We start from the raw sequence: 72,089 nt of genomic DNA on the forward strand, positions 1-72,089 counted from the left end.
GTTTGAATAAAAATGGTGGGTTATACACTGTTCTAATCGGCATGCTTTGTGCTGTCTTATCATTATTAAGGTAAATTATAAATGTGTGCGTGCGTGTGTATTTATGTCTTTGTCACCTTAAACATATGTTCCGGCATACATATATAATTAATATAATATGGTACAGGTCTGAATCCGGAACTCCCAGAATATACATTAAATACGTTCCATTATAGACATGTATTTGCTCTGAGAATTTCATGTCATATATGCCCTTCGGGTAGCCTCGTTTTTTGTTGTCATTGGAGTTACTGTTGACAATCCTTGTTAAATACACACTGAAAATTATTCTCTGAAGTAGAATTGCACAAGTTTAGTGGCTTAAAGGTAAAATAAGTATTTCTGAGTCAGGTGTCATTAAGGGGTTTCTGTTTACCAGAATTTGTCTCTTAGTTCGAACATTTGTCATTTGGGTCTATCATGATTTTAACTTGTGGTAAATTACTAGATGACATTGGGGTATATCATGATTTTAACTTGTGGTAAATTAATAGATGGCAGATCATGCATGAATGATTGTCGTTATGAAATGTATTGATTTTTTTTCAATGTTAGTAACGGAATACAGGGATTTATTAGCTAACTGACTGCCCAGGTGTCTCATGCAATCGATAATTCCAGGAACACGTGCCGGTGACTTTATCCATATTGTAGGTTTCCTTGCATCCATGCATGTTCTGCAACATCTTTCACTCATCATAAACAAATCCTCTTTTAGATATTTAATGTAAATATTTGGGCTCCAGGTTCACTTTTTTCAATGATGTTTTCAGCCCTTAGTATTTCCCTTGGCAGTTGAAAGGTGTTTTCTTTTTTGTTGTTGAGGTAATGATTGTAGTCACAAGTTTGAGCTTGTACCGTAGAATACATAACTACTGCATGTAAATGTTTTTGAATTTGTTCAGCATTGTAAGTGTAACCTTGTACTATATAGCAGGGCACATTAATGCAATAAATAGTCTGTCTCAAGGACAAAGATTATATCTGTCTTGGTGAGAACAAAATCTGACATAATTGATGGGTTATGAATAACAGTAAACGAGAACACGGTTATTTTGTGATGCCTGCAAGAAGAGTCATTAAATCCTCTGGACAACGAGCAGTTCTCGTCATTCACGATAAGGAATATGATGCTAAAGATATTCACTGGGAGGTACAAAGGAGTCCAAAACATCCAATTTATATGGAGAAGGCTGAACCAGAGAAGGTCAAGGTATGTTACAGGAACTAAAATTAAGTACATCTCGGAATATGTATGTATGTATGTAGGTAGGTAGGTAGGTAGGTAGGTATGTACAGTATGTATGTATGTATGTATGCATGCATGCATGCATGCATACAGGTAGGTAGGTAGGTAGGTCAGTAGTTTGGTAGGTAATTGTGTCATTTGTCCATATTTGTCTCTGCATATCAGTCATCTGATTATTAATCATCTCCATTTAACAATATATCTTTATATATTGGCATATTCATCTATCTTCATCTTTGTTAATCTGTCATTTACTTTATCACTTAATCCACTAATCAATAAAATCTTTCTTTCAATAAATTACAATATCACATGGCCTAATATTGATCTGTTTTCCATCTGTCAATATTTTCATCCGTCTTTCCGTAATGTTGCTGTGAAATAATGTTAAACATGGTGCACTCATTCAAGAAATGAAGCCCTAAATGATTCTACAACTCAAGTCAAATAACTATAGTATTCCAGTCACAAATCAGATGGCTTGCTGGAACAATGTTCTTATTCCAGTCATAGATTACATGATTTACTGGCATAATGTTCACATATTAGAACAGTATATTTTCTATGGTTTCGGGTGGCTTGAGGTTTTGGGGTGGCTTGAGGCTGGAAGCAGGTGGGAAGGGGGTCAATCAAAGGTTGGAGATGAAACTGTATGTGTAATTTTAGTCTGTACCATTGCCGAATCCCTGTTTCATTAACATTAAAAGTGGGTTGGTATCCGGATTGTCAGTAGTGACATTTGAAAATAAATATATAGTGTGTCGGTATCCAGGTTGTCGATACAGACAGTTGAAAATAAATACATCTATTGTCATTTAGTATCCTGGTGGTCAATACTGATGCTGGGAAATAAATAAAAAGTGGGGTGGTATCCAGGTTGTCAATACTGAAATTTGAAAATAAATATATAGCGTGTTGGTATCCTGGTTGTCAATACTAACAGTTGAAAATAAATACATCTATTGTCATTTAGTATCCTGGTTGTCAATACTGTCATTTGGAAATAAATATATAGTGGGTTGGTTTCCAGGTTGTCAATATTGACATTTGAAAATAAATACATCTATACTCATCTGGTATCCTAGTTGTCAATACTAACAGTTGAAAATAAATACATCTATTGTCATTTGATATCCTGGTTGTCATTACTGACATTTGGAAATGAATACATCTATTGTCATTTGGTATCCTGGTTGTCATTACTAACATTTGGAAATGAATACATCTATTGTCATTTGGTATCCTGGTTGCCAATACTGATATTTGGAAGTAATTACATCTCTAGTCATTTGGTATAATGGTTGCCAATACTGACATTTGGAAATAAATATAGTGTGTTGGTATCCAGGTTGTCAATACTGACATATGAAAACAAATAGTGGGTTGGTATCCAGTTGTCAATACTGACATTTGAAAATAAATAGATCTATAGGCATTTGGTATCCTGGTTGTCAATACTGACATTTAAAAATAAATACATCTATTGTCATTTGGTATCCTGGTTATCAATACTGACATTTGGAAATAAATATATAGTGGGTTGGTATCCATTTTGTCAATACTGACATTTTGAAAAGAAATACATCTATAGTCATTTGGTATATTGGTTGTCAATACTGACATTTGGAAATAAATATATCTATAGCCCTTTATGCAAAAACCTGCTGCAAGAAATCTAGCCTTTTGGCTATGTATCCATTCCACCCAACTATGCAGCAACCATACCCATTTTATCCCATCTGCTATTCCACTCAACCTTTTTACTACAATTCCAAATTTATCCATTCTGCTATTCTATCCAACCTTGTAACTACTAATCAAAATAGATCCTATCTTCTATTCAACCCAGCCATGCAACTTACCTCTCTAATCTATCCCATCTGCTAATCTACACAACCTTGTGACTACAGTTCCAAATTCATCCCATCTGCCATTCAACCCAACATTGTAATTACAATGCCAAATTTATCACATCAGCTATTCCAACAGCAATGCATTTTTCCTCTCCAGTTTATGCAATCTTTATTCCACCCAACCTTGCAACTGCTTTCCCCAATTATCCCATCAACTATTGTACCCAATCTTGTAACTACCCTCCCAAGTTTATCTCGTCTGCTATTCCACCCAGCCATGCATCTTCCCTCCCCATTTTATCTCATCTGTTAGCTTGATGTATGAGTTGATCAAGACAGTGGGATTAATTCACCACATAAACCATTTTCAAACATATTTCAGTGTTCAAAGTCTGAATGGAGTAAGAGAAGCAAAGCGAGCATAATGCACACATATATAAACACTTCAATGCATGCATAGACATGATCATCTTTGGAAGAGCATTTTTATACACTTGAGAGGTAACAGTCAGTATATATTAAAGGTGCATTTTGCTTAAATTAAATAAATGCATGTTTTCTTAGTAATGAAACTACGGTCATGATTTTTTTCATTATTGTTGCATTAGCATGTATAATTTCTGTGCTAATTAAAACACACAAGTCCATGATGAGTAGACAGACTATTTATGCTTTTGCTACTACAAGATCATATTCCCATCGTAACTTGCAGTGCAACTTATAATTCCAATTATTCCAGATGTTTGCACATCAAATGGTCATTAAACATTCATGGTTTTGAAATGCATGTAAAATGTAATTAAACATAAGTTAGGTCATTCATAAACCATTATTGCTTCACTTGCAGTTTTAAAAATCTATGATTCTCATGTTACATGTGTCATTATTTGTCTCTGCCTTATATGTCTATATAATTATGACCTATTCTTCAATCCATGAATTCTACATAAAGATTGAAAACCAGTTTCCATTTGGTGAAAATATCTGGTTTACTCTAGTAATATCTATTTTATATTCTTCTTTTTATAATGGAAAAAAGAAGAAAAATTTTAAAAATCAAATCACAAAAAAGATGCTAGCATTGCCAATCATCAACACACAAAGAATGATTTGTATTTCTTCCAAGATCTAAAGTATCACTGGCATTGGTCATTTCAAAAATACTGTATATACTTGCTTAAAAGTCTAGTTCAACTGTAAACTGCACAGACCCAGATCTACTGTTGCATAATGTACCAGCATTGATGTTATAGATACATTGAATGCTAGCATTGATGTTATAGATAAACTGAATGCTAGCATTGATGTTATAGAAAAATGGAATGCTAGCAATGATGTTGTAGATAAATTGAATGCTGGCATTGATGTTATAGATAAACTGAATGCTATGATTGATGTTATAGATAAATTGAATGTTGGCATTGATGTTATAGATCAATTGAATGCTGGCATTGATGTTATATATAAATGGAATGCTGGATGTTGATGTTATAGATAAATTGAATGCTAGCATTGATGTTATAGAAAAAAGGAATGCTAGCAATGATGTTGTAGATAAATTGAATGCTGGCATTGATGTTATAGATAAACTGAATGCTAGGATTGATGTTATAGATAAATTGAATATTGGCATTGATGTTATAGATAAACTGAAAGCTAGCATTGATGTTATAGATAAATTGAATGCTGGCATTCATGTTATAGATAAATTCAATGCTAGCATTGATGTTATAGATAAACTGAATGCTAGCATTGATGTTATAGATAAATTGAATGCTGGCATTGATGTTATAAACAAATAAATTGAATGTTGGCATTGATGTTATAGATAAATTGAATGTTGGCATTGATGTTATAGATAAACTGAATGCTAGCATTGATGTTATAGATAAATTGAATGCTGGCAATGATGTTATAAACAAATAAATTGAATGTTGGCATTGATGTTATAGATAAACTGAATGCTAGCATTGATGTTATAGATAAATTGAATGCTGGCATTGATGTTATAAACAAATAAATTGAATGTTGGCATTCATGTTATAGATAAACTGAATGCTAGCATTGATGTTATAGATAAATTGAATGCTGGCATTGATGTTATAAACAAATAAATTGAATGTTGGCATTGATGTTGTAGATAAATTGAATGTTGGCATTGATGTTATAGATAAACTGAATGCTAGCATTGATGTTATAGATAAATTGAATGTTGGCATTGATGTTATAGATAAATTCAATGCTAGCATTGATGTTATGAATAAACTGAATGCTGGCATTCATGTTATAGATAAATTCAATGCTAGCATTGATGTTATAGATAAACTGAATGCTAGCATTGATGTTATAGATAAATTCAATGCTAACATTGATGTTCTAGATAAATTGAATGCTAGGATTGATGTTATAGATAAACTGAATGCTAGCATTGATGTTATAGATAAACTGAATGCTAGCATTGATGTTATAGATAAATTGAATGCTGGCATTGATGTTATAGATACATTGAATGCTAGTATTGATGTTATAGATACATTGAATGCTAGCATTGATGTTATAGATATAAATTGAATGCTGGCATTGATGTTATAGATAAATTGAATGTTGGCATTGATGTTATAGATATAGATTGAATGCTGGCATTGATGTTATAGATAAATTGAATGTTGGCATTGATGTTATAGATAAACTGAATGCTAGCATTGATGTTATAGATAAATTGAATGCTGGCATTGATGTTATAGATAAATTCAATGCTAGCATTGATGTTATGAATAAACTGAATGCTAGCATTGATGTTATAGATAAATTCAATGCTAGCATTGATGTTATAGATAAACTGAATGCTAGCATTGATGTTATAGATCAATTCAATGCTAACATTGATGTTATGGATAAATTGAATGCTAGGATTGATGTTATAGATAAACTGAATGCTGGCATTGATGTTATAGATAAATTGAATGCTAGCATTGATGTTATAGAAAAATGGAATGCTAGCATTGATGTTATAGATACATTGAATGCTAGCATTGATGTTATAGATAAATTGAATGCTAGCATTGATGTTATAGATAAACTGAATGTGGGCATTGATGTTATAGATAAACTGAATGCGGGCATTGATGTTATAGATAAATTGAATGCTAGCAATGATGTTATAGATAAATTAATGCTAGCATTGATGTTATAGATAAATTGAATGCTGGCATTGATGTTATAGATAAATTGAATGCTGGCATTGATGTTATAGAAAAATGGAATGCTAGCATTGATGTTATAGAAAAAGAAAATGGTGCCATGAATGTGGCCCTGAGTTCACCAAGTGAAACCCATCAAAACTGCAAGTTCTTGGGAACAAATTTAATTTTAATTTTGAGATGTTTTCACTGTGCATATTATATACTAATAGTCATTATTTATAATATCATATTTTGAATCCTATTTGGCATTGATTGAAATTCAAACACATGCCATTTAACATTACCTTATATTTCCCCCCAACTTCCCATCTCATATGCCTCTATATGATCCTTCAATGCCATGTCATATTATTACCACTGTGTGTTCATAACATCATGGTATATTACCCTTTTGTGTCCATGACATCATGGCATATTGCCCTTATATAACAATCATATTCCACTTCAAGTGTTTGGACTATTAGCAGTTAAAAAATGTGCTTAGCCACTTAGAATGGAATGACTTAGATTCTGCCATTTTTCCACCCTGGTAATTTTAGTTTTCTTTGGCATGATATAATTTGTATTGCCCTAATTTTGAGGTTAAATGACGGTATGTACCCTTATGATATATGCCATTTTATTATCAAACAGCTTAACATGTACCATGGGTTCACAATTCTTAACATATGAGTTGACAATTCATAGTATATGTCATGGATTGACAATTCTTTACATATGCCACGGGTTGACAATTCATAGTATATACTATGTGTTGACCATTCTTAACATATGCCATGGGTTGACATATGCCATGGGTTGACAATTCGTAACATCTGCCATGGGTTGACAATTCGAAACATGTCATGGGTTGACAATTCTTAACATATGATATGGGTTGACAATTCTTAACATATGATATGGGTTGACAATCATAACATATGCCTTGAGTTGACAGTTCATAACATATGCCATGGATTGACAATTTATACCATATGCATCAAGCTGACAATTCAAAACCGATGCCTTGGATTGACAATTCTAAATATATGCCTTGAACTGAGTATTCATAATATGCCTTGCATTTGACAATTCAAAACATATGCTTTGGGTTTGACAATTCATAGCATATGCCTCAAGCTAACAATTCAAAGCATACATCAAGTTGACAATTCATAGTATATGCCTCAAGCTGACAATTCAAAGCATATATCAAGTTGACAATTCATAGCATATGCCTCAAGCTTAAAATTCAAAGAATACATCAAGTTGACAATTCATAGCATATGCCTCAAGCTTAAAATTCAAAGAATACATCAAGTTGACAATTTATAGCATATGCCTCAAGCTTAAAATTCAAAGAATACATCAAGTTGACAATTCATAGCATATGCCAAAAGCTAACAATTCAAAGCCACGTGAAATTGACAATTCATAGCATATGCCAAAAGCTAACAATCCAAAGCATACGCCAAATTGACAATACACAGCATACATCAAGTTGACAATTTAAAGCATATGCTTTGGTTTGACAATTCATAACATATGCTTTAAGTTGACATTTCATAAGTATGCCTAAGCTTGACAGTTCATCATATAACCCCAAAAGGTCAGTAACTGTAAAATATCTCAGACGTGTCCTGCCCCTCTACCCTCCAAAGTAATACATATGTATACATTTCTGAAAGTTAATTAACACCTGCTGGTAATTTTGTAATTTTGTCTGAATTTTTTTCAGGAGAGAGAGAGAGCATCAAACAAAAAAGACATATTGTACAATATATACTAACTTATAAGTTGAGTCCAGCTGCAAACAACATAAATCAAGTTCTTCTGTCACATATAACACCGCCAGGTCACAGTTATGTTATTTTTTTCTACTTGGATTACTCCTAACAAGCTGTAGAACTCCAGTGCATTATGCATTGGCAGATCCAGATATGTGTAGTCTGCAGTTGGACTTGACTTATAAGCAAGTACATATGGTATTTATGAGCATACAGTTATGCCTTTTCATAACCTGTATATATCTATTTATAACTGAGTAGCACCTAATTAGGCCATAAGATCAGCCATAATCTAGGCACTACAAGTGATCTGGTCACAGATTGAAAAAAGTAACCTCATAGAAATTCATAATTGGAATTTTGAAACTGAAAGACACACATTTTCAAAATCAAAATCCAAAATTTGCATGAATTTAATAAAGTAGAAAATAACCCGTTTGATTTGTTGTGGAACGTTTAATCTTACAAAATTTCACAGTTGGATTGTCATCTGTAAAGTTGATTTAGTATGCTACAGAAATAGTTGCACACCTAAGTATCATCTTGGGACTCTTTGTTTTGACTGAAGGACTTCATTTGCAGACAGAGAAAACTGAGAAAGTGAAGAAGAAGACTATGCCGATCTATAAGAGTTCAGACCCTTATCAGGCCTGTGTGACCAGGGGACTGAATGTCATAGCCCGCAATGAAAAGGATGGCTTGTATTATGCAGGTAAAAATACATCATTACTGCCAAGCAACTAGTTATATATGTATCAAGAGGCGGGGTGGTGGGGTCTGCAAGCATTTCTCTCTTGCCAGATTTCATTTGGATTGACTATGTCTCACAGAAAGAAAACTTAATTTGTCAATATTTACAAAGCAAAGATTTTTGCTACTTTAATTTAAATGGCATTATATTGTGGTGTGCAACAGGCACTTCTGTTTAATGCCATGTTAGCACTGTTAATTCTATTGAACTTCACGCAGGTCTGCATGTGTGTGTGTGTGTGTGTGTGTGCACGTGTGTGTTTGTGTGTGTGTGTGTGTGTGAGAGAGAGAGAGAGAGAGAGAGAGAGGGCACATATTTACTAGTTTTGAGTAAACAAATTACCAGAAAAATCATATTTATAATTCTATTTAATATTCAGTAGCTTACACAAAATGTATATATATATATATATATATATATATATATATATATATATATATATATATATATATATATATATACATGCATGTATTACACTATTATTAGAGGCCAAGGTTTGTTATTTTGTTATGGTATAAATGTGGCACATATAATATTATGTTGATTCTGGCCATCTAGGTCAGCATCATACTGGTAAAGCTGACCACAGTCATCATCAACATTTATATCAATGACATTATTTAAAGCGGTAAGTCAAGAATATTTCACCCTTCACCCTAATCAAAAGAACTTATTTGCAGGTAACACAACTCTGACCAACAGTGAACAAGTTCTGATAACTTCTGAAAACAGTAGACACGTTAAGAATATAATATTAATTTTTCTCAGTTAATTTTTTTTGTTGTTGCTTTGTCACACAATTTGCCACTTCAGGTCATGAAATGGTGATGCCCAATGGGGCTGACATTCCATAACCATCACCATGTCAATGTTGGACAAGTGGCACAAATTAGACCCCAGTCTGCCATCATTTAATCAGCAAATCTGGGTCTATGTTAGGAGTAATCAGAATGACATGCAATCATTTGGGACCACATTGTGTCACAGCAGATCAGGGTCTATATTGTTTGCAGTTGGACTTAACGTAATATAAGTAAATGTACAAAGTGTATTGGAAATTGTCCACTAACCTATGTGTTACTTTCAAGTACTGTGGTTTAAAGTTCTTTGGTTTAAGTGCTTGTAGAAATTGTACATGATCTAAACACACAGCTATCCAAAATGGCTGCTCCCACAAGCTTGAAAAATCAGCCTGAACTAATGTTAAGTACACTATCTGTAGCAGTTATTAAAATAGGGAAAATGAATTTTGCCAGACTAGACAATACCAGGTTCTGAAAGTGCAATGTATGAATTAAAAAATGTATACAAATAAAGAGTTATCGGCTTTTTTTACGATTTACTTCTAATTTACCTCTAAAGTCCAGAGAGTGAAAATGACCAAACAGAGCTAGCAGTTATTTGATAAGTACACATCTGGAGTATGGCCTAGTTGTATGCAATATAACCCAAACTGCACCCATTAATCATACAGCAAAATAAAGGGAATTAAATGTTCTTTTAACAATACCTGAGATATACAAGGTCTGTTTTAAATAGCAAGTATAACCTGTGCAGAAACCCTGAAATTCTTTATCTTTAAAAATCTAACCGTATGCAAAATGCAAACCTGTAAGTGTGTCATCTTAAATGATTTTTAATTAAAAGACTATAATCTGCCATCTGCCATATGGGCAGTGGCAGATGCTTTATCTGCTCGGGAAATGGACGCACCCGCCCATCCACGAGTCTCCTGCTGCCTTGCAGGTCGGCTTTGGTTAGCCAAAGGCTAAGGGAGTAAACCCTAAAAGAAAATCCGGAGTGGAGACCCTAAGGCAGCTGGGCGATGTACTACATCCCCTTCTGGCAACGCCTTGGTCTGGAGAGGGATGGGCTCCGCCAGACGAATTTTGCCCAAGACACACTGATAATGCTTGAGAAATCTGAGCTTACAATACCGGATCGGTCGTCGCCCGGGTCAACAAGGACCGCGCATGCCGTTGTCCACCAGGACGGAGGTGACAAGTGTGCTACTGGTACTACACATGCAATCAGAGCGAGAGACAACATTGCCATCGCCACCTGGAACATTAGAACTCTGGCGCAAATAGGAAGACTCCAAGAGTTGACACATGAGCTGGAACACTACACATGGCACATTCTGGGACTCTGTGAAGTTAGATGGAAATCCGTAGGAGAACACCAAACCGAAGATGGGCATATATTATACTATAGTGGAGAGTGTGACAAGTCCATAAATGCAGTAGGCTTCCTTGTAAACAAAGCCATCAAGGCATCTGTGCTTGAATGCTGCCCCATATCTAGCAGAATCATTTCCACTCGATTGAAAGCATCTCCCTTTAACATCACAATTATTCAAGTCTATGCTCCAACTACCGATCATGATGATGAAGAAATAGAGGAGTTTTACAACAAACTACAGGGTATTCTAAACATGGTCAGTAAGAAAGATATCCTCATTGTCCAAGGAGACTGGAATGCCAAAGTTGGCAAAGATGCTCTAAAAGACTGGGGAGTACATTGTGGGCCTTCTTGCAATGAGCTTACTAATGAAAGAGGGAGACGGCTGCTCGAGTTCGCAAGCTACAACAACTTGGTACTAGCCAACACCCTGGGTCAACATAAAGCTTCACGATGCTGGACATGGCACTCACCAAATGGAACCCATCACAACCAGATCGACTACATACTGGTTCAAAACCGTTACCGATCTGGCATCAATAGAGCAAAAACAAGGACATTCCCAGGTGCTGATGTTGGGAGTGATCACGACCTCGTGATTATGAACTTCCGAGTGAGGCTGAAGAAAATTAACAAGCCAAAGAACATCAGGCTCAAATTCAACCTTGAACAACTGAAGGACCCTAATATCTGCAAGTCATTCCAAGCCACAATTGGAGGAAAATTTGCTCCACTCCTTGTGATGGATGGTGATGTCAATGAGATGACAGACACCTTCAACACAGCCATTACAGCAACTGCCAAGGACATCATTGGCCTCCATCGACCGACGAAAAAACCCTGGGTTACAGAAGAGATTCTGAAGTTGTGTGATGCCCGAAGAGAACTAAAAAACACCAGACACACAACAGGGGCATTGAAGTACCGAGAAATAAACAAGAATATCAGAAAAACTTGAGCAAAGCAAAAGAAAATTGGATTGGACAAAAGTGCACAGAAATGGAGAACAGTCTGATAAAGAATAACAACAAAAAGGCATTCCAAATTGTGAAAGACCTCACCAGACAGAAACAACCAAGAGTCAGTACCATTCAAGACAAAATTGGAAAATGCCTCACAGAAGCGAGTAACATTACAGAAAGATTGGCTGAGTATTGCAAAGAACTCTACAACCATCATTCCACAGGAGACCCAGAGGTGCTTGAAGTTCCAAACTCCACAAATGATGATGACTTCCCCATTCTCAAAGAAGAGGTGGAGTCAGCAATAAGAACACTGAAGAATGGGAAGGCAGCTGGAGTAGACAACATCCCAGCTGAACTTATCAAGAATGGGGAAGAATCAGTGAAAGAGCGACTAACAAAAATCTGCAACAAGATCTGGCAGACAGGTGAATGGCCAACACAATGGACCCAGTCACTGATTATAACACTTCCCAAAAAAGGCAATCTCCAGCTATGCCAAAATTACAGAACTATCAGTTTGATCAGCCATGCTACTAAGGTAATGCTGAAGATCATCTTGAACAGACTGAAACCACAAGCAGAAGAAATAATCGCTGAAGAACAGGCCGGGTTCCGGAGTGGAAGAAGCACGACAAAACAAATATTCAATCTCAGGGTTCTGTGTGAAAAGTACTCGCAACACCAACAAGACATCAATCATGTGTTCGTCGATTTCAAAAAGGCCTTTGACTGAGTGTGGCATGAGGCATTGTGGGCCACAATGAAGAAGTATAACATGGGTCAAAAGTTAATCAATACCATCAAGCAGCTGTACGCCAAGGCTACCAGTGCATTAATTGCCCAAGGTGCTGTGGGGGACTGGTTCCAGACAACAGTGGGAGTGCGTCAAGGCTGTCTCCTGTCACCCACGCTTTTCAACATCTACTTAGAGTGCATCATGAGCGAAGCCCTGGAAAACCACTGTGGGACAGTCAGCATTGGAGGGCGTAACATCACCAACCTCAGCTTTGCAGATGACATTGATGGACTGGCAGGCAGTGAAGACGAGCTAGCCACCTTAGTGAGGAACCTGGATGAAACATCGTCCAGATCTGACATGGAGATAAGCGCTGAGAAGACAAAACTGATGACAAATAGTGGCAAACAAATCTCAGCCAAGATTGAAGTCAGAGGACATGAATTGGAAACAGTGAGCCAGTTCAAATATCTTGGTTCCATAATCACTGAAGAGGGATAAAGAGCAGAAATTTTGTCAAGAGCAGCACAAACAATGGCAGCTATGTCAAAGCTAAGACCCATCTGGAGAGACAAGAATGTCTGTCTGAAAACTAAAATCAGACTATTGCGAGCTCTAGTCATCTCAGTCTTTTTGTACTCATGTGAGGCATAGACCCTGACAGCAGAATTACAACGAAGAATCCAGTCACTTGAAATGAGATGCTACAGAACCATCCTTGGCATCTCTTACATGGACCACATCACAAATGAAGAAGTGCATAACACCATCAGGCGCGAAGTGGGCCAATATGAGGACCTCCTTACCAACGTCAAAAAGAGAAAACTGAAATGGTATGGCCATGTCACTAGAGCCAACAGTCTATCCACAACAGTCCTGCAGGGCAGTGTCCAGGGTGGCAGAAGGAGAGGTAGACAGAGAAAAAAGTGGACTGACAACATCACAGAATGGACCAGGAAAAGTTTTGCATAGACACAGGTATTGGCACATGATCGAGACAAGTGGAGGGAGCTGGTCAGATGTTCAGCAGCACAGTGCCTCAACGACCACACTAGGTCATGAGGCTGATGATGATGATGAATCTGCCACCTTAACTGATTTTTAATTAAATGTAAGCTATGTTGCCATCTTACAGATGACATTGTAATACAGCCTATGCATGGATCATTTATTCCACAAAAAATTGAATCATGTCAAGAAGCATATCTTTCATAAAAAGATAACACACACACACACACACACACATATATATATATTTATTTTGTATTTGTATTTTGTAACCTGTGTCACGAATTTATTGTTATTCTCAATAAGAATGCAATAGCCCCAAAAATGTAGGACTCCTGTTTATAGTGGAGATAGATAAGTCTGGATGTATTTCTTGTTACAGGTTGAAATTTATCTATATTACTGACTCCCTGTGCCCTTGAATCTTTCTGTCTTTCTCTGTCACTGTGTACATCTCTGTCCCGTGCTATCTGTCTGTCTGTCTTTTCAGAGTGAGCTAATATTGTAGCCTCAGCCACTTTGTTTTGATGAAACATTATTTTTACCCATGCAGTCAAATTCTGGTGTGTAATAGTGAAATAATTACATGATTCATGTTCCATATTAGATGGATTTAGAGTTTACTAGTACATGTATATGTAGGTTTAACATTTATGTAAACTGCAATGTACAAGTTGTGTCAACTGATTTAGAAAATTTTATTACATATGCCATACTACCATATTTGTAAAGCAACTAGCTGTCAAACATCATACTTACTGGTTGTATGGAAGGAGAGAGAGAAATGAAGAGTTGAATGTGTTATAAACAATTTGTTAAAATCAACAGGGAATGACTGTTTTTGGAAATGCTTGCCTAGAAACACAACATTTGTAATACTGTGGCTGTAACCATACTTAATAGCAAATATGTCCTATTTTGGAACGAATGAATGCACGAATGAATGAATGAATGAATGAATGAATGAATGAATGAAATAGGAAAGAAAAGAAAGAAAATTAGTGGTTAGTGAAGAGGTAATGAGAATTGATAAACAGGGAGTAGGAGGGATGGAGACCAAGTTCAGAGAAAATATTTTGTAACAGTGTAAATCTTGAATCATAGAATTTCATTGCATGAAAATAACAGAACCATGGCAGCTGGTTGGAGCATTCTGTGACTCAAGCAAACAGGACTTGATGTCTTTAAAAGCTGCAGCAATTAAAATTAGATATTAGACTGTCTCTAAAAAGCAATAATAAATAATAATAATAATAACCATCATCATCATAATCATCGTCATAATAATCCAGCTGACCATTGTATGAACATACAGTGATAGACACCATCACTTGACATATAAAAAACCACATTAATATTTACTGCAGATGACATAAAGGGACCTTTTTGTGTGGTGGAATTTCAACTGATTTTATAGTATCCTTCTTATCATAAAGTTGATGTAAGTTACTTTATAAATTTTTTACATGTATGTATAGCCAAGCTCTCATCAGATAATCAGCTTGTAATTATTTTGAACTGAATGCTCTGGGAGTACACAAATTAATGGAATCACTGTGATTTACCCATACAAGATGGTGCTAAACTTTTTTCTATCTAATACTTCTTTTTCTTTCAGGGCATGTCCTTGTCACTTTGAGTAGAAAATTTGCAGTGGTTGTGTTTGACAACAATAAGCAGCAGGAGACCATGACAAAATTGATTATTCCAATGGGAGGTTCTGTCCCTAGACCAGAACTGGGGGTAAGAACATATTATTTTTCACTCTCTTTATAAAAATGTTTCCTGGATATAAGTCCAGAACTCCCATTCTCCTATCTACCTGGAGGCAAAATATGTCCCCATTCTATATATACATACAATTATATATATATATATATATATATATATATATATATATATATATATATATATATATATATATATATATATATATATATATATATATATATATATATATATATATATATATATATATATATATATGCAATAAACTGACAATGAACAGTGCCAAGCTAGAATCTAACTAGCCTGAGTGCATTTGACTCAAATCAAAAGTGCTCAGGCTAGCTAGATACTAGTTTCACACTGTTCCTTGTCAGTTTATTACATTTATCTTAATCAATGCCTGACACACGTGATCCCTTCCTGGATCCAGTGCACTTGAAAGGATTGTTATTCGCCATATGATTTGTATTGCAATTTTACAGAGATTCATGCAAAACTACATGACCAGTTGTATTCACAAGACTTCATCTTTCATTGCATTCAGCTGTAGGATATAAAGGGCAATAACTCTAACAAAATTTATTAGCCCCCAAGTGGTTATTGTTATTATGGGGTTTAATTCCATTTATCAGCACATGATAGGTTATGCATGGCAGCCAGTAATAATGGTGGAGGAAGAACCTGGGGAAACCCCGGGAAGAACCATCAACCCATGAGAACCTACTCGCAAGCTTTCTCACATAACCCACGAGAACCTACTCGCAAGCTTTCTCACATACCCACATTGGCCAAATCCTAGACTCAAACCCACACAGAGGTGTGATGGCAGTGAACCGTAACGGAGAGCGCTTTAGACCACTTGGCCATTCGCCCACGCCCCCAGTGGTTCATTGATATGTGCATCTGAAAATGATGACCATGACATGTACAGATCAGCTTCATTGACTTTCAATGAAAATAGTGGCACTAGTTTTGTTTTGCAAGATCTTATCGTGCACTACATCAGGCTCCAAATAAAGGGCAAAAACTCCAAATACAATTGCTAAAGTGATTTGTTGCTATTTATATCTTTAATGATGATCATAACATTTCCCAAGTTTAATAGAAACTGACTAAAATACTTTTTGTTGTCAGAAGGTTCTAACATGCGCTGCATATTGCTGCATGTAAAAAAGGGAAATAGGAAAAATAAGCAGGATTTGTCAGTATTTTCAGATGGTGACCATAACATTAAGCAAGTTTCATGGCTAAAAGGTACTGGACTTATGTGATTGTTTCATACACTTCATTAAACTACTGGACAAAAGGGCAATAACTCTTGAACAAATTGCATGAACTTGTCAATATATGCATTTTCTGGGATAATCATAATATTTTCAGGTTTCATGGTAATCCATCAAAAACTAAGGGCCATCTGTGCTGGATCAAATAGACAGACAGACATTAGGATTACTATGTACCTTTATAAAGGCAAGGATATAAACTAACTGCATTTAACTCCAGTTTTCTGTTTTGGGCAACATAAATCTGTATTGGCAATTTGGGCTATCAAATGGCTATCAGGGCTATCTGATGTTTGAAAACAACAAAAAGAGAAGGAAAAGAAAAGAAAAGGATTCAGAAAACACTTTGAAAATATGCAAGAAAATTATATTGTAAAAATTGGAACGTAAACCACAGTTTGTACCAGTTTTTTCCATTTAAAAACGCATCGAAGTTATATAATTTTGCACATTAAAAAATAAAGCAGACCATATAACTATATTATGTGCCTTGCATGATCTCATTATTTACATTCAGTTTTCTCACGAAGATTATTTGGTCAGGGTTCTTTAAGGGTACATGGTTGAAGCAGGTCATGTATAATCACTGAAAATGAAAGAAAAAGACCAAAAATTAAATATAAAAATTGCTTGCAACTGAAAATGATCTTAAAGTAAATGCAAATTAATTCGAGTGGAGATAAATAAATATATATATAAGATAAGATGTGTACAATTCATTTGTACTGGTATACTGATAAACTGCTTTTTTTAAGGTAGTATGTTTCGTGGTAATTTTTCACTGTATTGGTAGTTTCCATTAGTAAGGTTTTATAGAAATTCCTGAAGAATCTTGTGTCATCTTTTATGATATTAACAGCGTGTTTTCATTATTTAATGACACAGTAGTTTGACAAATTTAACTTCTTTTTTTACAAAACCTGTTGTATCTGTCAAAATTAATGATGACAAATATAATTCTAGGTATGATCCATTAATCACATCTTTGACACTTGTCATATGTGCCAGAAAGGTGGCCAAATACATTTTGAAACATGTTAGGGCAAACTCTAACTTTAAGAAAAATTTCAAATTAAAAAACAGAGAAATAAAAGAAAAAACAACACATGTCATGTTTGAGTTATATTATATGTATTCCTTCATAAGACTGTGAATGATCGTACGATTTTCAGGAGAAATCTTATTTTTCTGTCAGAACTATATGTAATTACTCAGGTCAACTAAATATTTTCTTGCTTTTGAGTAATCATATTTAATGTTTACTAGTCTTTTCTGATAAATATCTTCCCTGTGTGTTGGCATCCCACTCAAAGTTTCTGTGCCTATTATATCAGAATATAGTAGCTAGTGAACTGTTGGCTTCAGTATCAATGCTTAATATTGTTATCAATAGGCTGTCTTTGTCAGCACTATGTCTTTCACAGTATCAACTATAGTGTAAGCTTAATGTGTGTATGTGTGTGTGTGTGTGATTTGGATCTTTAATGTAGTTTTAACAATTTTTCAGTTATATCACTACAATGTCTGCAGTGTGACAGTTTATAGTGATGTCTAGCACTGGGACATCATGCTGCAGATATGTAGCATGGTGTCTCACCCAATCACATTATCCTAACACTAAACTCTTAATGCTGAGTGCCAAGTGAGGCAGCTGTTATTAACATTTTTGTAAGTCTTTGGTATGACTCGGCCAGGGATCAAACCCATGACCTCCCACATCCGAGGTGGACGCTCTAACCACTAGGCCACCGGAGCAGTCTGTAAGCTTAATCATGGTACCTGGCTCTTATACATAACAATTTAGTGTTCAGTATACAGATGCTCTAATCGGAAATTATGAGTGTGATGTAGTTTTTTAGTCCAATAAACAACCCATGTATGCTCAGAAACCAGATTTCATTCATGTTTGTGGTATAAAATTTCTTCTCATCTAGAAGGTAAAATTTATTTTTGATCAGTGCAGATTTCTGTTTCCAAATCACTTTGGATATTAAAAGCCCCACACCCAAATATTAAATCTTATCCATTTCATAAAGGCCTCAATGGATACCTCCCTCGTGAAGAGTAAATTCAGTCAATGAAATCAGAGTCTCCTGTCATGTTGCATGTCCCTCTATACCCACATTCCCAAAGATGGCGGTTGTAGCTGCCATTGGAACACCTCATGTCACCATCTAAAGCTGGTTATCACTAGGAATGCCCATACTCAGATTCATGCGTTACACTGGAGCCATTCAAAAGACACATTTTACCGTCTTTTAACACCAAAAGCCTTGAAGAATCTTAATAATTACAACACATTAATATTCCAGATTTAACAGAAACATGATTTACTCATAAAATCTGAATAAAACTTTTCTGTACTGGTCACATTGGTAAGGATAATGAAAGGGCATATAAAGCAGCCAAAGCTACCCAGCAGCCACCTATTTTGGAATGGAATATTCATAGTTACTATAAATATTATAGAAATTACCATGTTTTATAGAAAATAATGTTGAATGAAAGCTGTACAAAAAAAGAAAGATTGAGAACATTTCACTGGAGAGGGGCAATCTCTCTGCAGAGTAAATTGCCGAGATGAAGCAGTATTGTAATGGATGGGTTAAGGACAAGCATATCTGCATGACTTATCAAGGTTGCATGCTGATGAGACCGTATACCTTGCCAGTGTCTACAGATGGTTGAACACATTTGTTTGGTCATGTTTATTGACTTCCACCCTGTGAGACATAAATTGTTTATGTGAACTCTCTTAAGAACTTGTATTATGCTGTAGAGCAACAAAAAGTCTGTTTTTACAAGAATATGGTTATGTAATGCATTTTGAGTCTTTATTTTAACTTAATTACTTATATTATATACTTGTCTAAAATTTTAACATTTTTACCTTTTATTTTAAGTTTGGTAGGACTGTATTTTTATGTTTTTTGAAAGTATCGGCCTTCCTAAAATTGTTTCTTACATTATTTATCACTACAGTTTTAGATATTATTTGATTTAATTGGAACATTATAGCCAATATTGTTCTGAGATGCAGTTAATGCTGCCCTTACTTACAATTCATGGCAACCATTTTCACAAGTTGTCCCAAATTACATATATATAAAATTATGTAACAAATGACACAGGTTTCAGTTTTAGCCTTCTTTTGGTTTTAAGTAATTGAATACAGGGGTGATAATAAACTCCATGTAAATTGATAGCATTCAAAAGTGCAAACTGGTTTGAATACAAAAAGAATGCACCTTATTGAGTCTGTGCATGTAATAGTTGTTCTATGATATATATATACCATATACACTGACTTATAAGTTCAGTCTGTCTCCAAACAGTGCAGACCCATATCTGCCATTGCTTGATGTAATGTCAGATCAGGGTCTCTATTGTTTGTTCTACTGATTATTCCTAACAGCATAGACCCAGATCTTTCAGCACATGATGCAGCAGCAGATCTGGGTCTGTGCTGTATGCAGTAGGATCAGTCTTATATATGGTACTTTGTGGTTTGTTGTTGTCTTTTGGTGTGTACATAACTTTACAGAACAGAGATAAATGTGTTTATCTCAGCAAGAACAATCGTATCTCCTTGTAAGAAAACTTTTTGTCTTTAGTGAAGTCAAATTTAAATACAACTGAATATAAAGGAATGTCAAAGATAAATGGATCAAGAAAATAGAATAAGATTATATAGGTGTTTTCACATATCTGAAAGAATTTCATGTATATTTTGATTTATAGCTTTGTCCATATTTTTTCAGATTGGTGACTTTGTTCTTGTGAGAGTTCTCAGTGTGGATGCAGAAAAGGAATGTTATGTTCCTGGAAGAGTGCGGCATCTGCCAAAGAGACTTGGGGACCAGATGAAGTTTTACACCATAATTATGTACAATGGGCAGGAGGTGACACAGTTTTCTTTGACCTAATTGTCTTATGGTAACACCTGTTATAGGATCTAATTAATATTATAGCAAACTGTTCCTATTAATCATTGGGTTAATCCAGCTATTCTGATTAGTCATTGGCTGAATCCAACTGTTCCTATTAGTCATTGGTTTAATCCAACTGTTCACATTAGTCATTGAGTTAATCCAATTGTTCTCATCAGTCATTGGGTTAATCCTGCTGTTCCCATTAGTCATTGGGTTAATCCAACTGTTCCCATTAAGCCATTGGGTTAATCCAGCTGTTCCAGTTTGTCATTGGGTTAATCCAGCTCCTTCTACTTGTCATTGGATTATTCCAACTGTTCCCATTAGTAATTGGGTTAATCTAGCTTTTCCCATTAGCCCTTGGGTTAATCCAATTGTTCCCATTAGTCATTGGGTTAATCCAGCTGTTCCTATTTGTCTTTGGGTTAATCTGACTGTTCACATTAGTCATTGATTTAATCCAGCTGATTATCCCATAAGCCATTGGGTTAATCCAGCTCTTCCTATATGTCAATCGGTTAATCCAGCTGTTTCCATTAGTCACTGGGTTAATCCAACTGTTCTCATCAGTCTTTGGTTTAATCCAGATGTTCCTATTAGTCATTTGGTTAATCCTGCTGTTCTCATTTCTGATTGTGTTAATTCAGGTGTTCCAATTTGTCACTGGGTTAATCAGTCTGTTCCCATTAGTCATTGGGTTAATCCAACTGTTCCCATAAGCCATTGGGTTAATCCAGCTCTTCCTATTAGTCATTGGGTTAATCCAGCTGTTCCAATTTGTCATTGGGTTAATCCAGCTCCTTCTACTTGTCATTGGATTAATCCAACTGTTCCCATTAGTAATTGGGTTGATCTTGCTTTTCCCATTAGTCATTGGGTTGATCAAGCTGTTTGCATTAGTCATTGTGTTTATCCAGCTGTTTGCATTAGTCATTGCATTAATCCAGCTGTTTGCATTAGTCATCGCATTAATCCAGCTCTTCCTATTTGCCATTGGATTAAACCAACTGTTCCTGTTAGTGATTGGGTTAATCCAGATGTTCTCGTTAGTCATTGGGTTGATCAAGCTGTTTGCATTAGTCATTGTGTTTATCCAGCTGTTTGCATTAGTCATCACGTTAATCCAGCTGTTTGCATTAGTTAATGGGTTAATACAGCTTTTCCCATTAGTTATTGGATTAATCAAACTGTTTGCATTAGTCATTGGGTTAATGAGCTTTTCCCATTAGTCATTGGGTTAACCCAACTGTTCCTATTTTTCATTGGGGAAATCAAACTGTTGGATAAATGACTGAGATTCGGAATATACAACCAGCAATAAATTCTTATTGCAGTCAAATCTCATCTATCTAATATAAACTAGTAAGAAGAATTAACAGTACATGGTTCAATGCGGGTGAAATTCCTATGTACAGCTCTTGTGATCAGAGAGAGAAACACTGTACTTAGTTCATTTACAGGTGTGATCTATACTACATCTAACCTTTCTTCATACATGTATCATGAAAGAGGCAAATTGCACTTAATTTGTACATTTTAAGGGTTTATATTTATATGCAAATTAACATCAATTAAATTGTGGTGTTATTTAATATTTAAGTTCAAATCGATGATTGTCAAACATGTTATTGAACAAATAAAGTGTGCTCCAGGTGTTTATGTGCTGCTACTTTTTGCCATGAGCAAATTAAAAATGACAGAGCAAAGAATTCTTCCAGAAAATATTTTACTGTTCACTAATTGAAAATTATATAAAAATGTACCATTTTTCAAAATGAGTAAGTCCACAAAATGTTTAGATATGGTCAAATCTGTATTAACCAATATTATGCATAATATATATGCTACCTTGTGTGCTTCAATATTTCTTTATAATTTATTCAAGGCATGAGATTGTTATATAATATATGCATTCTTTGAATGATACCTATTAAATTAACAATTAATTTTACATCAACATATGTGATACTGCTTGCAACCAGCACTGATGTAGAACGAATGTGCATATTTTGATGCAATGTTGGAATGAACATTTTCTTATAAACCTAGGTGTACCATTTATGGCTTTTAGTTTTGTCAAATCATTTTTGATTGAGTTATGGTCCTTTGCATACAGTTTACTTAATATTTTGACATATTTTTGGTATAAAGATTGTCTCATAGATCTAGGTGTGCCTTTTATCGTGTTTAGTTCTTGTCAACTCCTTTTGAATAGAGCTATTGTCCCTTACAATTAACTTCATATTTTGACATCTTTTTGGCATGAACATTGTCTCAATTTTCACATATTTTTGGACCACTTCACTGGCTAGTGGTTAGAGCATCCGCCTTGGATGTTTTGAGGTCACTGGTATGAACTCGAGCAGAGTCATACTAAAGACTTATAAAAAAAGGATACTAACAACTGCCTTGCTAGGTGCTCAGCATTAAGAGGTTAGTGTTAGGACTGGTCAGCCTGGTGTCAGGATAATGTGACTGGGTGAGACATCATGCTACATGTCTGTGGCATGATGCTCCAGTGCTAGACATCAATATAAACGGCCACACTGCAGGCATCGTTGCAATATGGCTCAAAAATAGTTAAAGGTACGTTAAAAATCCAAATCACACACACACACACATATTTTTGGTATGAACATTGACTCGTAGACCTAGGTGTATCTTTTATGGGGTTTGTCTCATCAGCTGCATTAGGGATATGGTAGAGTTATAGCCCCTTATAATTATAATTATAATTAGGATTTTGCTTGCAAGCAGCATAGCTGAAGAACCATTCAGAATATTCTGATGCCATTTGGTATGGACAATGGCTCATACATTACATGTGCCTTTTAAGGTATTTGGTCTTCTTAGCTCCTTTTGAGGAGTTATAGTTCTTTATAATTAACTCCACATTGTTTGTATAGGATTTTGGTATGAGCACACTTGCACGCTTCATATGGGTTTAGCCATTTCTACTCCATTTTAACAGAGTTATGCTAGTTGTCAAGCAAACTCTTGGAAGCTTTTCTACCCCATTTTGGATGGAGTTATGTCCCTTTTGTTTAGTTTCATATATTTACATTAAATGTTGCTTGTAACAGCATAAATGAAAAGCCATTCAGGATAATCTGATACAGTTTATTGTGAACATTGTTTCACTGACCCTGAATGTCTTTTATGGATTTTGTCACATCTGCTCTATTTTGGACAGAGTTATGGCCATTGTTGATCAACTCCTTATTCTTACATAGGATGTTACTTATATTGATGGTTTCTTGCAGGAGTTGGATTTCAAGCATTCCATATCATCATTTAGAGGAGTTATGGCCCCTAAATGGTCATCTTATTGTAACTTTTGGTTGCCTAAACCAAGTTCCTCTTTAACTCATTAACCACTGGAGGTTTTTGTCATTTTCGCCTGAAATGTGAGTAAGAAACACATTTTGTTGGCTATTTCTGAATACATCCTAATACATTGACTTGCAAGAGATTTCCAGTGAAACTAATGCCTAGTTATGTTAGAAACGCCATTTTTCATTGGCTATTTCGCTTGCGCATGAGCAGAAGCATAAAAGTTGGACTTCTTTTCTTTATTTTTTATATCTTTTTTTTGCCTAATGGTTTGAGACTATTCTTTATTTCAACTGCCCATCTTATCCTACTTTTTGCAAAGGTTTGCCTGTTTGTGTTTAGCTCAGAACTGTCTGCCTTAGATATGAGGCCAAAAGGTCTAAAATCCAGACACAAAATTGGATTCTGACCACTGGCAAAATTTTTGTGGAAAAAAATTGGGTCCAAAATATTACATTTTTCCCTCTGTATTTAACGTAAATGTCCAGATTTTTTGTATCATTGTAGAGCTACAAGTGTCTAGCTTTCTGTAATATCACCCACTTTAGTGTATATGACCTTGACGCTACAGAGCTCGGAAGTAGGCTACTACCTCCTGATGTATAAATGAGGTACCACGGGTTAATGAGTTAACAAGAGTTTTGGAAATTTTTTACAAATTATCAAAGAATGGCCAAATTTGTCATTTACATGCAGTGTCGCTGCACAGGTGTTTAAATACACAAGGAATATTCATATTTGGTGATGTCATCAAAATGAACCCGATAAAGACCTAATGAGCAAAGTTAGGCGAATGGGTCCCTTTGTGATGCATCCATTGGTAATATTTATCTTAATTGTAGTTGTCACCCTTTCAGAGACAATAGCCTCTACAAAGGTTGTGTAAAGGTGATTGTTGGATGAAGAGATACAAGATATGATTAACCTTCCAAAAAGTATTCCTGTTGTTGTGCTATATAAATTTGATCACTAGATAAACACATGCCACATAAATGAGACTAAACTGTAATCATAGTGTGATACTGATGTGACATAAATAAGACTAGATGGTGATTATGGTGTGATATTGATGTGACATATAAATGAGAAAGGGCTATACTTATGGTGTGATATTCATGCGACATATAAATGAGACTAGACTGTGATTATGGTGTGATATTGATGTGACATATGAGACTAGATGGTAATATGGTGTGATATTGATGTGACATATAAATGAGACTAGACTGTAATTATGGTGTGATATTGATGTGACAGATAAATAAAAATAATACATTAAAGCATCATTTATTCAAATCCTAATTATCTGAACCTCATTTAACCAATTTTCGGTTCACACATCCACCCCTACCCACCATTTCTAATATTAATATTAATATAGATTTAAGTATCCAAACTCTCAGATATCATTAAAAATTTCTCATGTCTATGATTAATTTGGATTACTGATTTTTTACTGTATTTAAAAGACTATACTATACAGTATCGTAATGTGATTGATGGTCTTGGTTGTACGACTGTCAGAGGTGTAACTGCCATGTCACACAATTCCCCGTCATCTTTCTCACCTGTATCATAAAGTTTCACACTGCTCTCAGTCATCTTTATGACCTGTATCAACTATTGGTTTTTTTTTTTATTCATTGTCCAGTTTTGTTGAGCTTAACAGCTCATGTTTTTTTACATGACATTTTCTTGAAGTTTTTGTTATATTTTTAAATGATGTCTCACTTATGACCATTAGGGTCAGTGGTCAGATTTTAAGGTTATAGTGGCAACATCTGTTGCAGAGAAGTCAGTTTCAGATGATTTAATCATTATAATTAATATCTTCAGAATCTCAAACTGAAAGACTAAAATGGTCACATACTGATTATTAAGATCGGTTGGGCTTTCAGTACCTTAAGTACTTAAACATTGATGAGACTTTATTTGTAGATGTATGCAGGTGATGTGGGATCATTATATTAAATATATTGAGTTCTATTTCTTTTAAATGCTCTCTAAATAAGGGTAAATATATGTATTTATGAGATTAAAAACTGTCAGTTCCTAAAATAGACAGATAACATGGAGTATTGTATAAACCTAGAGCTTTATTTAAGCACAGAGTACTTTGTAATTTTATATCACTGCTTCCAGAAGTGGACACTATTTGAATTCACAACCACATTCCTCTTTGTCTATCCATCATTCTTGTCTAGGCAACAATTCCTATGACATCATTTCCAGGGATTTGAATATTATTTTTGTGTCTAGACTCATATTTCAACACTTTTTAACTTACTGCAACCAAAAATCCATTTTAGGTGCTTCTGGAGATTAAAGCCTTGGAACACACCAAAACTAGATTGCTGCAACCTACTTTCTACAGTTACTTGAGCACAGTTTAAGGAACTTATTTTTGTTTCTTTTCTTTGCGTTAGTGCACAACAATGAGGTCCCACTTAGTGAAGATTGGACAAGTCAGGTTCTGTGAAACAGTGCAATACATAGCAGAACTTCAGAGTTCATTCAGAGATGGGTAAGAAAAAGAAACTGTTCATAATTACTGTCTGTTCTGGCTCATAAGGGAAGTTCATCTGCAAGTTGCACAGACCCAGGTCTACCATTGCATAGCGTGCTGGCAGATCTGAATTTATGCAGTTTGTTTGAATACTTCGCAATATAAAGAAATGAATGCTTCGCAAAATAATGAACTTGGTTTCACAGATACGGACCATTGTGGGCAAGCAGGTTTCAGAGAATTCTTGAACTGGCACTTAAAGATATCCTCAAGTATGATAAGACGTTTCATTATTAATTCAAATGAAATCACAACATCAATATTGTACTAATTGAGTATTACAAAATTTGAGTTTCAACGTAGGTGATTGTCTCTCAAAATTAATGACACGTGTTTTTGAAAAAAGGCATCTTGTTTGGTGGTTTAGCAACAGTTAGTCTAATTCCCTGCTCTATCGGCTCCCTATTTGGCAGGATAATATTAAACACCAGTACGGGAAACAGACTCACCAAGAAAACAAAAAGCAGTGACGTAATACACAGATTTGTTTGCGTACACGTGATGGTTGTTGAAACCAGTTGGAACGATCTATCATATGTTGGACATTTTGAAAATAAATGTTATTTAAACAGAATAATGAACTTCATTACAAAAGCAGCATGTTACAAAAATTATTATCAACATGATTGTAAAATGAGGATTCAGTCAATAAACAGCCCAGTTCACTAATGCTCCCCCCCCAGTTTTCTCAATGTCAAAACCATTTTGTTTTCAATTTTGGAGGCCGCCCTTGCTTATACTGTGTGTGTAGTCTATGTTTGTGGACACATTGTGCTCGAGTTATCGAGGGAGAGGTGTATTAGGATCTGTACAGTGGATGAAAATAGCACATTTTTGTTTTTGAATAAATTTGATCCATGCAAAGAATAGCGCTTGTTGGACCTGCAGTCATTGAGAGCTCACTGATAAAATAATTTATGATATTAGCTTGCTGCTCTGTACATTTTTAATATAAAAATTGGCTAAAAAAAGGCTAGAGCATCATGAAAAATCATTTATTGGGTTATAGACCAATAACTCTACATTCCCATCATTGGCACCAGGAATCACTTGGGTATTATAATCATATTTGCAATTGTTTATCATGCACAATATTCATGCTTCTTTTGAAATTCATAATATTTTAGGTTTTATTTTCCCTTGTCCATATTAATGTGTTTCCACATTTCTTTGTAAATTAACAAATGAATAATTCTGACTTAGAATGTAAATACGATTCTTGGTTCAGGCTGTTTTAAACAGACAAAAAACAACTGTCAAAAAAAACTACAACCACAACAACAGCAGATGCAGCAAAAATCAACAAAAATAACTCTGGCTTGGTAACCATCCTTTTATTGCAATGATTATTGTCCTTCAATGGGAATTATTATTCTCTTTAATATTCTTGCAACCTGAAATATTTCTAATCTTGGAGGATAACATTTTTGGATCACTTTTTGGATCTTTATATTGAGACCTTGCAGTTAACAGTATTGCCTGTACCAATATTACTTGAACTTTGATAACTCAGACATCTGCACAAACTAGAATACTTTACGTGGGCACTCAAATGACACGCCCTGTCTGTGCCTGTATATAGAGTTCCAATACTTACTGTAGGGTATGACCTGTAAGTGGGTATTGAGTTCCAATTTAATAATAATACTTACAGTAAGTTATGACTTATGTCAGGGTATAGAGTTCAATTAATTACAGTAAGTTCTGACCTGTATCTGGGTATACAGTTCCAATACAGTGAAGTTACAGTACGTTCTGACCTATGTCAGGGTATACAGTTCCATTATACTTGTAATAAGTTCTCACCTGTATCTGGGTATACAGTTCCAATACTTACGCTAAGTTCTGACCTCTATCTGGGTATACAGTTCCAATACTTACTGTAAGTTTTGATCTATGTCTGGAAATACAATTCCAGAACTTTCAGTAAGGTCTGACCTCTATCTGTGTATACAGTTCAATACTTACAGTAAGTGCTGACCTTTATATGGGTTTATTATATGCTACAATTTTTTCTCCATTAACTAATGCATCGTCAGAATCATGCAGTATTTTTCCATATTGCACAGCTTTATACTGCATGACACATGTCTAAAAATAGTATCATGTATCAGGAAATACTTTGTAAAGAAACAAACTGTACACTCATGTGTATTTGAATTGTTTCGTGGAGGAATTAAACAAGCATATGAATAAACCAAAAAAATGAAGAATTCTTATTTCCATAGGCCGAATTGACTGTCACACATCAGCTGTTTTGCAGTTTTCAAAGTTAACTTTTTTAATACAATGTTTTGGATTTAGACAAGCAATAGAAGCCATACAGATGATGTACATAGATGGGGTCCCTGAAGAGCATGCAAGTGACAAAGTATAAACATGTCTTCTTTAGTTGGTAATAAGAATATCAAAAAATATACTTACATATTTGCCTCTTAAATTTTCTCAAAATGTATTTTCTTAATTCTGCAAATCTGAATTACATGAGCTATGTCCTGGGTTCAAAAACTTGACTAAATATTGTGATGTTGTACTGTAATTTCAACTACATTTCCAACTGCAATCACATTCTTCTTACTGTACTCAAAATGAAATGAAACTAATATTCCATAGTGACTTTTTAATAACTTCAATCAAAAGAATTCATTTCTTTACCATATTATGGTTTCAAACAATCAATGAGAGAACAGAAGACCACAACAACGGCCTAGTGGCTAGAGCATCTACCTCTTATGCAAGAGGTCATGGATTCAATCATCACCCGAATCATACCAAAGACTTAGAAAAATGGTACTAACAGCTGCCTCGCTTGACAATCAGCATTAAGAGGTTAGTGTTAGGACTGGTCGGCCTGGTGTCAGGATAATGTAACTGGGTGGGACATCATGCTACATGTCTGCAGCATGATGCCCCAGTGCTAGTCATTACTATAAACTGCCACACTGCAGAAATCAATGTAACAATATGACTGAAAAATTGTTAAAGCTACGTTAAAAATCCAAACACACACACACATACTCATAGAACAAAACACATGCAGCTGATTCCCCTCCCTGCTCAAATCACATGTACATCATACAGAATTTACACTGCAGCTAACAAACTGAGTCCATCACAAGCAGAAAAATAAAATTGAGTGGAATCAACAGAAGATGAAAAAACAAAAAACAAATCCATCCATTCCAGATAAACTGGAAAAGTTGTTACAATGCGCATTCATTGACAATATGACTCTAAATTTCAATTTTAAGTAGACCAAACTGACCATTTTATAAAAGAAAAATTTAATGTCAAGTACGTGATGAAATTCAAAGGTCAGTGGGTGATGCTATGTATGCATTAATATTGTTACTATGTATTGATGAATGCATGGTTGTGTTGTTATTTTGAAATACAGCATAAATTCAGTTTATGTATTGTTGTGTATTTTTGTTATTATTGATCCTTTGGTAGAAAAACAAAATGTGTATATAATACAAAGGTTTCTGCATTTATATGGGAAAAATTTTATCAGGCTAATACTGCACTCCTAATTTCCTATAGTATTAGCCAGAAAACTTCTTCATATTTTCCCATACAATTGCAGTAACCCATAAATAAAGTTCCAATACATATAGTAGGTTCTGACCTATGTCTGGGTATACAGGTCGAATAATCACAGAGAGTTCTGACCTGTGTCTAAATGTTTGGTTCAGATTTTTACAGTAAGTTTACATTTATGCAGTTCATTGTTACTGTGAGCAAATTGTAATAATAATAACCTGTACATTTTCTTTTGTTTTTTAACAGTTGGTTTTATTTCAGTTATCTGTATAATGCATTGTAAAAAACAAATAATATAAGCAATGTTACCTAGTCCATAAAAAACACTTTGAATCTTTTATAAAATTCAAATTACAACCATTCCAAATAGTGACGAACCCTATATGGTTTTGTCCCTATCCCCTCTTTCACCTTGAGTATTTCGGAATAAAAACAATTTTTATGTTATTTATTAATTTGAATAAGTCTTTTGCCTTCTGTCAAAATATTCTTCAATCATTGAATTTTTGTGCATGTTTGTGCTAAAGGATTTTCTGGTGGTACCAGTATGGTATGTACCATAGATATAGGTGATTTAATTAAAGTTTTATTTGGGGGTCTATATACTGAGTCCACATGGCTTTTTGTTCCTTATCTCATGCTTTCATGTGTATACTTTGATTTTTGGAAAACTTTTTAATCTTGGAAGTTTTTTCAAGGTGTCCATTTTTTATTCATGGAACATTGTTAGTTCAAAATATGTATGAGATGGGTTAATTTCCAGTATAGTAGCCTGTATTTAACTATCATTGCATTTCATGTGCATGAAACATTTTTATCTCACTATCATAAGTATATTTTGACATAAGACTTGTTTTTTTTCTAATTGTGATGGCAATGGTGCAAGCATTATGATACTGCGCTATAGTTTTTGTGGGTCAGATTCGGAAGAGGATGTGGGATACTGCATTATATGGGTGTCACAGACAGCAGTCTATGGAACCTTGTCTAAAACCAGTTGTGTAATTTTCTTGAGAATGGAATTTTTAGAATGGTCAAACTGAATGTATACATTTCAACCTATTGTGTATGTACTTCATTCTTAGGTAACTTAGATTTTAATCCCAAGTCAAATTCATTGATACAAATTATTGTATATAGTGTATGTATATAATTAGTTGCTTATAAATACAATGAAACTTCCAGAGACTGAAACCGAGAGTACACCAAAATTCCTTTGGAACTGAATCATGATTCTAGTTCTTAATTTTTTCCTTGTTAATTTCAGTAAGCTTTAACTCAGTAAACCAAATTCTCTGCTCAGAAAACTGAAAGAAAATTTTGGTCCCAAAAAGTTTTGAATTTAAAATGAACTGAATAAAACAAACTCATTCAGTCAGGAAGCCAATGATCTGTAAACAGCTACAACCATGCAGAATTGTATAAGATCCATCACAGAAATAAGTACAGATGAAAAGAAATCTTAATTTTCATAGATGTACTCTTTAAAAGTTGACCTCTTTTTGACTTTGTTATAAAACATTAAAACTGACTTCTACCATATATACCTGCTTATAATTCAAGCCCAGCTGCTAACTGCATAGACCTAGATCTGCTGTAGCATAATGCACTGGTCAATCTGGGACTTTGCCGTTTTTTCAGAGTAATGACACAGCTATATAAATCCTGATCTTCCAGAACATTATGCAATGGCAGATCAGGATATATGTTGTGTGTAGTTGGACTTTACCTATCTGCAAGTACATATGGTAGGTCAGAAGAAACATGATCACATTTGAATAATAGGTTAAGGTAGTCAACATCAGTAAACTGAAAGTCCATCAATGCCAAAAAATTAATTAGGTCCTGAGAAATTTTGATCTTCAGAGGTTTCACTGTATATCTGTGTTACTTTTGGCTGTCTATGTTTAGCATAGATTAAGCTTACCAGTACATTTTACATAAAGCTTAAATACTTCATGGTCAGCATATTTTGCCTTTTTCTTTCCTATGCTTGTTTGTATTCTAACATTTCTATCCTGGTGGTACTTTTTTATCAGACAGAAAGCAGAAAAGGAAGAAAAGACACACAGATCAAGATCATCTTTAACCAAACCCAAATCCAGATCAAAGTCTCGAAGCAGATCTAGATCAAGATCCAGATCTGGATCAATGAGCAGATACAGATTTGAATCAAAATTTCGATCAAGATCCAGATCTGAATCAAGGAGCAGATCCAGATCTGAATCAAAATCTCGATCAAGATCCAGATCTGAATCAAGGAGCAGATCCAGGTCTGAATCAAAATCTCGACCAAGGTCTAGATCTAAATCAAGGAACAGATCCAGATCTGAATCAAAATCAAGGTCAAGGTCAAGATCTAAAGCAAGATCCACATCTGGAAGAAGGTCAAGAAGTTATTCCCGATCAAGGAATAGATTAAGATCTTTTTCAAAATCAAGGTCAAGATCTAGACCCAGGAATGAAGACAGGAAACATTTCCGATCCTATTCCAGGTTTGATTCATTGGAGTGAATGTTGTGCCATAATGTCTGACACTGGAGAACTCTTGAATGCATTTACTTTTGTAGACGAACCTTGACATGTTTAGCAGCTTTTCACCACACAGCTTTCATTTGTTATGGGTAACCACTTTTGGCTCTAGTGTGAGCAGTTTTCAGGTCATATTTTACACATGTAGTTTAAATTTTAACTTAATTTTAAATTTTAATGAAATTTAATAATTCACAAGAAAAATAGTGAAGTTTTGGTTCTTCTACACTTTACCAGAAGCTTTCAAGTTGCCCTAATGTCAGGATAATGTGACTGGGTGGGACATCATGCTATATGTCTGCAGCATGATGCCGCAGTGCTAGATATCACTATAAACTGTCACACTGCAGACATCATAGTGATATGACTTTAAATTTTTTAAAGCTACGTTAAAAATCCAAATCACACACACACATACACACACATATTACTAGAAAAAGAAATTTTCTTAATTGGAGGAGCAGGCATGTGAATTGAGATGTGATTATATAGTTGGTTCAACTAGAAAGGATGATCAGTCATTTTATGATTGGGCCCTGTATTTTGATCTGATTTTGTTTTTCCCTGCTTTTAGAGATAAAATAGCCCATAACTTTATCTTTACTTGTTCACAAAACAGTGCTTGAAAGCCTGTTACCAGAGACCCAGATCAAAGTGTGCAAGTCTTGGGTCTTGGTCCTGGTCCCAGCTCCCAGTTTGCAGTCACAGTAAATACCTACAGTCAGTCTTTTGAGAATGGTATTATTTAGGGTCATTTATTTCAATCCTGTAAGAGTGGTATTATTTAAGTTCATACACGTAAGTCCCGTAAAATTGGTATTAATTAAGGTCATACATTTCAGTCCTGGAAGATTGGTATTATTTAAGGTCATACATTTCAGTCCCATAAGGATTGTATTATTTAGGGTCATACATTTCAGTCCCATAAGTTTGATATTATTTAGGGTAATATATTTCAATTATATAAGATTGGTATTATTTAAGGTCTTACATTTCAGTCCCGTAAGATTGGTATTATTTAGCGTTATACATTTCAGTCCCATAAGATTGGTATTATTTAAGGTCATACATTTCAGTCCCATAAGATTGGTATTATTTAGGGTCATACATTTCAAAGATGTATATGATATTAGTTCCTGCTGTACACAGCAATTAATTGTCATGTAAATTTAAAGTAACAGTTTTGGCATTATCTAATAATAATTCCACATACAAAACAGCCAAGCTGTCATGCGTTGGTACAGCCTGTTATTACCTATGTATGAATATAATCTGGTCTAGCTTTCATATGTTGGTGCAGCCTGTTTTTTTTTACCAATTTAACAATATAATGAGGTCAGGCTTTCATACAGTCATACAGCCTGTGTTATTACCTATGTATTAATATAATCAGGTCAAGCTGTCATACTCTGGTACAGCCTGTGTCAGTACCTGTGTATTAATAGAATCAGGTCGAGCTGCCATGCTGTGGTACAACCTGTGTCATTACCTATGTATTGTTATAATCAGGTGAAGTTATCATACTGTGGTACAGCCTCTGTTAGTACCTGTGTGTTAATAGAATCCAGTCAAGCTATCATACAGTGCTACAGGTGTTATTATGTATGTGTTCAGTAGAATCTGATCAAGACTCTAATTACATTGCTGTAGTATCATACGGTCCAAGGACATGAGGTCCGATTCCTGCTGATCCAGATTATGTTTTCCTCTTGTTATGATATGTGTTTGAGTAGAACATTGTGGTCTCTGGCAGGGCTGAGTAACACAAAAATACGACTTCCCCCACTCCCAGTGAGTAAGAGGTACACACTGGATCCCATACTTTCTTTGTTATCTGCTGATCTTTTTGTAGTATTATACTAAATACTGTTAACCTGGTTCATAGAAAAGCCCATTTTACACCAAGAACAGATGGATGGCACATAGCTGGACACATGGACACACATGACTGAAACATAGTAAATGTATATCAGGAGTATCGTGGCTGTATGGAGAATAATAATAACTAGATGATCAGCTTGAATTATCCATGGAACAAGCTACAAAATCCAATATATTTTTATATTGTATTTATATGATTGTGTGAATATAAGGTAACAATATTCATCCCACTGGTCTGCAGAATTACAAAAGAAAATTTTAAAAATGGTCGGTATGCATTATTCTTCTTAAACTGACAGTCATCTTCTACTTTCTGTCATGCCTTGTGAGCTTAAATTAAATAATCTGCTAATTTCAAAATGTGCAGACCTTAGCTTAGTCGTTTCTCATAGTGATGAGCTTTCTTGCATGCTCACACATTACCCTTCACTGAGCTCTCTCTATCTCTATCTCTCTCTCTCTCTCTGTTACAATTTTCCAAGGGAAATGAGATGGCCTAACTACTTCTGCAAGTTTGTTAGAGTTATTGCCCTTTTTGTCATGAAACGCAATGTATTAGAATCCATCTTCTCTAGCCAAGGTTCCAATATGTTAACCTGCCTCTATGATTGAGACTAGTGGAATCACAATAACCAAGTTGGCAGTTGCACACACAACTGGAATGGACTCATAAATAAGTATCTGTCCACTCCAAAATACACATGTAATATCTTCTCTGTGATATGTAGTCAGACTTTAGATGTTAAACTTACAAAGTATACTTTTAAGTCATTGCCTCCACCATTTTTGGCCCATGTACAATGAACCACTGTTTATGATACTCTATTGGTTAGTTGGCATTATGCACTAAGGGAGACAATTCATCAAATCTGATAGATGTCACTAGGTAAAGCACTGAAATATTGTATTAAGGTGTAGATAGGTTAACATATCAGAGCCTTGGCTAGTGAAGATGGACACAATCTTTTTAGCACAACTAGACCCACAGTTTTTCTTTTGGATAAGTTGTCATGAAACATTGTACATATTATTTGAAGATGTGCATATTAACAAATTAATATTATTTATAATTTATTGCCTCTTATGTCCTGCAGCTGGATGCAGTATAATGCGAAATTTTCTGAATGCAACTTGTCTTACAGTTTTCTTGAATTGCTTTGAAATTTGATGCATATAATGGTCATCATCAAAAGATGAACATATTGACAAATCTGTGTGATTCTGTGATTTTTGCAAGAGTTATATCCCTTTTTGACTCACAGCTGGATAACAGTGTATGAAAGAATTTTGTGAGTGCAGCTGCTCTAAGACATGGTTATTTGTGTGGAATGCTGTGAAATTTGGTACATATTATGGTTATAATCAGATCATATGTGTGTTAACTTATTTACTTATACTATTTTCAGATTAGTTACTTGGTTTTCTTTACAGTGGACAGGATGTGAGCGAGGCAGTGATATATATGTATGAGTACATCGTTCACGATTCCTCTAGTATGGGATGCATAAACTGTATCTCAGCACTAAAAGCTAGGGTTGTGCTGATGTGCAGTTAAATCACACACACACGCACACACATAAACATCCATTACAAACAGAAAGAAACACATTTTCATAGTAACTATTGTTTCTTGAATTTGTCCAATGTCATCTCCAAAGTTTGCTAAATCAGAGTTTATTTTTTACAAATTAGACCAAATTTGTTTTCTGAAGCTTCTTTCAGTTTCTGCCCAAAATGGAAGTTATCAGCTTTTAGTGCATATATAACACTGATCTCTTGTTTTATTCTTATAATTATTATTCCTGGATGGTCTATAATTACCATTCCTGGTTGGCATATTTTGTTTAGTAACATAATATACTAATACCTTTTTAGTTAAATTTTCAAGAGTCAAATTAAAAGCTTTCATTCAGCAAACATAAACATGAAACTTTTTACTGCATAAAGGTGTAAAGAAGATTTTACAGTATTTGGGATTAATTTTGTATGCAGCAGTTAATCCTCTGCTGCTTTTTTGCAGATCACCTTCAAGGTCAAAATCAGTATCTAGTAACAGTTCTGACAGAGAAAAGAGGTAAATTTAGGTCAAGTGCATGGATTATCTTTCCGATTTGTAAACATGGACCGACATCGCAGTTTAAATGCATGTAAACAAGAGGATGCTCAAAGACTGAAAAAATGCTTTGGAGCAATACTACTACTACTACTACTACTAATAATAATAATAATAATGAGTTTAGTTAAAGAAGAAGCTCATTTGGTCAACTGATTAATCTTCCATGAGGCCTTCCACAATGACGTTTGTACAGATATATACATAATGCATAATTTTTATAAGATGAGGTGTCTGCGGTTAAAAACTAGACAATTGATCTACTGCTACAATAAAATTTGTACAAGGCTTCAAGGATGGGTACATACAGGATTCATATTAATAGTTGTAGTGAACATGTGTAAAACATTATAGGTGAGTAAATGATAACAATGTTTTAAAAAGTAGTAGTACTGAATTAAACAAAATAATATGAGTGATAGTTTCTGTAGATATTGACTAAGAAGCTTCTTGAAAGCTTGGCATATGTCAGCTGACTATATATAAGGTGGCATGGAATTCCATAGTTTGGCTCCGGAAAAAGCAAAACTCTTCTTATAAAACTCTGAATTTGGTTTAGGTAAATATAACTTCTTGTTTGAGATGGATCTTAGTTCATATGTATGTATATCAAAGGGCAAGATTTAGGATAGAGCAAATTCAATGTATATCAATGTCATTCTGACATTTTAATCAGAAACAAGAGTCCCTTGAGGATACTTACGCTGTAATGGATACAAAAATTTACAGGAAAACCATGTGTCATAATTGATCATACATTCTGAAGAAATAGTGACTACAAGGTTCCAAAGCTAGGCTGGTTGCCATATCCAGAATTAGTTGTTAGGTCAACAGTGGGCATCAGGTCAAGTGCATTTATGGTGTGGACATTCATACCTCATGTCTGTGCATCATCCATCAATATTTTCATCATCTCTGAAACTGATTGACAGAATTCAGTCAAATTTTCATAGATAATATCCTCATGACAAAAAAGAAACTATTAAGCAACTTGTAGCAAATTGTCAAACTCAGAATTTGGCCAGAAAGCATCTTTTCAGGAAGGGCTTAAAAATATTTATAAATTAGGATGCTTTGCCATTGTACTTGGTTACTGTTTCTAAAATTAGATCAACCTTTAAATGACCCCATCTCAAAAAAAAAACCTTCAGCATAAGCATATGAACCAAATTTGATATCAAGGTCAAAGTCATTCAGATTCATACCAGTGATTCCTATCTGCCATCAAATTTGACTGCTGTTACAAACAAAACCTGAAATTTTACATCTAAAAAATCACTGCACAGAATTGGAGCATATTTCACAGATTGTACCTTGGCATGTAGGGCTTTACATTTTTTTTTTACAAATGATACCAATCCACAAAGAAAATATTGAAAGGTTTCTAATATTAGAAAATATTCATACAGCATCCCCTCAGAAAGTGCTTCAAAGAATTTGATCAGCTTTGGCAGAAAGTAGTGATTAGTGTTTTTTTTTTAGGATTGGGCAAATATTGCTCCATTGGGCGGTATGAAATGAGGATGAAAATGTCTCAAAACTAGAGAAGCTTGAAACAGTCGTTTTCATAACATATGCATAAATAGCACTGGAAGAAATTTCTACAGAAATGATTCTACTGACCCAGTTTTCTTGGACACTGCTCTTGCATTGGTCTATTAGGCAAATGTCAGACAGGTGAGAGATATTATGCCCACTAGGGCCTCACATTTAGCACATTGGATTTTAACATAAAATTTCTATTGATTAGCAGAATGTATGGATATTTTAAGAATTAAAATTCACAGTGCTTTTTTTCAAACCAGAGATGAGCCCGAATCTGTCACACCGGGATCGGATCACCTAGCAGTCATTTCTCCATCCCCAACACCAGTCTTGCAGCTGTTGGATGAGGATAGAATCCGAGATATTGTCAAGGAAGTAGTGGCTCGGCCTGGTAACCATGCTGTCTTATTTGGAACAGTTCAGGATGATCATTCATACTGTATTAAGATAAAAACAAATGACACAAATTTTAAATTCGTGAAGCAAGTAGATGCACTTCTCCAAAAGTTAGATAGAATTCTGTGACCTAATTTTCAACTCAAGTTTTTTCTTAGTTACCACTACATGCCATTTACAACACTGTTACATATGTCTGTCACAATCCACCCTATCACATACTTATTTTCAGATTTACATCTTTGAAGGACTTGGTGAATCAAAACCAGATGTTGTATAAGACATTATTATAAGGACTGGAGGAGTTTCATTTTTACCTTTCTCCAATAATTTTTTTCTCCATTAGCATCATGACCCTTTAATCCAATTAATAACTTTTGAAAGACCATGTATAGAAGATTCCTATGATTTCATAAGTTCTATCTTATTGTGATATTCAGATTTTTCAGCATTTTTTCTGCATGGTACTACCTATCACATACTTATCTTATACGTACTTACATATAATCTACATGACCATAAGTTATGTACTCTGCATCACCGGTTGATTTCGATAAAATGTTGGGATTGCTGATGAGTACACAATTTTAAAAATACATCCATGAATATCACTGTATCCAAATAATGGCTGTATCCCATGTTCTCAAATAGAATCTTAACTTCTTAAAATCTCTATAACTTACAAATCCGTTAACCAATTTCTCATCTGATAATGGCCAATGATGTTATGCAAGAGTTAGTTCACATGACTACCGTATTTGTCAAGAACCAAGAGGTCAAATCTATGACAGGAAATAAGAGTCAAAATGTGAAGTAAGGACGGTTGTTGTTTTCTGGTGACTTTCAGAATTGAAAAGTGTTGACTATAAAACGTTATTGTACACAATTTATTATTTTTCATTGGAACACCGGGAGTTGTTTAAAAAGTCTGAGGTCAGTTTCATGCTCATATTGGTGGTCTTATCAGTGATAATACCAGTGTGGTTACAGATGCATTTCTTTCATTCTATTTGATAAGTTTCTTTTGGATGGCACAGGTGGCAGAATGAGTGCCATGGAAGCAGCATCCATTTTTTTCAAGTTCAGTTACATTTTGTACATCATGTACATCAAGTTCCAAACATTAGGGCAAATACATACCATCATAAATATATATTCTTTTTTATTACCGCAATATCGGAGTAACTCCTTGCATAACCTGGAATCTACATGGTGTCTGTTTACTGATTGTTTCCATCAGCCATCTGATTTAAGCTGGAAATAAAATATATTTTGATATAGAGCAAAAAACAACAAATAGACATATTTAGAAGGTCAGTTTTTTATTTACTTATTTTCCAATCACAAATTTTAAGACTTACAATACCTGAACACAGTGTGTGTGTGTGTGTGTGTGTAGAATATCCTATCTAAACATTCTGCTATTTATAAAGCAGAATGTTTCAAATTTTCTGATGTGCTGTTTTTTTTATATTTCATAGATATATACATCATCACTGATCCTGATGACGATAAACAGACAAAGCTATCTGAATTAAAAGAACAACTACAAAAGCAACAGTTTCAGCAAGAGAAAGAAAAAAATGTATGTTTGCTACTTTTCATATTGTCAGTCTTCTCTATTTTGCATCAGATTTATATTTCTATGAATTTGCAAGGCGTCACAAACAATTTTATAATTATTGTAAAACGATGTTTGTGGATGCACAAGACAAATGCCAGTTGATCATGAATTCACTTATTTGTGAATGAATCCAACATTATACATATACATTTAGAAAGAGAAATTGTTATAAACTAGAAATGTTTTATAATTCCAATATCTATAAATGTTTTGCAATTCCAGTAGCTGTACGTGTTTTATAATTCCAGTAGCTATAAGTGTTTTATAATTCCAGTAGCTATAAGTGTTTCATAATTCCAGTAGCTATAAGTGTTTTATAATTCCAGAAGATTCAGTGGCATACATAAAAAAAAGTTTGAGTTAAAAAAATAATGGAATAATTTGTACGTTTTGCATGCCTTGGTGAGCAAAACATAAAACAAATTAAATGTGTTTCATTTGTTAGTTTGAATGAGGAAAAATCAAAGATTCATTTAAAACCCTACAAAATACATGTATGTTTTCTTTGGTTGCTGCTACAAGAATATTCACTAGTATCAATTGAGTTTTCACTGATTACCACATGCCGTTAATATTATACCATATATATTCACCTGTAAGTCAAATCACAGTGCAAACAACATAAACCCTGATCTGCCATTGCATAATGTATGAGCATATCAGGGTCTGTGTTGTTTGTTCTACTGATTACTCCTAACGCACTGCAGATGTGCCGATGCATTATGTGATGGCAGATCAGTGACTGTATAGGATGCAGTTGGATTTGACATATAAGAATATATACGTTACCTTTAGAGATGACTAGAGATAATATTAATTTTGTGAAATATTAATAATTAAAGATGCTAGTAATAATGTCATATAAATGATGTTGCTTTTCAAATATTTTTTAGTATAGGAAAGATGAAGATAGGATATTCTGCATACACACACACACACACATATATATAAAATAATTTATCATGAGTTTTGGAGTGGTATTTTACATACGTGCTTGGACAGCTAGTGTAGTATAGTTCCCCTTTTCTTTGAAATGAGTGGAGATAAATACATGTTGACCTGTCACAGACAGTTTACATGTCTATTCTGTTAAAATTTAATATCTAGAAATTGCATTATCTTTTACTGTGTTTTCATTTAATATCTGAGTCTGTTTGTTTTGTTTTCATTTAAAAGGTGTAACACTTTTTAATTTTTTTAAAATTTTGACTTTATAGAAATTGTTCAAGCAGAGAATAGAAATCAACAAGATGAGACAGAGAATGAAGTTGTTCAAGCAAATACTCAAGAATAATGTAAAGAAGGATGGAGGGAATCATCCCTGTGAGGTCTTCATAGGTCCTAACACTAATATAAATGATCCCTGTGAGGTATGCATGGTCCTAACACTAGTATGAATGATCCATGTGGGTCCTGCATAGGTTCTAACACTAGTATGAATGATCCCTGTAAGGTCTGCATAGGTCCTAACACTAGTATGAATGATCCCTGTGAGGCCTGCATAGGTCCTAACACTAGTATGAATGATCCCTGTTAGGTCTGCATAGGTCCTAACACTAGTATGAATGATCCCTGTGAGGTCTGCATAGGTCCTAACACTAATATGAATGATTCCTGTGAGGTCTGCATAGGTCCCAACACTAGTATGAATGATCCCTGTGAGGTATGCATAGGTCCTAACACTTGTGTGAATGATCCCTGTGAGGTCTGCAGAGGTCATAACACTTGTGTGTCTCATCTTCTTTATTTATCTATTTATTTATTTTCTCTCAATCTTTTAACATTCAAAGATCTTATCCTCACAGAAAGGGTTCAATGCAAATGGAAACGTGTATATCAGACTTCATGCATTGACTTCTGGGGCTCAATTTAATTTTTAAAAAAGCAATTTCAGTTTTGGTTACCAAGGCAATCGTTTACTTACAAAAAGAAATATATGCACACCTTTAAATCACATAATCCATATGTAACATCATAAACCAGCAGATCGGGGTCTGTAAGCTGTATGGTTGAAATCATTTAGGATGGATCAAAATGTTTGTGCACATTATGTGACTGGTAGATCTGAATCAATATTCTTAGGCTGTGCATTATATGCAGGAAAATCATGCGCAGTGTGCTGCTAACTACTTAACCAAACTAACATGAAGGAAATGTACAGGATGCTGCCAACTGATGAACCTAGTCTGGACTTAATTTACTTTGTGAGGGATTAGGTAAAATTAACACTTTGATAAATACTCAACCATGATCATTTAATCTTTATAATTCCAATTTTCTTCCTTTCTATCATAAGATCAGTGTATTAGTGTGTTGTAGGGTTTAACGTCATTTTGCAGCTCAAGATAGGCTATACATGACAGCCAGTATACATGGTGGAGGAAGAACCTGGGAAAACCCTGTAAAGAACCACCAACCCACGAGAAGCTACTGGCAAACTTTCTCACATACCCTCATTGGCCGAACCCAAGACTCGAACCCACGCAGACAGAGGTGAGATGGCAGTGATCCGTAACAGAGAGCACTTTAGACCACTCGGCAACTCGAGGCCCCAACATTTGAATTTTGGTAACATATAGTTTTCTTTCATTAACCTCTTCACATGGCTCCAGAATACCTAATCTGTACAAACCACAACAACTGGTTGATGACTGTCAAATTTACATTTATTGAGAAACTTTATACTTTACATGTTAGGCATTGGCTGCCCTTGGTTTCTGCATATTTTATTTTATTCAAAAACAAAAAAAAAGACATTCTTTTTAACTTTTAGTCAGTTCCTTTCTTCTATGTCATATGACCATGACCTTAGGCATAAAAGTTGATATAATGAGTGTGCCAACTTAAATTTAGAAGCAAAACTAATATTAACTGTTTTTATCAATGAACATGGAAATAGGAACAAGGTGATGTAATCCTTTACCAAATAAAGGGGTAATAATGAAATAAGCTATATACAGCAATGACATTTTGATCATGTGCCACAGAATTCACTCTTTACCAGCATTAACTCTATACCAAGGCCCTTTCACCTTTCTAAAGTGATGTGAAATGTGCAGTTGCTAAAGGTGGAGTCGCATGAAAAGTCAGTTATATCTTTGAAGATGTGGAATTTATTTTCCCTAATTATTCTGGTGAAATTTCTTGATATTGCATTTAACATTGAATGAGCTTATTTGAATTCTTTGTCTTTGACAATGTCGATTTCTTTTATAGTGTCCTTTAAAATCCCATTTATGGCTACATGAACATTTTTCAAGGAATTCTTATAATATTCACGTGCCTGATGAGCTGGCATTCTTGTGACCCCTGAGGATAAGAATTTTGGCTTGGCCTCAGTGGAGAAACTTTATAAGCAGCCACTCAGCTCATCTGGTGTGATTGTGTTGGAGTACAGACTGTGTCCAATACTTTTAGTGCAACAACTCTTAAGTAAATAGACAACAAGAAAATATTCACTGCCACACAGTTCTTACACTTCGCAAGCTCATTTTGAAGAAAGTTAAAGAAGACACACTTTCTACAGTCTGTACACAATTCTCGTAAATTTATTGTTGGGTTGTTATGTACGTGATACAGTAACATTAAGAATCCCGCAGCATTTCAATTTCACAAATTTATATAGAAAATTTATTTCTTTTTAAAAGAAAGAGTAGCAAGCAAACATTCATTTAAATGAATGATCACACGTCAGAATAATGATTTAATTTCAGAAAATAATAAGCTAAGGATATACATTTTTCAATAACATGTAGTCACATGGAGGTGGCATCGTGTCATAGAAAAGTCCTGTTTTAAATTTTCAAGATTTAGACATCAAAGATATTTCATGTGATTAATCTACTTATTGTCTTCTTGTTGTCATTTTACCATTTTAAAAACAATTCAATCTTTAAGTAATGCCCTCATAAATGTTTGGATTTAATTGTGAATGTGGTCCAGTTCACACCATCCCATCATACATATGCACACACACATTTAGAAAAACAAAACAAAAAACTGTTTACCATTTAAAACACCGTTGTGGAATTTTGTTTTACATTTTGCGGCCTCTAAATATTGGTTTATTTCAAGATGTCTTCCACAGTCGGCAGTAATGTTACTTATTTTTCTTGCTGCATCATTTTCAGCCTGATGTACCAGACAGTTTAGACAATAACAAGCAAGGTAAGAAAAACTCATTTTTAGCGCTAAAAATTCCATATCCTTCAGAGTCATTAAAATTTATGATACAGTTTAGATTTTTACTCTTCATTGATCATGACTATGACTTTTGTCTAGTATGTATGATTAATACTGTCTATGTTGCCCTGGCTGACGTTTGACACCATGTGCAAAAGTTTTAGGAGATTTATTTTACCTTTAGCAAGGTATTACCAAGTACAGAACAGGTTTATACTTCAAACTGTATCAAATAAAATGCAGAGAAGCTTCTATTGAAGTTACATCTTTAAAAAAACATTGGGTTTTTAAAGAAGATAACTGATGGTTTTTAATTTATGGTCAAATGCACAGTTTGGAACATTGACCCATAAAAGAAGTGGAATATCCACACTTGAAGTAAATTACCATGGCTACTCACTTATAAGTCAAGTCCAGCTGCATACAACATAGACCCTGATCTACTGTCACATAATGCACTGGCAGACCAGGACCTGTGCTGCTTGTTCTATTGAATATTCATTACAAATTATGGATGGATTCATCTTACAAGTGAGTACATATGGTACATTGAAAATAAAAATTCATAAATGATAATGACACACTGGTAAATATAAAATAAATTAGTAAGAAATGGTAGAACAAGAGTGATCAAAACAGTAAATGCTGTACAAAATTTACACTACTATACTATTTGCTAGAGACCTTTCATTTAATTAAGTATATTTTATTGTGGAAAATCTGTTACTTTAATCATGCAGAGAGATCTCCACAACTATCTTGGTAATCATGAATTTATAAGATCTACCTTTGTAAAATTGTATTCACAACAATCAGTATTGTAGATAAATATTTCATAAAAGGAATCTGCACACAAAAAATTGTGTATCACTCCAATTTAAATCATCAAGTCAGTATTTGTTTTATCTTTTTGTAAGCATGACTAATTAAAGAAAGAAATTTGCAAAACAAGAAAAGAAAATTGAGAACACATTTGCTAGTTCAAGTTATTTATGAGTTCTTTATCCTTTAATTCAGTACATGTACTAAGAGAACTAGAGGAAAGAGAGGAAGTCTTGGCACGCTGGTCCGATGATGGATGGTACTACTGGGGAACCGTGTTAGAAAAACTGGAAAACCAGTCTTATATTATCATGGACCAAACTCGACATCAGGAGGAAATCCCTCGAGACCACATTCTCACTGATTTAGAAAATACCGCTGTCAATCTACAGGCAAGACTGGTTGTTTTTGTAAAACACTATAATATATACTTGCTTACAAGTCCAGTCTAACTGCAACAAACATAGACCCTGATCTGCCATTACATAATGAGCTGGTAGATATGAGTCTATTTTATTTGTTCTTCTGATTATGCCAAACAAACTGCATAGACCCAGATCTGCCTGTACATTATGTGACAGCAGATCTGGGTTTGTGTAGTTTGGAGTGTACCTACTCCTGCTTATGATTTTACAACAATTTCTAGCACAAGTGTTCTTCAGCTTCTCAAGATAACACCGCAGATGGTGGACATGTAAATGCATATTCTACATTCAGGGAGCAACTCAGTAGATTAAGGCAGCCTTTATGTTGCAAAGTGGCAATCATTGTTTTAATCCTCTTACATGGATTTGGATGATAAAGACACTGAGATATCCAATATTTGCCAAAGAACACATTGTCAGTTTTGGATATAAGAATATAAAAATGTGTTTAAGGTATTTAAGCAAAAGATCATCTTACTCTATTGATATCAACACAGAAATAAAAGACTGTTTCACACCTTATGTTACTGATTTCTCATTAAAGGATTTGGCATAGTGATCACAGTATATGTTATATGGCATAGTGATCACAGAGTATGTTATATGGCATAGTGATCACAGAGTATGTTATATGGCATAGTGATCACAGAGTATGTTATATGACATAGTGATCACAGTGTATATTATATGGCATAGTGATCACAGCGTATGTTATATGGCATATTGATCACAGAGTATGTTATATGGCATAGTGATCACAGAGTATGTTATACGGCATAGTGATCACAGCGTATGTTATATGGCATAGTGATCACAGTGTATATTATATGGCATAGTGATCATATGTTATGATGCCTAATATGCTAATTTAATCAATCAGGATAAAGCGATATTAGCAGTCACTGATTTTGTCCTATCAACATCTGAGATTTTCTACCAGAGCACAAACCTTAGCACATTTGGTACACACTTTTATCTGTCTGTTTTCCTTGACATCTAGTTTATTCACCCAATCCCCTGGCAGTTTGTACCCCCCACTTGTGATTTTAAAAATGAAAAGCATCTAGGATATAAAAATACTCACAATTTAGTTGATTTCTTCATTCATTTATAATTTCAAACATGATGTTCCCTAGAGGGTCCATAATGCTGTCATCTTGTGTGCAGAGAGTTATCAGTGTAAACAATGAGTCTGCTCACTAGCCTTTTCTGGTTTCTGGAAAAGTTCATTTCCTATGAAAGGGTGATAATCCTTGGACTACACATACATACAATGTAAAAACTGTATTTGCATTGCCTAATTTTAATATTTTTACAAACTTTTTAACAAAATAAAAAGAGCAAGCAGTGTAACTCTTATGTACATGGGTTCAAAGAGATGTAACTCCCAATCTTATGGAAACTTACAGTATTATTCAGAGCTTGTCAAAGATGATGAACTACATCACTCCTGTTGTCTGACAAAACTGACTTTGCCATGCAAATATGACCACCATGTTACTAAAAAAGATTAACCCTCCCATATGGTTTGAAATGCACAAAAGTATGAAATTGTTGGGAAAACTCACTAGCAACAATCAGCTTAGAAATTATAAATTAATGAATGAAATACATTGTATGTATGTGTGGTCTAAGGATATTACTCCTTCACTGAAAATGAACTTTTCCAGGAACCAGAAAAGTTTTGTGAATTTGATATCCCTGGGATTTTCCATTTTTAAATTGGTGGGAGGTACAAACTACGAGGGGTAAGGTGAATACTATAGTATCAAATAGGGCAATGGAGGATAACTAGCATCATAATTAATTTAGCAGACCAGAATCTACACTGTCCTGCTAAAATAAGTGTCACTATTATAAATGTCCAGTACAGAAAAAGTTTTGTACAATTACTTGCAGACATTTCTTATCCTGATTCATACTGCTTATGTTTCTTTGTAGCATCATGACTACGTCATTGCACCACATCCAGAGTACAAGAACAGCTATGCTCCAGGAAAAGTGCTGAGTGTGCATAACAGAGAGGTTGAAGTAAAATTTTATGATGATGAGGTTGATGAGGTGGACCTGGGTGACATTTTTACCATATCATCAGACCAGTATGATTCTGATGTTCGTTACATAAGGAAGTGTGAAAAAGATTTTATTGGAAGAAAGGTTCTCACAAGGAATGATGATAATGGAAGATACCTTTTAGGTATTTATCTAGAATACAAATGTTACATCCTGCAATGACTTACATATTTCTTTAGATTGGATTATGTTCATTTGTGGATGCTGTTTATGTCATTTTATGCAGTACCAACTTGTAACTTCATGATAATTCTTTGTTATTTTTTTAATTGACTTCAGTTTTTTAATGTAGAACAAATGCAATGACCTTTCAAAGTGATGAGGTACATTTCAGTGTACTGTAAAACCTGTTGCAGGAGACTAAAGTTGGCCTGAAATTAACCTTGTCACTGACATATGCCTAATACCCAGATGCAAGTGCAATTAGCCAGAGTTGGTCTAAAATTAACCTTGTCACTGACATGCCTAATACCCAGATGCAAGTGCAATTAGCCAGAGTTGGCCTGAAATTGACCTTGTCACTGGCATCTGCCTAATACCCAGATGCAAGTGCAATTAGCCAGAGTTGGCCTGAAATTGACCTTGTCACTGGCATCTGCCTAATACCCAGGTGCAAGCGCAATTAGCCAGAGTTGGCCTGAAATTGACCTTGTCACTGATATATGCCTAATACCCGGATATAAGTGCAATTAGCCAGAGCTGGTCTGAAATTGACCTTGTCACTGACATTTGCCAAATACCCAGGTGCAAGTGCAATTAGCAAAAGTTGGCCTGAAATTGACTTTGTCACTGACATCTGCCTAATACCCAGGTGCAAGCGCAATTAACCAGAGTTGGCCTGAAATTGACATTTCCCTGACATGCCTAATACTCAGGTGCAAGTGCAATTAGCCAGATTTGGCTTGAAATTGACATTGTCCCTGACATCTGCCTAATACCCAGATGCAATTGCAATTATCCAGAGTTGACCTGAAATTGACCTTGTCACTGACATCTGCCTAATACTCAGGTGCAAGCGCAATTAGCCAGAGCTGGCCTGAAATTGACATTGTCCCTGACATGCCTAATACCCAGATGCAAGTGCAAATTAGCCAGAATATCTGAATGAAAAGCGTCCTGTCTGTAGAAATTTCATCCAAGACTGTTGATTGCATATGCTATGAAAACAGTTGGTTCAAGGTTTCTTCAGTTTGTATTTCCTTCATTCATATTTTTAGCAAATCATTTGTCAAATACTAACAGGCCTCTATGCCAGATTGGTTGGTCAAATTCTGATCATAGGCCAGAAAAGCTTATTGGAATGGCACATTATCCATCCATCCATTAGCACATGTTTGTTGTTGTTATTACCCACAGGATTGCCATGAAACTGGTAGGTCTATTTGGTCCATACTTCTTGAACATTTAACTATGGCTGTCACAGTGGCCATTTTAAAAATATTTTTATTGCTACTCCTCCAGAATTGGATGGTCATATCAACATGGGTTTATTTTTCTTCACTAGAGCTAGATGTGGTTCCCTTACCTTGAATCTAAGTGTGTTCAAGTAGTACTAGAGCTATATGTTGCCTCCTTACCATGAATGTAAGTGTAAACAAGTAGAACTAGAGCTATATGTGACCCCTTACCATGAATCTAAGTGTAAACAAGTAGTACTAGAGCTATGTGTGGCCCCCTTACCTTGAATCTAACTGTAAACAAGTAGTGCTAGAGCTGTAAGTGGCCCATTACCTTGAATCCAAGCATAAGTATAATACATGTACATGAAAAGTCAACAGAAGAGTATCTATGAAAGATATATTTTGTTGATGAGAACTTTTAAATGAAAATAAGTCCTTTGAGTAAGAATTTTCGAACTTTTAAATAATAGATAAGCAATGTTTGAAATTTCAAATGATAAATAAAATAAACCCTTTGAGTTGGAATTTTTGCCAGGTACCTGAAACTTTTCAAAATTGGGGGTGGGGCTAATAACAGCATATGAGTTCAGTGGGTCAAAGTTGGCATTAGTGTGATTTTGTTCTATATATCTTTCATTACTGGATGAAATAAGCTTGGCTTGGTTTATAGTTTTGACCATTATTTCATGGTAGACATACTTTCATGGCAGTGTAATGAAATGTAAATTCCTTTTATTGATGTAATGCTACACTTGAAATTTCTGCAGTGAATAAAGGATCTGAGTTAGCCTTCAAATAAAGTTTGGATAATTCATTGAGTTATGCTGCAGTTATGGAAACAGGTGTACTTGAGAATATGACAATTTGTATTAAACTGATAAATGAGTTCAGGTCATTGCCATCATGAACTCATTTACAAATCATGCTGTTGGGAACAATTATTTGTTTATTTACTTATTTATTTATTTATTTTATTTATTTTCTATTTATTTTATTTTATTTATGATTGGATTTGTGAGAGTCCTGATGCTTTTATTTCTGGTAAATTTAAATATTTGAAGACCAAAATTCAAAATGAGCAGTTTTCAAAAACTCAATAAGGAAAAATTATATATTTTTAAGCAGTCAAATTTGTGTAGGTTTTACCGTAGCTTTTCATGCTAAGTTTTGTCCTTGAACTTGGTTTTCTGAAACATACTGTGACAGCATTTTGCCCTTGTAAGTAAATACTTAAGCCATGCCTATATGATACCAGCATATTTCAATGAGAAAATAGTACTTGATGATCTTTTTAATAGTCAAAGTCTTCAGTCTGTATGAGTTTGACTCTTCTGTCAAAAGTTTGATTAGAAATAATCAAATAAATCAGTTAATGCCTACAACCATATTTCTCCTATGTCTAGCAGCCTACCTGATACACATTTTAAAAGTGGCAGGTTCACTTGTCGTTAGCAATCATTTTCTTTAATAAAAATTTGCCAATTTTTTTTGACAGTATTGGATGGGTTTTTCATGGGAGTATGACTGTCAATTTTTATTCTCCTGCTTTGATTTTCCATATTTCAAAAATATAACTGAACTATTACAATATGTTGATGGTATGTGTACTTGGAGCTAAACATGTATTTACCTACTCAACATAACCAACTTGCAGGTAAAGTGCTAGGGATCAGTGGCTGGGATCTGCAATACAAAGTACAGTGTAGTGATGGTGCTACAATATCCCAGAGAATTGTCCATGTATTCAACAAGGAGAACATGAAAAGAATCACACATCTGCAGGAGAAAGACTATGTATTGGCCAAACCTTATGGAAAATCCTACTACATACCTGCAGTCATTGAGAGGTTGACGCCACTTAATGTTAAATTCTGTGATGGATCAAGGTATGCAAAATATAGCAATATTTCAGTGCCCACTGGTTCAGTTATTGCTGACAAATGGCGTTAAACACAACAACAACAACAGTTGTTACATACATACAGTAGAATTTTAATAAAATCAAAAATATCCATGACTCTGACCTTACATTATAGCCTATATAAAAGTGTGATAATTTTGTAGGTAGTGCGTTATAAAGTGTGGGTAGCTTTGTCTGATTCACTTCATTTCCACTGAATATGTATCCAAATTAATGTTTAAATTAAATTTTCTATCCAACCTAACCATTTAAATATATTTTATATGTCTATTTATCAATATATCTATCAGACTGCATGGACCTCTAACAGAATCCTTAAGCTGTATTAGAGACACAGTCATGGAAATTCAGCAATAGTTAATATGTATTCAAATTCTAAAACATTACTTGGTTTAGGCATTGCCTAGTCACACTGGACAAGTTATAGTTAATATGTATTCAAATTCTAATACATTACTTGGTTTAGGCATCGCCTAGTCACACTGGACAAGTTATAGTTAATATGTATTCAAATTCTAATACATTACTTGGTTTAGGCATTGCCTAGTCACACTGGACAAGGTACAGTTAATATGTATTCAAATTCTAATACATTACTTGGTTTAGGCATTGCCTAGTCACACTGGACAAGTTATAGTTAATGTGTATTCAAATTCTAATACATTACTTGGTTTAGGCATTGCCTAGTCACACTGGACAAGTGTGAGCTATTTTTAGACAATACAATAATTCAGAAAATTGTTCTGCCTTCTTCACTATGCTAGCAGAATAATCCAGAAACCTTGCACAGTGATCAGAGCAACACAAATAGGTTTATTTGACCTGATTTTCATGGCAGTGAAGATCATTCCTGGAAATAAACATACTTAAATTCTATGATTGTACCATCAACAGTATTTAAGAAATGAAACTAAATAATGACTGGAGCATTAAAGATTAGGTCACTGCAACCTACTTTGCCAATGTTGATCACTCTTTCAAACTCATGCAACTGAATAAATACAGCAAGCTTTGTGTTTACATGCAATAGTTTAGAAAATTTGCGGTTAGTAGAAAAACTTCAAACATATGCTCATGCAAGTCATCTAAATAACAACAACAATAGCTACTCAGAAAATAAAGAATAACAGGAAAGTGATACAGAAAATAAAGAATAACAGGAAAGTGATACCTGTACAGGCAACAAAACAATGATTGATTAATCAGGGACCCAGTCTCAAGGTTGTTTTTTCTCACTGGGATCACCAAAACGTGTATGCATGAGTTCCACACAAAACATATATGTGTAATTTGAATCTTTTTAAAAATTAAAATTGTACATTTTAGGTACCTAAGAAAATTATATTTTGTCTTTAACCTAGAACTATTTGTACACAGGAAAATATAATTTAAAAAAGTGTACAGACAAAAATAGGATTGTATGTAACATCTTTTTACCTGAGACTGGTTCTAGGCATAATTATACTATTATAATTACATTATCCTTGAATGCAGGAGGCCATGGGTTTGAATCCAGCTGAGTCATACCAAAGACTTATAATAATGGTACTAGTAGTTGCCTTGCTTGGCGCTCAGCATTAAGAGGCTAGTACAAGGACTGCCGACCTGGTGTCAGGATAATGTGACTGGGTTGGACATCATACTACATGTCTGCAGCATGGTGCTCCAGTACTAGACATCACTATAAACTGTCACACTGCAGATATTGTAGCGATATGACTGAAAAATTGTTAAAGCTATGCTAAAAATCAAAATCACACACACACACACACACACACACAAATCACACACTATTACATTATCACCGGTATTAAGCCAATCAGAAACTACTATTTAGATTAGCTTGGTCATATGAAGAGAACGTTTTACTCAGTGTTGACCCCTTTAGGACAATTGAGTTTAATGATGAGAGAACCAGTTCTAGAGCATTGTTTTATTAGGACCAAATATGTGTTTAACAAATGGTGTGTTTAAATTACGTTCATTTCCAATATTAATGTCAAGAATTTCCACTATTATAGCATTTGAGAATATTTTTTGGGCATGGTGAACAATAAACTTGAAAAAGCTGAGTGCTTTTATCTACCAAATATAGGACAGTAGCTGGATTGTACAAAATCATTAAAGTAAGGACTTTTAAAACTTAAATACAAAACTTTGCTATTGATGAAGCCAATGCTAGTTATAGAAAAGTGACACTTATATCTTGTTATCTGATAGTGCAGGCATTTAGCATAATGATATCACAAAGGAACTCTGTATATTTGTTTTAGGGCCCAACTCTCTCATAATTGTTCTGTTCTGCTTCTATTTCATTTGCAGGAAGATTTTCTTATTTTAATTTTTACCATAATGTATGTTAAAGCTTGATATTTTATTTACATCAGGCATGTGGAAACTATGGCCTGCCATCTAATTATATCCCATTATTTACATCATAGGGTGTGACTTTAAAAATTGCTTATCCAGCCCATGGCCTGTAGGAAGTTACACATATCTGCTTTACATCACTATACATAATGTATGTATTCCATTTTCAGGAAGACGGGGTCAGATGACTGTCTCTTGCTAAATGAAGACTACTATGAAAATGCCAAGAATTACTACCTGGCCAGGGAACGTTCACAATTAGATGATGATTAATTTTAAATGGCAAATACATTGGAATATTGATTTTTTGAATGCTATTTATTGATGCAGTAACTTTTTGTCAGTCGATCTGCACATCCATATTGTGCTAGTGTTCATTTTACAAACTCTCGGTAAAATCATTGGATGGTACCTTATGTGTGTTTACATTATTATATGTCAGCATTCAAGTTTCTGGTTTCAAGTTAAGGGTTGTAACTTGGTCAAATTAAGTGAGCAATAATTCAGACATAAACCATGTGCAGTTACTCTGGACCAAATAAATTTATTGTCTTCTCTTGGCATGAAACATTCATTTAACTGTGACCTCAAAAACTTGAAACATCCCAAAATATGAAGACAAAAATGATTTTACCCATGGTACTTTAGTCAGAGATTCTAAAGTTGTGCTGTATTTGTTAGTCATTTTTTGTCTGTCCACTGTAAATTTGGAAACATGGAATATGCTTTTGTGGAACAATACATTAATATAAATATCGTCTCTAGATATATCATACATATTAGTCAAACATATTAAACTCTGAGGTCAAAGTTACAGTGAAATTATTATCCTTGAAAATTTTTGTGCTGGCTGATTTCCATTGAATGATATATATATTCTTCTATTTAATGATTTATATATATATATATATATCAGTTAGGATCTTGTCAATTTCACAATTACATGCTGACCTCAGCGGTAAGGACATATAATTTTTTTAATAAAATTCTCACTATTTTTTAAGTAAACTCTGAAAATAATTATTCTGTAAAATTTATAATGGCTATGATTCAGGGTCACAAGACAACTCAAGGTTGTGAGACATTTTAGTCATTTTTCTGTACCTGCTGAATCTTTCCAATGTTGAGCAAAATTTTGTGGCAATGTTCAGCAGGCATCTATAATCACTACACCCAGTGTGGGTGTGTCAGGAACCGAACAAAGTTAAAGATGTATTTTTTTATATTTTTTATGGAAATAATCTCTTAGATACCTTAAACTTAGTAATATAACACAAGCTGCCACACATACATTTTCTACTCTGACATTACCTTTTACTTTTGTAATGAGCTTGTGTGGCATTGCTCATGTTAGAAACAAATGAAAGTATCAACATATTAACATCTATAATAATGTTATGGAATGGTAAGTCAGAGGTTTTATACGATCCATCTATGGAATTTTGTCATTTAATCTGCATATTATATATTTATATACTATAGATCCTGATATTCTTTTAGCTCAAGCTGAACTGTGAGATGTTTCTAAACAATTAACCCAAAAATTTAATTGTTTATGAAATTTAATATTAAAACATTCAACCAAGATGTGGCAAGCTGTAAATAAAAAACAACCAAAGGATTGATATACCTAATTATTTTATGTACAAGGAAATGTGTCATTTTCATTTCTGGATTTGCTGCTGCATTAGTGTTAGTATTGTTCTTCCATGACTAATTCAGTCATTCAAAAAAATTAATACTGATAACACTGTTTTTAGATGAAATTAATATAATAGGAAATGTACAAATGTGGATTTTTAATCAAAGATAAGTTGTAAGCCCATGCTATCGGGTTAGTCATCCCCAGATTTAACAAACTATGGGCAACTTAATCACATTTTACAGACAGATTCTTCTGGGCTTATCATTGTAAGAAATACTGTATTTATATAATAGTTGTTTGATATATTTTATAAAGTAGTTTTTTAATCATTGCATACATTTATTTTTTTACTCCTAGTCTATTTGTAACATGTTATTGTCCATTCATATTTTAAATAAGATTTAATTAAATTTAGCTTATCCTTTTTTTTTATTTTTTTTATTTAATTGCATATTTGCTATGTGCAAAGCTTGAAAAAATGAATCTTTTTGAGAATAAAATATTGGTTGCATTAGATTGAGATATAATAAAGGGAGGCTTTCTGTCTGTGTGTCAGTGTCCTTTGATATAATATATTGAGACTTTCTGTCTATGTGTCATGTCCTGTGATACCCTCACTATAAAGAACCTTAGTATAACACAGTATCAGAAATTCCATTATATTCAATACATTTTGGTTTTGCTTATAATACACCATATATACTCACTTATAAATCGGGTCCAACTGCAAGCAACATGGACCCTGATTTGTGATTATTGATCAGATCAGTGTTGTCTGTGCTGTTTGATTTAGTGATTACTCCTAACAAACAACATAGACCCTGATCTGTGATTAGTGATCAGATCAGTGTCTGTGCTGTTTGATTTAGTGATTACTCCCGACAAACTGCACAGACTGTTACATCATGCAATGGCAGATCTGGGTCTATGCAGTTTGCAGTTGGAACCAACTTATAAATAAGTTTATACAATACCTCAGTATATGGTAGCCTCACCTATAATACAGTTCCCTTTTAGGGCTCTCACCACAGTATAAGGTAGCCTTACCTATAATACAGTTCCCTTTAGGGTTCTAACCCCAGTATAAGGTAGCCTTGCCTATAATACAGTTCCCTTTAGGGCTCTCACCCCAGTATAAGGTCACCTTACCTATAATACAGTTCTGTTTAGGAGTGTCACCCCAGTATAATGTAGCCTTACCTATAATACAGTTCCCCTTAGGACTCTCCTAATTATCATTATAGTGAGGAACCACTTTACTTTGTAGGTGATTTGTTGCTATACATTTTTTTAAATGATATCTTTAAATTCTTTTCATTCTTGTAAAATTACATGTATAAATCAAATATGGTTTTCACGTAGTTCAATTTCATCTTGTTATATAATATTTACCAACTTAAAAATATTTTTAACATAGTGTTACAGATTTAGGAATTGCGAATTTCAAATACATTTTATTGATCAACTCCTTTGTGGGAGCCTTTCTTGGTATTAAGACCTATAATTGGTAATGGTGTTGTTGCAAAAGTATTTGTTTTGAGGCAGTTGTTTGTACACAGAAGAAAAACAAACCATGCATTATAGACAAAAATACATGGAATGTTATTACTGTCCATAATTATTGTGTAATTAATACAGTCCCAGTTTTCATGAACATTAATTGTTTGAAAGAAGGGTGTACTTTTTAATTACTTTTGCAATGAAAGGTTTGACTTTTACCTTAAAATTTTGAATATGAAAATAAACAAGATTATTCATAATGGAATACATGTGATGTAGGTTTACATGTCTTTGAGATGTAACTTTGTCACACATTTTTAGTATGATGCATAATCAGGAAACATGATTCATGTCTGTCTCACTAAAATTTTTGTTTCAACCTGAATGCGATCTCTTGTTTTCAAGAAATGTGAAGTTAATAAAATGTTACTTTTTCTATATATTGTTTGTTGTAAAATGAGCTTGATTAACTTTGGCAGATTGGGTCTAGGTATCATACCATGCTTTAATTTCCCTGTGTAATACTTCCTTTCATCGTCTTTCATATTCATGCCTAAGAGTATTTATTAAGCTTATTTATATTGAATCTTTTCAAGCATTAAAATATTCGATACAGGAATCATGATATCACTGCATGCATTTCAGTACTAACAGTTCATTTATGGCAATTTCCCATACAAGATAATTCTGATGAAATACATGAACTCTTTAAAAAGTCCCATTTCCGGTCCCAAATCTATATAATGTGACTTATTTCACAATAACCATCAACAATAATACTCATTGGTCAAGATGATGAATGAGTAAATCTGCACAGTATGTCACAGGCTTGTGTCACAATATGTCAAAGGCTTGTGGCACAATATGTCAAGTGCTTGTGGCACAATATGTCAAGTGCTTGTGGCACAATATGTCAAGTGCTTGTGGCATAATATCTCAAGTGCTTGTGGCACAATATGTCAAGTGCTTGTGGCACAATATGTCAAGTGCTTGTGGCATAAACTCTCAAGTGCTTGTGGCACAATATGTAAAGGGCTAGTGGTACAATATGTTAAGGGCTTATGGCACAGTATGTTGAGGGTTTGCAGCACACTATTTCATTGATATGCAGCATAATATATCAGTTGCTCATGGCGCAGTATATCAAGAGTTTTTGGCACAATATGTCACTGGTGTGTAGCACAATATGACAAGTGCTTGTGGCACAATATGTCATGGGCTTGTGGTAAAATTTTGGGAGACAAGTAGATAAAGTCAAGAGAAAATCAAGATGATCAAAAACATGCATATCATTGACAAGTATCACAATAGTTACCCTTTTATTTGACCATTTGAAAAAGGTCATGTTTTTTACTTGCCATTAGTTCACTTAACATCAATGTCTGGCCTCTCTTAGGTAATGTCAGTCAAATAAATGATATAATTTCCAGCTATCACAAAATAATTTATGTAGCCCAAGATTTTAACAAATTTATGTTGTCCATATATTTTGTCCCATCACAAAGAAAGAAAACATTTTTATGACATGGATATGTAATTATATGGCTTACATACATGTAAGCAACATGAGTAGTACCTTTGAACTGATTTAATTTGCTCATTTAGAATAGAAGATGCTTCTATAACATCTGTTTAATCAAGTTAAGAAAAAAAAAGTTGTGCTAACATTATTTTCAAATCAACCATACTTTCCAATTATTGGTATTGTATATTCTGCTCAAGTAAGTCATGGCTCCTACACTCCAAGCATTTTCATGCACAGTATTGTACAGTAAATTGATCTAAATTTATGTTACTGTTAAATACAATATGGTCTTACATCAAGAGATATTTATCTGGAGAATATTGCAATGATTTAAATACCTAAGAGAGACACAGAATCTTCTAGAGCTGAATTCACCATTTCTTCAGTAAAAATTTTGCCGATAGACCCTAGCCTTATTGGAACTAGAATTTTGCAAAAATATACCTCTCATTCTATGTCTCACCAGATATTAATCTTTCCACCTAGGCTTTTGGGCATGTGGCACATTACGTTACAGTACTTGATTTGTACTTCACACTCCTTTATTTATTTATTTACAAAGATTTTACAAGTATCTTTGCATTTGTGAAGGATATGAAAGATATTTAAAAAAATGTACAAAGGTAATTTATTTTGACTTTGTAAACTAGTTACAATGAAAAATTGCAATGAAAGTGAAGCAAGATTTATTGAAAGTTTAGCTGATGAACCAAAAGTGTAGAATATTTTGTATACCAGTTTGCTTTTTTGTATCATTTATAGGAATGAAACTTATACTGGTATATTCTATAGGCATTAAAGATATAACAGTGGGGACCTCAGACATAAAAGTGCTGAAAATGGGGACCTCGGTGGTGAGTCATACATATCTTCAGAGAAGGCTTAGATACCAGTCCTGGTGTAATTCTACCCCAGTCTCTAGGCTCTTTGATGGTTCTTCTTTACTCCCAATATGGGATTCATATAAATCAGATTATAATATATGACAATATTCAAGTTTCTATCGTCTGCCTTATAACATGACATACACAATTTTACTCTGTAAAACATTCACTGTGTGTTAATTACATGAATTGATCAATTTTACTCTTGTTGATTGATTGACTGATTGATTATTTTTTTATGGCACACCAGCACTGTTAGGCTATCTAGCGCCATACAAAAGATTATAAGTGGTAAAAAAGTAATTTTGCTCTTGTCATTTCACTGTTGTTCAATCCCATGATCATAAACTGATAAATGTTTTGATAGTCATTTTTAAAAAAGTCTTACTGTTGTTATTAATATGGAATTTTGATTTATTGGTTTATATTGCCAATGTATATAATTGCTAAAAATACTTTTATATTGATGTAAAATAGTGCTATGAACAAAAAATCCATGTGTTTTTTTTTTCCATCTGCAATTCAGTAAAGAGAACAATTTCAAAATATCAACCATATAACCTTTTTACTCAGTAGTCAAAATGTTTTAGTTATAGGCCTGTTTGAAGTATGTGAAATTCCTTTTAGCTATATCTAGTTTTTGTAATGACCAAATACATATAATAAATAATGTGCACAAGAAAAAACTGAGACAAAGTTGCTGCAAAATCTACTGGAGATATTATATTTGAAAATGTCTGGACAACACAGACATTATGAAAGTTAAAATAGTGATGGAACATGTTTTTCTTTCATTGTCTCATTTTATGTTATTAATTTGAAAAGCCCAACGTTAGTATTGAAGTCGGTCCATTTTATCTTTGCAAAGAAATCAAATTTTTGTAGTACCTCTAAAAGGCAGTTTCAGTCTATTGCATCTTATTTCAGCATGTGTCATACCCAATCATTTTAGTCCATGTCTTTTGACAAGTATAAACATATATTTTTACGTATTGAATTTTGCCTTATCTGTCATATCAAATGTATGTCACATTTGTATTTGTTCTCAATGATCTTTGAACAGCCCATGAAAGATTCTACCTGTCCTTTAATTCATCCTTATGTTTTCAGTAAAATTATCTAAAGATATGTAATCACATGTACCAAAGAATTATTGTTATTCTCTAAAGAATGAAACAAGCCAGTTGGATTATGGGGATTCTCTCCAATCAATGTAAACCATCGGTCTTGCATTAGCTTAATCAGCCAATAGAATTCAAGCAGCTGGGTATACAAGAGAGCAATTTGGTATTTCATTCATTCTTGCAAGGCCTCAATGAGGCTTAAACTTTAGTGGATGATGAATATTGTTGTTGTGTGACTGTTCACATGTTTCTTTATGGAGCTGCATTTATCATTACCTGCATGTGGTAGAGGTTATTGAGCTCTGGGATGTTCTTTGGTTATTTTCACAGCTGTCTCATATAGAATCATACTTGTCTGGATAATGTCCAGCTCAGGGCATGTAGCTTTAAAATAATCACTTGTTCTGACTCAAACTCCACAAAGTCCCATAGTCTTTACTTTTATTTTGATACAAAATAGAAATTGCTACACTTTAAATAAAAGGAAATTAAAAAATGCTTTAAATTTATTCATTTTCTCTGTTTATTTGTCTTCAAAACACAGGTGTTTCTCAGTTTATACCATAGATGCATTCCTAAAGTTATGGCATAAATCAAATGGGCATAAATTTTAAGTAATCTAAATGCACATACATGAGCTGTGCTCGAGTCATAGCAAATGGCGTAAGAAATGGTTTAAAAATGAGCAAAGAGGTGCAAATTGAAAGTTATTTCTTCATCATACATGTAAATGGCATTAAAATGAAAGCACATATATCAAATTAGTGTCAAACGAGCATCACCTGTTGTGTATTTCAAAAATAAAATTTGTGTGACCTTTTTTCTAAGGTTTTGATTTATAGAAGGTCTTGATTTAAACCAGTACTTGGTACCCAAATAATTTATGCTTTACATTGTTTTTAAACATTTATGTTTAATTTTGTTCACTAAATTTTTTTTTATTTCACTTAAAACAATATTGTCATGATGACATAGGTACTATTAGGATATTTTTAGCCATCCAGGTATTACACTGTACATGTGAGCAAGGGACAGCTCATTATTATTCATGAATGACCAATGAGTGCTAATTATAGGTAACCAATTAAATATGGCAATCATAGATGGTGCTGTTCCCAATTTATTAGTCACATGCTTCACTTTGCACATAATGTATATAGTTTTCAATACAAGTAAGCAACCTATCTTTATATGGGTAGAGGACCTATAAATAGATCTTCAGCATGGGGCTGGATATTTTTAATTTACTGGTGATATTCAAGAACTTCAGAATAAATAGGCGACATTCCACTGAAGTACTCATGATTTTTCAGAAAATAAAGCAAATTTTGTTTTTTGCTTTTAGGACAAATCCAACTGGCAATTCATTTAAAATATGGGAGGGTCCCAATATAGATATAGAAGGGTCATAGATGGCAGATTTTTGAGCACTGAAGGGAAGAGATCATAGCAGCTCCAAGTTAAACCCCATGAATGTATGTGTATCTTCACAAAGCACAACCAACAGGAAACATTGAATACACCCTCTAGATTTCTAATTGATGAATTATATATATATATATATATATATATATATATATATATATATATATATATATATATATATATATATTCTTAAAATACATTCAAACAATATGGCATCTACATTCTATCTAGATATAATTGTGCATTCATTAATACTTAATGATACCCGGTATATCATGCTGAGTACATTGAAGATTTCCTCCAAAAGATCATCCTGAAATTATTGTTTCAGTCTTTTATTGGAAATTATAGAAACTCTTCTGAGTGGAGGCTCTTGAGTTCTTGGTCACATGAACTACATGTATCATGTAAGGCTGGATGGCTTTGGATGTGGTAATGTGGAAATGGTTGGACAGGGAGCAGCCATGAATAATTTAGGAAAGCACATAGACAATGTTAATTTCTTAAGGCTTCTACTTTCAATTACTGTAATTGTTCTTGGAAAATATGTGTGATACTTTACAGACAAGATTTGAAATTTTAAAAAAGGTCAACTTGCAGTTATTTTGTTTCCAATACATTTCTGTACATATTTTCTGTACTTTTTCTAAATATAAAGACTCTTATAGAGAATGGTCTTGTTTGTCAAGAACATTCATCCGTTCAGAAAGGGCTGGTTTCAATCAGTATTCTAATTATTATTATTATTATTATTATTATTGACATTGCAAGATCAAGACGTATATATCTATCTCCATACAGCACATGTAGACCAGTATTTCACTTAAGGAAATCATAGGATGATTCAAATTCTCTTTTATTGGTTTCATCATAGACTGTGATTCGAAATTCCGTTCTGCCAAGCCCCATAACTACTCTTCCATGCATCTCGGGAGGACAGCCTCCTTGTGGAGGATAAATGTATATTGTTCCAAGTGTCTCACACTTCGTCTCATCAACGTACCTCGGGTCTGGGCTGGGTGAAGTATAAATATGGCATTCCTTTGTGAGTTTATTTCGTTCATTACTATAAAAAGTATCGATAAATCAACATTCCCTTTTGTCACAGTGATGTCTAGCACTGGGACATCATGCCGCAGACATGTAACATGATGTCCCACCCAGTTACATTATCCTGATACCAGGCCGATCAGCCCTAACACTGACCTCTTAATGCTGAGCGCTCCTAGTAACATTTTTATAAGTCTTTATTATGATTCAGGCGGGGTTCGAACCCGCAACCTCGCGCATCAGAGGCAGACGCTCTAACCTCTTAGGCAACCGGAGCGGTCTATTTTTGTTATCCATCTACTGCCCAGTTGTTAATAAATAGAAAGCAGAAGTGAATAAGGAATTCAATGAACGATTCGTTTTAACTAAACAAAAATGGCCAACTATTTGTTTTCTGTTAGAGCTCCCATTTTTTTCATTTAAATGATTCATTCATGTTGTTCAAATATTCACTCACTCACCTATAATTATTACTTTTTTGTAGTTCTTGTTGGTATTATTACTGTTGTTTGCGGTTAATAGTCATTACATACACAATTATTTATCCGGGATATAATCTACAGTTATACTATTGTACGTTTAAAAACAGATGGCACTATTGCTCCTCCTTTGATACGTCAGTGTCAACTAGATTGCTACTAGAGCTATTAGGCACGAATTCAAAGTTTTCAAACAAAAACTTCCATTAAATAGCCTTTTAACTGTTGCACATTCTGAGCTTTTTTGTTCGTTTTGTGTGTCAAATGGTTGTCTTTAATATCGCTAACAAGAGAGGTGAAGTAAGCACTTAAGCCACAGTATTTAAAATAGGTTTACACAGTTCGTTGTCTGTTATATATGGTTTACATTCAAAACGTAACCAAACCGAAACGTACCCAAGTCAAAACGTGCCCAGACCGAAACGTACCCAAGTCAAAACGTTTCCAAATTGAAACATTTGGTATTTTATTTTATTTCCTTTGCATTTCACTTTTCCATTGCGTATTTTAGTCGAACCAGCTTGAATCATCAGTAATACTTTACTAGTAGTGAAGTGGGGAGCTTTGGCGACAATGGGAATTAGCATTACAAACTACCCTGGACCTGTTTAGCGACAATGGGAAATTTAACATTACGAAAACCCCTGGGCCTGTTTAGCGACAAGGGAAATTAACATGGGAATAAATCGTGGGCCTGTTTAGCGACAAAGGAAATTAACATGGGAATAAATCGTGGGCCTGTTTAGCGACAAGGGGAATTGAACATGGGAATAGATCGTGGGTCTGTATAGCGTCAAGGGAAATTTAACATGGTGGGACTGTCTAGGGACAATGGGGAATTTGTATAGGGCCTGTCTAGGGACAATGATGGTAGAGGGCCATACACAACAGAGACAGAGACAGACATACACTAATACAAGCCTGAGATTTATATATAAAGCATTACCAAGACCTGAAATCTTGCTAGGGTGTTCAAAAATTTGCATAATTGTAATGATGCTATAAATAGCTATAATCAAGGAAATGCTCAACAACAAAATGGATGTGACTAAAAGTAACGCTAAAATGACGAAATTGTCCCAGAATTTAAAGGAAAATAAACATATCCCCGAAAATTAAGTTACAATGGTTTAGACTAAAATGGATACAATTAGTAATTACTTACAATATCAACTTGTGTGACGATCGTGGATAAACACCCATGTATTTATTTATAGCTATAATCAGCTGAAATTCCTATGAAATCTCACTATCTATTTATAGCTACAACTTGTGGGTTATTCCTTTGGAAAACCCCACTATCTTTTTATAGCCTCAGCTTGAGTGACGTTCCTGTTTATGAACTCTAGTACATATGTATAGCTACAACCTGTGGAAAACCCCAAGTCCATATTTATAGTCTCAAAATTTCCAGCGTCAGTGACGTCACTGTACTGGAAACTAGGGGATAAATGGCAACAGTGTTGCAAGTGGCTGACCTGAATACGCGCTACTGTAGGTAGGTAGGTAGAATGTATTTGATAGGGATAAAGGGAGTTTTATAGGGACAAACAGAGACCAATACATACACACACACACGCACACCACAGAGGGAAGAAGAAAAAACAAACCCAAAATATACTATTCACACAGGGAAGAGGAAAAAAAACCCAACAAATATACTATCCAGACGATCTTACACTAACACACACACACAAACACAGATCGAAGAATAAAACCAAAATTAAAATATACTATCCATACAAACGTACGCTAACGCATACAAACCCCAAATATACTATCCACACAACGTCGCTAACGCATACAAATCCCAAATATACTATCCATACAAACGTACGCGAACGCATACAAACCCCAAATATACTATCCACACAACGTCGCTAACGCGTACAAACCCCAAATATACTATCCACACTCGGGAGGAAGAAGAAAAACAACCAAATATACGATCTACACAACGTACGCGAACACACACACACACACACACACACAGAGGGAAGAGGAAAAAACAAACCCCAAATATACTATCAACACAGAAGGGAGATAATACAAACCCCAAATATACTATCTACACTTGGAAGAGGTAGAATACAAATCCCATACCTACTATGCACACGGAGGTGAGAAGTAAAAAAATAAACCCCATATCTACAATCCACGCAGAGGGAAGAAGAAATAAATAACCCAATATACACTATCCTCAAAGAGGAAAGAGGAAAAAGCCATAATATGCTAACCACACAGAGGGAAGAAGAAAACCATTATACACTATCCACACGCAGTGAAGAAATAACCCTTTATATCAACAGAGAGTGAAGAAAATAACCCATTATATTCCATCAACACAGAGTGAAGAAGAAAAAGTTTTTGAAAGCACCTAAGCCATCACCTGCAATGACCAACTCTGCCAAACACCTACACCCACCCCCACCCCCAACACTACAAAACCCAATTAACCCGTTATTATATGGCATCAGTGTGTGATTTAGGAAACATCAAGACACAAAATGATGGATGAATAGACTGACTATTGTTTACCGACTTGCATGCCTAAAGAGCGTGCGTGAAGGAAAACATCCTTCCATTTCAATTCTAACTAAAACATGATCCAGAGGGATAGAGAGAGGTGAAAGAGCACAACTTCATAAAGTGTGAGTAAAAACAAAACACGCCATCCTTATTATACAATGTCAAGACCAAGAGACACTTACGTTTTCTTTCTGGTCTGTTCTCTGTTAGAAGGTAGTATGACATTTCACATTAGGGCCAACGCATCGGCTCACATTGTCATTTTTTCCATTTCCATATCTTCACTGGCAGAAGTTCTTCCTCATCTTCAATTTCTTCTTCTTCTGAATCCCTCTTCTCTTTTTTGGTCTTGTTTCTGTTTCTTCTCTTTTCTCTTAGGGCACTCTGAATCCCAGTGTCCTTTCTCCCGACAACGATATTAGGTATCTTGACTTTTGTCTCTCTTTCTTAGACGAAGCAGGTATTCTGGAGACAAATACCCATTTAACTTTGTAGATATAGCAAACTTCATCAGCACTCACACACTTTCGTATGACTCTCATCAAATCAACGACCAAAAGAGTAAGTTTTGTTGCCACTTTCGCCTGTGAATTATGCTTTCGTATGACTTTTAGCAAATATTTGACCAGCAGGTCGATCTGTGCTGACTCTTCCATCTTCTTGATCGTTTGAGAGTGGAATAAATACTCTGATGCTAAGACACTCTCCCTATATACAGAGACCTGCTGCGTATGAAACCTAGTCAAATGTAATTTTGCAATAAGATGAAACGATTTCATTGAGAAAGTAAAAGGCAATGACGTGCCGTGTCACATTACACAAAACCTGAAGTGTTAGCTCAAATCCGTGTCAGCGATTTCGAAGACGACATAACTGAGCTTTAATCAATGCTCTCCATTTATGCCACAAAACCACGAGTCCTGATTCACGCCAAAAGAAATTTCGTTCGGTCCATAAAAATAGTATCGCATCTGAGAAACGCAAAAACGAACTTCCAGAAAACTGAGAACGACGGCTTACACCTACAACGTAAATTTATGAGTTCAAGTAGTGCGTAAAACTTAGATTAAATTTTTATAGTCAAGTCGAAACGATCTCTTTTCGAAGAAGAAAGCAGACACCAAGCGACAATGGCGATCCGTGTCACACAACACTTTTCAAAATGTATATTATTAGAGGTTTGTTCTAGCGATCTGCAGGGTTAAATTAAATGTTGATGTATTTTGCAATAAGACGGACACAATTTCCATGGGATCGCCCATGGTACGATTGTTCGTGCATTAGTTTAATTTTTTAAAATATTTTTTTTATATAAATCGCCTATAGGATAGACCCAGTAAAGTATGGCCATTCTCGTCACTGTGTGAATAGCTACTCAAGTCAATTCGAAGTGAACGGTAAGAAAATAAGTATAGCCAATGAAATGGCTTACAACGAGTGATGCATTGTTTTTTTCTAGGACTGTGTGGCATAATAATCCCTACGCTCTTGCGTTGTTACCATTATAGTGCAGACAGACTAGAATGTGAACTTACGAGCCCTCTTTGTGTATTGTACCATTTCTTCTTACCACATCAAAATACTGAGCGTCACAGTATTGGTTCGCGTTTTCAAGCTGACCATTTTTTAAAATATATCTCACTTAAACATTTTAACATAAACACTCACACTCACATCGGTAGAGTCAGAACAGATGTGTTACAGTATTGAGGGGCATGTTATCTTTTTTTTCTTCTTCAGACTAATAAATTTGGGGTTTGTATGAAGTAAAGAACCGAAAGTACAGTGAACCTCAAGGATGATGACCCAATCTGTCTGTCTATTGATGCGTGTTTTTACTTAAGAAGAAATATGACCTCTAAAACACAAAGAGATACGGCGAGCATGATTAGAATGAACACAACGATGTTTTCCTTCACGCCCGTGTAATTTAGAGTTCCAATCCTCTTTCAAGACAAACTTGGTCTCCTTTTGTAGGGCTTGAAATAAAAAAAAACTGAAAAATCTTAAGCACTTTGCTATGGATAATTTCATCAACATACTAAACAACATAAATACCGTTACAACACTTGAAAGCCTTAAATCTTCTATCAAAAAGAACTGCATCAAAAAAATTAAAGATTAACGATAACTAACCAATGAAACCGAATTTAACAAAGGCAATGACATGTGAAGAAATGTCTCTCACTTTGGAAAGGTAGGCGAATGTAATCTGTCATGCACCATCAACTTGAAAAAAATTATAAACAGAGAGAAATCTGAATTCAAAATTCAGTTTTTTTTTTCTTCAAAATTGTTTCGTTTCTTTTTTCTTTTTTGGAACAAATCTAAGCACTGATATAGAGTGGAAAAGGGAAAATGCACATAAAAGCTTTGATATTTCTGAAAAAATGAGGGCATATTCCTAACGTTCATAACCACCTATATATGCTTGGACTTGTCTGTGACTTATCCACAAAACAAGATGTACATATTTCTGGTGAAGCTGCAAGTGTGTGCGTGTTTTGGAAAATGGTAAAAATTGGATATACAATTTTCTTGTGACACTTATAAAGTGAAGAGTCTGTGCAAGTGTCAAAACCCAAAGTCATAAAAGTTTTGTATTTTGTACGGCTTCTAAAGATTTCCACTTTAAAAAATGTGAAGTATCATAAGTTATTATCACAAACAGAAGTGGAACATAGGGGCTTGCAAGAAAGAAAATAACCCAGACAGTTGGTGTCATCAAGAGTGCTAGAGACGGTACCCGAACTTGCTTGCTTGCTTACTTGAATTAAAGTGATTTTCGCTCCAATGGAGCATGTATCACTGGTTTAATCACGCACCGCGTGATTTTTAATTACTTCTGGGGAAGGAAAGAGAGCCTCATCCCCCAGGCTTTTATGTACTCACAGACTACTTTTGAATTTAGCCACTCAGGTGTAGGACTAACTAGTCCTTAACAACCTGACTGAAAGGCTTTAAACATGAGTGGGAATAGTCTCACCACACACTCATTTTTCTTAGTTGGTTTGAAATGCCTCAGGTGTCAACCCAAGCAGTATGTAAAGCCCGCTACGATTGGTCGGCAGCGATGACGTCACATTAGGACACATGGGCGTGTGGCAGGTGGAAATCGTTCCTCATTCTGCCACGTGTACGATGTCCGAGCGTGGTAAAGGAGGAAAAAGGTGCTCAGCAAGCCAGCCATGGATGTTAAGTACTCCCCAAAACGCCAGCCCGTACTTATTTCAAATCAAGTCCCGTTTTTGCTAATGGACAATAAAAAGTACCAATAATGTGTTAACCACCTGTGCAATTAGTTCAAATCTAACGAGTCTGTTAAATTTCCTACTTCCTAACGTATCGTTCTAATATTAGTACTTAGTGTATATAAAAATAGCCATACTGGTCTTATTTAAATTAATATGTCTAAGCGACATATACAAGTTTTGTCACTGTTAGGTTTTACAAGTTAAGTTTGTTGTGGTGTTCCAATGGGTCAAGTTTGTTTCGAGAATAGTTTAGTCAAGGAGGGATACCAAGCCAAATATGGTTCCCTATTTAATAAAAGGCAATCTTTTGGAGCCTTAAAAAGGGCTGTTTTTCTGCTAGAAGGTACCACGTCTCTCTTTCGCCCTCACGATCTTTCCCGCACTCCTAGTCTCATGATTCTTGATATCAGGAAATGCGTAGCCATGATGGGCGACAATGTAAGCAGCGGCTTCTACAAGTTGACTGAGGGGGTATCCAGAGTAGGCTTGTCTGTAGAATTGGGGGGAGAACTCTGACCCCAAATCTCCATTGAGAAGGTCTTGGTTTAAAGGTGTCTAGAGATTTGTAGGCAACGTATTGTATGGCTCTTATACACTGCCTTGCTTTGTTGACGTCATACAATGCTTGATCTAGCCCCATTTCGGTGTACTTCTCAACGAGGGTCAGCGTCCTCCTCCTCCTCCTCAACCGCCTCTGTTTCCTCTTCTGGTTCTGATACTAATTCTTCAGTTGAGGTAGATAGTTTCAAATCCGCTGCTATGGTGTCTGTCGCTGTTATTGTTGTTGTGGTTGTTATTTCAGCTGGGATTGCCTGTAGTATCGGAGTGAGAGAAGAACGTATTGCCTCCGATAATTGAGTCTGAGTTTGCCATACCGTTTGTCTAACATAATTGGCCCTTTGTTCTGCCACCACTCTTTCCGGGGTGGGTTGTTTGTTAGGTATAGTCGGCTGTTGACTAAATGTTATTTGTGGTCTCGAGGTGGGTGGAGTGCTAACTGGTTGGGTCTGCGTTTCTTGCTCCCGCTGCTGCTGCGTATATTTCTTCCCTCCACACCGAGTTCTCGGTCTAATTATTTTCATTTCGTTGTACCCGAACTTACATTATCCATATTATCACCAAAAAAAAAAAAAACAAAAAAAAAACAACAAAAAAAAAAAAAACGCACAGACCTAAAACAAACACTCACTCACATTTTACTGACCATCACTATTTTAAAAATTTTGATAAGCGACGGAAACGAAGGGCTTAGAGTCACACTTTCTAACCAAGATAAAGAAATCATGTTCTTATAGACTCACTTCTGTTTTTTTTTTGACTCTTGTGATTAGAGAAAAAAACAGTTACTAAGTTCATTTACAGGTGTGATCTATGCTATATCTAACCTTTCTTCATACATGTATCATGAAGAGGCAAATTGCACGTAATCTGTACATTTTAAGGGTTTTTAAGCAGATGCAAATTGACATCAATTAAATTGTGGTGTTATTTAATATTTAAGTTCAAATCGATGATTGTCAAACATGTTATTGAACAAATAAAGTGTGCTCCAGGTGTTTATGTGCTGCTACTTTTTGCCATGAGCAAATTAAAAATGACAGAGCAAAGAATTCTTCCAGAAAATATTTTACTGTTCACTCATTGAAAATTATATAAAAATTACCATTTTGCAAAATGAGTAAGTCCACAAAATGTTTAGACATGGTCAAATCTGTCTTAACAAATATAATGCATAATATATATGCTACCTTGTGTGCTTCAATATTTCTTTATAATTTATTCAAGGCATGAGATTGTCATATAATATTATGCATTCTTTGAATAATACCTTATTCAATTAACAATTAAGTTTACATCAACATATGTGATACTGCTTGGAACCAGCATTGATGTAGAACGAATCTACATATTCTGATGCAGTGGTGTAATGAACATTTTCTTATAAACCTAGGTGTACCATTTATGGCTTATAGTCTTGTCCAATCCTTTTAGATTGAGTTATGGTCCTTTGCATACAGTTTACTTAATATTTTGACATATTTTTGGTATGAAGATTGTCTCATAGACCTAGGTGTGCCTTTTATGGCGTTTAGTTCTTGTCAACTCCTTTTGGATAGAGCTATTGTCCCTTACAATTAACTTCATATTTTGACATAATTTTGGCATGAACATTGTCTCAGTTTTCACATTGTTTTGGACCACTTTGATGGCCTAGTGGTTAGAGCATCCGCCTTGGATGCTTTGAGGTCACTGGTACGAACCCCAGCAGAGTCATACTAAAGACTTTTAAAAAAAGGATACTAACAACTGCCTTGCTAGGTGCTCAGCATTAAGAGGTTAGTGTTAGGACTGGTCAGCTTGGTGTCAGGATAATGTGACTGGGTGAGACATCATGCTACATGTCTGTGGCATGATGCTCCAGTGCTAGACATCAATATAAACGGCCACACTGCAGGCATCGTTGCATTATGGCTCAAAAATAGTTAAAGGTACGTTAAAAATCCAAATCACACACACACATATTTTTGGTATGAACATTGACTCGTAGACCTAGGTGTATCTTTTATGGGGTTTGTCTCACCAGCTGCATTAGGGATATGGTCGAGTTATGGCCCCTTATAATTATAATTAGGATTTTGCTTGCAAGCAGCATAGCTGAAGAACCATTCCGAATATTCTGATGCCATTTGGTATGGACATTAGCTCATACATTACATGTGCCTTTTAAGGGGTTTGGTCTTTTCAGCTCCTTTTGAGGAGTTATAGTTCTTTATAATTAACTCCACATTGTTTTGTATAGGATTTTGGTATGAGCACACTTGCACGCTTCTTATGGGTTTAGCCGTTTCTACTCCATTTTAAACAGAGTTATGCCAGTTGTCAAGCAAACTCTTGGAAGCTTTTCTACCCCATTTTGGATAGAGTTATGTCCCTTTTGTTTAGTTTCATATATTTACATTAAATGTTGCTTGTAATCAGCATAGATGAAAAGCCATTCAGGATAATCTGATGCAAATTGTTGTGAAAATTGTTTCACTGACCCTGACTGTCTTTTATGGATTTTGTCACATCTGCTCTATTTTGGACAGAATTATGGCCATTGTTGATCAACTCCTTATTCTTACATATGATGTTACTTATATTGATAGTTTCTTGCAGGAGTTGGATTTCAAGCATTCCATATCATCATTTAGAGGAGTTATTGCCCCATGAATGGTCAGCTTATTATAACTTTTGGTTGTCTAAACCAAGTT

The 72,089-nt window shown here is 34.6% G+C and overlaps 2 protein-coding genes across 2 annotated transcripts; both read left to right on the forward strand.

The window, feature by feature from the left end:
• Positions 1-889: 889 nt before the first annotated feature.
• On the forward strand, positions 890-41,912 carry LOC149797887 (uncharacterized). Its single transcript, XM_089960492.1, has 9 exons — positions 890-1,252; positions 8,693-8,822; positions 15,370-15,494; positions 20,524-20,664; positions 26,454-26,551; positions 36,570-36,623; positions 38,468-38,598; positions 40,085-40,188; positions 41,445-41,912. Exons 1-9 carry the CDS (start codon positions 1,064-1,066, stop codon positions 41,622-41,624), a joined length of 1,152 nt encoding a protein of 383 aa, XP_089816618.1. The 5' UTR covers positions 890-1,063; the 3' UTR covers positions 41,625-41,912.
• Positions 41,913-42,492: 580 nt separating this feature from the next.
• On the forward strand, positions 42,493-57,003 carry LOC149797888 (uncharacterized). The gene is made up of 6 exons (XM_089962921.1): positions 42,493-42,795; positions 44,358-44,394; positions 45,427-45,623; positions 47,598-47,853; positions 50,784-51,015; positions 53,591-57,003. The coding sequence occupies exons 3-6, from the start codon at positions 45,543-45,545 to the stop codon at positions 53,691-53,693; spliced, it is 672 nt and encodes a 223-aa protein (XP_089819047.1). The 5' UTR covers positions 42,493-42,795; positions 44,358-44,394; positions 45,427-45,542; the 3' UTR covers positions 53,694-57,003.
• The last annotated feature ends 15,086 nt before the right edge of the window (positions 57,004-72,089 follow it).

The sequence above is a fragment of the Sinohyriopsis cumingii genome, chromosome 6, assembly GCF_028554795.1.
Source record: "Sinohyriopsis cumingii isolate HCF-2022 chromosome 6, ASM2855479v2, whole genome shotgun sequence".
In the NCBI taxonomy this organism is placed as follows: Eukaryota; Metazoa; Mollusca; class Bivalvia; order Unionida; family Unionidae; genus Sinohyriopsis; species Sinohyriopsis cumingii.

Coding starts and splice junctions, on each gene's coding strand:
- LOC149797887 (XM_089960492.1), top strand. CDS start 1,064: ATGAATAACAGTAAACGAGAACACGGTTATTTTGTGATGCCTGCAAGA. Junction 20,665..26,453: donor TTATGTACAATGGGCAGGAG/GTGACACAGTTT, acceptor TCTTTGCGTTAG/TGCACAACAATGAGGTCCCA. Junction 40,189..41,444: donor AGCAAGAGAAAGAAAAAAAT/GTATGTTTGCTA, acceptor TTGACTTTATAG/AAATTGTTCAAGCAGAGAAT.
- LOC149797888 (XM_089962921.1), top strand. CDS start 45,543: ATGGACCAAACTCGACATCAGGAGGAAATCCCTCGAGACCACATTCTC. Junction 45,624..47,597: donor ATACCGCTGTCAATCTACAG/GCAAGACTGGTT, acceptor GTTTCTTTGTAG/CATCATGACTACGTCATTGC. Junction 47,854..50,783: donor TAATGGAAGATACCTTTTAG/GTATTTATCTAG, acceptor ACCAACTTGCAG/GTAAAGTGCTAGGGATCAGT.